General features: G+C 48.4%; 1 protein-coding gene across 1 annotated transcript; it reads right to left on the reverse strand.

Moving 5' to 3' along the window:
* Nucleotides 1–3,875: 3,875 nt before the first annotated feature.
* C9H10orf71 (chromosome 9 C10orf71 homolog) lies at nt 3,876–38,610 on the reverse strand. Its single transcript, XM_036199276.1, is given in 3 exon segments — nt 3,876–7,769; nt 7,771–8,162; nt 38,142–38,610. Coding segments are annotated over 3 exon segments (4,755 nt in total).
* Nucleotides 38,611–72,089: the final 33,479 nt, after the last annotated feature.

Below are 72,089 nucleotides of genomic sequence, written 5' to 3' on the forward strand. Positions count from 1 at the left end.
CATCTACTTGTGTTGGTCAGAATCCTGGGAAAGGAAGACCTCTTTCCTAACAACACCCCGAGACACCTGGAAGAATGAAGGGAGGGCCCTCTATTCAGAGGGCTCTGTAAACATGACACTGAAGTGGGGTTTCATGGTGACAAGCTCTGGTGGTTCAGCCCGAAGTTGTCTGCTCAGTTTGGTTTTATACCTGCATGTTGTGGAAGACCTACGTGACAGTTGTGTTCAATTGCACGATACTATCTGGGCTGAAATGCTTTCTACACACAAACAATTCAGATTTTCCTTGAGATCTCTTTTATATGCAAATGACCGCCCATTATTTGAATAAGGCCACTCCATTTAGAGTTCCACTCTTTACACATAGCTTGGGTTATGGAAAGCTTTAACTCACGTCTCTTGTGATATCCCGATCCATCCTTGTCCTAGTAAAGAGGTTCTTGACTTCTGTTGTCCATCCTGGCCATAAGGAACCAATGATCCCAAGTGCTCATTTTAAGTAGAGACAGCTCAGGTTGTTAGAGTTGATGCTCTCCAGTTGAATGTAAACCACCTTTATTGCCACTCTCTCACCAGGTAGGAGGTGGGTAAGGAGCCTTTTCTGTGCACCTGACAGGAAGGCAGGCTCCAACCCCAACTCTGTCCGGGATCAGCAGGGATAGCAGGCTTCTCAGAACTCATTGTGCAGATAAGCCATTGTAACCTGGGTGAAGGATGATGCAGACTGGAATTCTAGGGTTCAGGTCAGCTCCTTGGTGAGGTAGTGCTGGCATGTATGAGGACTGCATTTATTGAAGCACCAATTAGGTGATAAGGTTGTCCACCTAGAGATGAGGTTCAACCCTTTGGCAGGTCCTCCATAGTGGCTGGGAGACTGTGCATTATAGTAAAGTGAGGCCATTGAGATACCTTCTGGGGGACTGAGGTCAGGCTGAGAGGGGAGAAAACACTACACCATGTAAACTCTTGGTCGTTCTAGCTAAACAGCCCCAGGATTTTCAGTACCCTTGAGAGGAATTCTTTATTTAGGTCCGATCCACAGGGGCTCCAGCCCATTGAAGAGGGCCATCCTTCTAAACGGGAGATGTAGGCAACATCTGCAGTATCCACAAATTACACCTGTTCATGTCTCACCACTTTCTTGTTTAGATACAGTGGCAGAAGGAGGGATATTTTTGGGCAACCAAGTGAATGAAATATCAGTTCAAAAGCTGAAGGACATATCAGTAAGTCTATCCCACCAGGCTATAGTTTCAGTTCTTGCTCTGATTAGAAATAGTAATGAATAATTAGCTAAGTCAATGTACTTTGATACGGTATGACAAATATCGTAGATCAATGTCATCTTTGCTAAACAAATGCTGGGGGAGGCCTGTCTTCAGGGGCCAATGCGATACCTTGGGTGTCTTGACTTGGCTCAGATGCCATCTGCCCAAGGAAGGCCCCTTTCCTTCTGTGCTGAGTTAGGCGCTGCTCAGAGCTACCTCTAAATTACTGAACATACGGGATGGTAATTGTCTTCCTTGTCTGTTATGCTGGAACTCCAAATGTGCAGAGACCAGATCTTACCGTGGTAATTTCGGTGTCCAACTGAAGTGTCTATCATAGTACAGAAGTTTGTAAAAGGAAGGAGGGAGAGAAAAAAAGAGGAAGGCAGGCAGGCAGGAAGAAAGGGATAGAGGAAGGAGAAGAGAAGGAAGGAAAGAGAGACAAACAAACAAAAACAGGGAGCAGAGAAGCGTAAGTGAGCTTTGTCCTTCTTGACAGGGAGGAGCTGAAAGAGATCACTGGTCGGTGAGGGTGAGTTGGTCTCTTTGGGTGGGAACTTACCTTTTGTTCTCTGAGCTAGCTTCTGAATGTAGGACCACTGATGCTTTGCTGTGAGTGAGGACTGGCTTGTGGGGGGTCTTGGAGCCCATGACATCTCTGCTCCCCAATGTGAGTACATGCCACCATTTGCCTAGGTTCTGCTCCTCCGCTACAACCAAGGAGAGGTGACCCTGACCTCCAAACATCCTCCCAGTGAGCTTTCTATCTCTGTTTATACCCCTGCCAACATTGCCTCCAAGACTGCTTTCCCCAAACAAACTGCCCCAGGTAGTTTTCCTTGTGGGGGGGGATGGGAGGTGAGGAGTGGTGGGGGATGGGGTAGGGTGTGGGGACGACGACAGCGTTTCTTTAAGTATGGTAACTATTGAGCCTTGGAACACAACTTTGGTTAGTACTTCTTTTCTAGGGGCCTTGAGACTTTCAAGATAAGATCATTTTTCATATTCTAGTCAGATGAGGAGGTAGCAGAGAGGACCCTGAGGCGACTTGGTTGCGTCACCCAAACACAACCTCTGTCTTGACTCTTGTCGGTGACTCGGAGGAACCACATTTGTGGGACAAGTGACTTGAACCCCTGACCGGCTATCCCCTGGCTGACAAGTGTATTCAAATCTAATGGCACAGATGAGGTAGAGGCCTGGGGGGGATTTCCATTGTGAGAGCCAGCTGTGGCTTCACTTGCTAGGAAAATCATTAGATACCAAATCCTGAATTCAAATCCTGACTCAGAATATTGCTCAAAGCCTGTTTTTAGACATGGTGAGCTGTGCACACACTTCCCATTCCCAGTGTGGAAATGACACCCCAACAGAGCAAGGGAGGCAGATTTTACTCCCATGCTCCCGGGATGTGGAAACACAGTCTTGACAGCTGCTGATATTTTAAACAAGAAAGGAGGCTACTTGATCCTCATCTATCCCCAGAATAGGAACTAAGCGCCAGCACTAGTGGCCAGGTGGGAGCCCTGGAGCTTGGGCAGGCTTTCCTTCCTGGCATGGCTGCCTGTTGAGGCTGCTTCTCTCTGACCCTCACAGTGTGACTAGCAGGGCCAGTGACCACCCTCAGCTCCGTCTGTAGATTCAATTCCAAATTCTCTGAGGCCAGAGACTAAGGAATCCTCTGGGTTTTGAGTGCAGGACACAGGAACCAGTCACTGACTGGGTCACTAACAATCTGACTTCGTTTCTTTAGGCCATCTCTTTTGGTGGGCTCAGGCCATCATTTATATCTCCTGCAAGAGCATCAGGCCTGGACTGAGAAGGTACAGAGTTGGTGTTCCAGTAGGGAGAAGGACTTGGCAGCTCTGGGGAGGGGTTCAGGACCCTTTGCCTCCTAACTGAGAACAGCACAGAAGAAAGACAGAGTCCGGGGACAGGACCACAAGGGCAAACTTGTTTCACATTTTAAATAGTAGCCTTTGCTTTCTCAGTAGATCTTCTTCAGAGACAAAGTTTCCACCATGAGGAGAACCACTGTGCAAATGATCACTTCTGCGAGATTGCCCTGGGTCTGTCCTTAGCCAGTGCCACCTGAGGGGACCTAAAACTGCTGCTATGTGCTACGCCTGACCCCAGGTTGGGTGTGGTGGAGTCCACCTGGTAGAGTGCTTTCCACCCACTGCAGGGCTCAGCGTTTCTGGGAACCTTGCTGAGGAAGCCCACCCTGGAGAAGGAGACTGTGGGAGTGCCCTGAGCCCAGTAACTCTTAGGATGGCCAATGCCCCATGCCATATCCACTACACTGCAGGATCAGAGAAGGGCAGGGAATGGTTAGGGGAAGAGGGGAAGGAGCCTTGGCCCCAGGGAGCCCACAGGGATCTTCACTTCCTCTTGGACTATAGAGATCTCAAATGGCTAAATATGAGTTGAATGTGTGTGTGTGTGTGTGTGTGTGTGTGTGTGTGTGTGTGTGTGTGTGTGTGTAGACAGAGATAGGTAAGTAGAAAGGTAGGTAGGGAGATAGAGGCATTGTTGGAGAGGATCTGTGACTGTAAGCTTTTCTGGACCGGGGAGGGAGGAGGAGTTGGGGGCAGTCTGCTTCAATTCTCAAGAAACACCCTCTGTGGCAAAGTCCTCTAGGTCATCGGTGGAGATGATGCTGAGGCTTGGCGCTTCTGCACCCTCTTCCTCTGGACTACGGGGAGGCCCGCGGGGTCTCTGGGCAGAGGCATGCTGGGTGGGCTCACCCAGACGTTCAGGGGGAGGCTGCAGTCTAGCACCCTGGGAGCTCTGGGGCCTGTGGCCCGAACCCCCCTGTCTGAGGAAAGTGGGAGCTGCGAGCTGAGAGGAGCAGCGCAGAGGCATCACCGATGTTACAGGCACTGGCTGGAAGCCGGGGTACAGCAGGTAGGGAGCAGCCAGCACATCCTGCAGAGGTGGCTCCGAGCAGGCATCCTCCGAGGATGGGACAGAGACCTTGACATACTTGCCAGTCTCAGGGTCATAGAAAGTCTTGATTTTCACTTGGAGAGGCACATCGAAGACAAAGTATTGTCCCGACTGAGGATCCTGGAGCACCTTTTGGGTGGCGGGATAAGGGGGCAGGGGCGTGAAGGACTGGGGCCCCCAAGGCCGCCTCCCGGAGGATTCCCAGCCACAGGACACTGAGTGGCGGTGCGTGGGCGGGGGCAGAGAGCGGACCACAGGGAACCTGGGCCGCGGCCCCTTTCCTGGAGACACTGGCCTCCTCTCTGTCCCTTGCGTCTCCTCTGTGAAGGACTGGCCCTCCCAGGCCTCGGTGTGCTTCTCGGGCACCTGATCGCTCTTCCTCCTCTTGCTGGCCAGCTTCTTAGCCCGCCGCAGGGCCTTCTCGGTCTTGGGCGGGACTGCAGGGGGCTTGGCCGCCGCCCTCTCCAGCAGCGCAGGGGACTCGGGTTTCTCTGCAGCCTCTGCCAGCAAGGCGCCTCTCGGAGAGAGGGTCCTGAGGTCTGCCAAACGTTCGAGTTGGGGATCAGAGCCTTCAGCCTCCCATGTGAGGCCGTGTGTCATGTCCTCCCTCCTGGTGAGCCTGACTCGCCCCGGGCTGGCCCAGGGACTGGGGCTCGGAGTCTCTTGGCGGAGCCACTGTTCTCCAGGAGCCTGCGGAGCTTCCTCCCAAACACTGCTGGCTGCAGGAGAGCACGTGCTGCTCTCACCTAGAGAGCTAGGGTTGGGGGAAGTCGCTGCTTCACTGGGGACCAGCCTTCTTCCTGAAGGTCCTGCTCTGGGTGCAGACAGAAAGTGGCTTTGGAAACCTTGTTCTTCCCAACTGGTGTGGAGTGGCTGGGAGGGGGGCGGGTCTTCTAGGTCATCTGGGGGTAAAGCAATGGTGGGGATGTGCTGTGGGGCAGCCGGTTTCCCCGTGTCTGCAGACCTGCCTGTTACATCTCGGGGTGGCTTCATCTTGTCCTCCTCCTCCACCAGTGGTAGAAAAGAGAAACTTCCCTTCCGGGCTTGCTGAGAAGTTTCAGCCCGGGCTGCACTGTGCACCGGATCCTCACCCATGCCCTCACACTCCACATACGCCTGCTGTGTGCCCAGCATGTTGCTGGATAGAGGAGTGTTACGCATTTCCTGACTTTCTGAGGGGCCACCAGCATCCTCACCCCACTGTTGCCTTGGTAACTCATTCTCTTTGTGTCCACCACTAAGTGAGTCCTCTGAGGACACTGTCCTCAGGAGAGGCAGAATGATAGGTTTTATCACCGGGGTGGCCCTGAGTGTGTTGTCTTTAATTGGGAACAGTCTGTGCTTGCTGGCAGAAACTGGCAAGGGAGTTGAGTCCTTGGCATGTGGAAGAGCTGTATCCTTATCAGCCCTCAGCCAAGAGCCTCCGAAATTGACTTCCTCCACGGATGTCTTCCTGGGTGTCCCTCCCGACCAACCTTGTGCTTTTCTTTGTATTTCTTCCTGTCTGTGTTCTTCCATACCTGGATGTCCGTTACTTAAGGCACATGGCTGTGGCTCACCTTTCTCCATCCTGGTCTCCTTCTCATCCTTTTGATCATCACTTGCACTCACACGATTCTTCCTGTCTTCCCAGGGACCTTCTGTAAACCACATCTTCTGCTGATCATCAAAAGAAGCAAAGGATTGGTCTGAGGAGCTGGTGCTGAATTTAGCCTTGGGTTGGAGGCATGGTGTAAAATCAGATTGGCTGTCGCTGTAAAACACATCCTCCTCCTCAGGGGAAAGGGGCCCTGGGGAGGACTTCTGGTTCAAGGGTAGGTTCTGGAGCCCTGTTTCTTGCTCAGGCTCCATCTCTTGAGAGATGGATCTTGAGATTCCGTTGTCCAGCTGGTGGGGCTTCATTTTCTCTGAAGCCTGTCCTGTTTCAGCCTCCCTGTTGCTGAGTTTCAGGGAGAGATGTTTCCGGGGAAGGCGTTCCCTGGAGTCTGGATGCCAGCCGTGCTCGGAAGGACCCTGCTCTGATGCTCCACTGGCATCTTCCTTCTCATGACTGTGCCTTTCTGCAGCTTCCCCATTGCCACAGAAGTGGGTTTTGGAGCCAGCTGAAGGTGAACCAAGGGTCCAGTGGCTGTCGGCAAGGGACTCAGTGGAGTTAATTGCAGGATCCCTCTGGGTACTGCTGTGCAAAATGCTAGCTGGCCCATCCCTCAAAAGCTCTGCGGGAGGGTTTTCTTCAAGCCCGTTGGGAAGGGTGACCCCATTGCTCACAAGTTCTTGCTTGCTATCAAGCTTATCTCTGGCTTTCTCATCCAAGCTTTTTAAGAGAGGCAAAGGACTGTACGTACTCTTGACACGCTTCCTAACGTCCTTGAGGTTGAACAGTAGGCTGGGTGCTTTGGACTTGTAGCTATCCCGAGACTGAGCCTCATTGGGCTCCTTCTCCTGGTATCCATTTAGCTGTCCTGGAGGGGATGGACTGATTTCCACTGGTTGGGTGTCTGAAGATTCCAGGACATTCTTGGTGGGTATGATTGGGGTGAGGAGTTTACTGATGTTAAAGGTGGGGCTGTAATGGTCATTGGGATCCTCTGGCATGTCCAGAACACCATTTTCTGGAAGTTGACCCTGAGGGTTGAGCTTTGAATACAGAGGTAGGCCTCTCTTATTAGGCTGTTTCTTGTCTTCCGAAGCATCATGTGGACCATCTGTTCCTCCTTTGCCAGCCTTTGGCTTCCTCCACGGGGGCTGGCTCCGCTTCATCTGAGGGTCAATCTGTGAAGCATTTCCCTCTACAGGGAATACCTGGGATCCTGGATCCCTGTCCCCCCAGGCTCCAGCTATGGACTGAGGCCCTGATGCTGACCTGGTCTCTTCCTGGGTGCAGTTAGTCTGGGCTTGGCAGGGGGAGACTTGGGACTCAGAAGGGTGGGGCTTCTTTAACAAGGGCATGCCCTCAGGATGTTTGGGAGCTTTGCTTTCTGGGATTGTTTCAGCAATGTCCTTTCTGTCTGGGAGCTTTGGTTGGTGGCTATTCCATGACTCAAATGCACTATTTTCACTGTGCAGAAAAGTACCCCTGGGAACCCACTCCTTGCCTCTTCCTGGCTCGGCTTTGGCTGACTTGAGTGGTGGAGAGGGAAACCTTGACTCACGTGAGTCAGCCACATGGTCAGGTGTCCGCAGGAGGCTATCTGAGCTGTGGCGTGCTACTTCTGGGTTCTTGGGAGACTCTTGTTCTCCAGTAATTCTGCCAGGCTGGTGGCTGCTCTGATGGGTGTTGGAGACTTCGGCAGGCACCCTCCTCACCGTCAAAAAGGCAGAATCAAAGCAGAAGTTGACACCACCTTCTGGGGGAAGTGCAAACTTGGGGGGATTTTTGAGAGCTGGAGGCTTGCTTGGAGGAGGCCGGCTGTCACAGGGTTGACTCTCTGTCCTGTCAAAAGATCTGATTAGTGATGAGACCTTGGAGATGGGCTTGCTGCTGCTCCTCAGGCCAGAAACGGGTACCTCCAGTCTCCTCTGGACTGGAGTTGGGGGGGGGACTGTTTTTGGCGTACTTTTCCTCCCCCTGAACATATTTGGGTTGCTGTTGGAAGGTGGCTGCCCAACCAGAATGCTCTGTTCCTTGAGATGGAAGCTGGCTCCAAATCCCACTTTTCCTGTTGGTGTGGCTCACTGTTTCCTGGTGAAAAGTCCCAAACACCTGGCTGGAGATATCTGGGGACAGAGCCAGGTCAGAGTCATGGAAGGAAGTGTCCTCTGAGATGCACAAACTCCGGAATGCCCGGTCTGTGAGGTTGCTCACCTCCCTGTCTGCATCGTCCAGCACACTGCCGATGCTGGAGGTGTCACTAAACCCATCTGTGCACTTTCTGTTTGCCTGCATAGTCTGCTGGCTGGAGTAGGGCTGTCCCCGGCAGCTGTTAGGTGTCTTCTGGTGAGATTCTGGCAAGAGTTCAGGGAAACCTGCCTGGTACGAAGTAGAGATTTGAGTTGACCAGTTGCAATAGCAAAGTGAGGATTTTTTTCTCTGTGAAAGGAAGAAGTACATGGTGTGAATAGGCTACCCAGCTTAATCAATCTATACAAGTGCTACATGCCAGTCATAAGTGGTTACTAGTGTTTGCGTGTAGTCAATTTCATGTGTCAACTTGACTAACCAAGTGTACTATTTCTGCTCACTAGTCTAGAGGTTGCCAGGACAGTATTTCTTAGATTTGATTAGCATTAAAATCAGTAGACTTTGGGCAAAGCATATTCTCTTGTGTAATGCAAGCAAATGCTACCTAATCAGTTCAAGGTCTTAAGAGAAAGATGCTGAGGTGACGGGCAACAAATGCTAACATGGCTGAGTGTGACTTCACTAAACTACAAGGCTTCTGTGTGGCAAAGGAAATAGTTAGCAAAATAAAAAGGCAACTGTGTATCCCAAAGGATTAGTAAGGAATGACTATAACTAAATAGCAACCCCCCCCCAAACCTCAAAACATCAAAACCCTAAAAAATAAAACCAAAGAACTCAATTGAAAGATTGGGAAAGAAAGCCAGGCATGGTGGCATACACCTTTAATTCCAGCATTTGGGAGGCAGAGGCAGGTGAGTTCAAGGCCAGCCTGGTCTGTACAGTGCATTCCAGGAAAGCCTGAGCTATGTAGAAAGAGTCTGTCTTAAAAAAATGAATAAATAAAAGGGAAGTCAATACATAGGTATTTCTTCAGAGAAGACATTCGAATGGTGACCAGGTATAAGAACAGGTGCTCAACGTCACTGTTTGGGAAGTGCATGTAAAAACCATAGTGAGAAACCACGTCTGTTGAGTTAACTACTACAGAACCAGAACCAACCAACAGAAACAAAAGGGGGCATGCAGGGAGATGGCTCAGCAGGTAAAAGCACATGTTGACAAGGCTGACATCTGAATTTGGTCCCCAGGTCCCACGTGGTAAAAGGAGAGAACCAACTGTCACTGGTGATCCTCTGACCCCCATACTCACACCATCGCACATGCACACCTGTACACACACAGTACATAAAATAAATAAAATGTAAAAACTTGTGATGGAGGAAAAGAAAACCCATGCGCACTGATGTGAAAAGTGTGAATTAGGGGCTGGAGAGACAGCTCAGTAGTTCAGAGTATAGGTTGTACTAACAGGGTACACAACTATCTGTAACTCCAGTTCTGGGGATCTGATGTCTGCTTCTGACCGCTTCAGGCACCAGGTACTGACATGATGCATATACATACATGCAGGCAGAACACTCACACACATCAAATAAATACATTAAAATGTAAACCTGTCATTACAAGCACTATAACAATTGTAGTCACCAACAATCCAGCCGTGTGCATGTAACCAATGCAATGCAGCCAGGGCCTATAGAGACACTGCTTTCTCATGTTCCTGGGACACTGCTGTCAACAGCCAAACATGGAAGCAGCCAAGATATGCACAGACAGTTGAATGAATCGAGAAATGGGATCCATACACTGCAGAACCTTGTTTATGCTTAAAAACAAAGGCAAGTCTGTTGTTAGTGACAACATGGATGAGCTAGAGGGCATGGTGCCGAATCAGTTACAGAAGAATAAATGGGGTGTGATACCATTTCTGTGAGGAATCTAAAAGTCAAACTCCTTGAAACAGAGGGTGGAATGGTAGGCACCAGGGGCTGGCCTAAGGAAGGGTAAGCAGAAAGGTGATGCCATATAAATCAAAGCGTTGATTTTCAAATTATTTACTTACTTATTTTGTGTGTGTAAGCATGTAGGTGCCACTGTGAATGTGTGTGGACTAGGGGACAAAATTGCAGGGTTCTGTTCTCTCCTTGGGCAGCATGGGTTCAGGAGATCAGACTCAGGTCGTCACTCAGGCTTGGTGACAAGCACCTTCACCTACTGAACCATTTTGTCAGCTCCCAAAGTTTGGACTTTTTTAGAGATGAATAAGACCTAAAGTTGTCCTGTAGAGCATGGTGCCTGTAGTTAACAACGTTGTGCCTCAAACTGTGCTGGGGGAGCTCTTAGGTTGAGTTTCTATTGTTTGGAATCTTATTGCTCTGCTCTGGAGAACCCGACGAATCAGGTACCAGAAGTCGAGGTGGGTCATGTTGGCAGTGTTCTTCTCTGACAGTCTACTGGCTTGTCCCGTCTTAGTCTCTTTATTTCCTTGTTTCTTGTCCACATGTTATACTGTGTGCACCTGGAGCTTAGGAGCACAGGGCCGTCTGTTTACTGGCTGCCACTCATCTCCCAGAATCTGCCCAGAAGATGCTCCTCCCTCCTGCCTCATCCCTGCAGGAGTCCTGACTACACTGCTGCCCTCTGTAACTCTGGCTCCTCCCTGGGCTCCAAAAGCATTGCTACTGCTATTAGGAGACTGGCTTCCATTCTTTCTGAGTGATTCCACATTCCCTGTTGGGCAGTGGTGGCAAATGCCTTTAATCCCACACTTGGGAGGCAGAGGCAGGAGCATCTCTGTGAGTTCAAGGCCAGTCTGGTCTACAGAGTGAGTTACAGGATACTCTGTACACATAGAAACCCTGTTTTGGAAAATAAGTAAGTAAGTAAGTAAGTAAGTAAGTAAGTAAGTAAGTAATTAAATAAATAATTAAATAAATAAATAAAGTTTGCCATCTTAACCATTTCTAGCACATACTTGCTGTGCATGCGACCCTACCACCCTCCTTCTCCAGCATGGGTTGAGCTTATAAAGTGACAGTCTGGCCATTAAACACCAGCTCTGCACCCATCTCTCTCCTACATCCCACATCCCTTATTTTACTTTGTTTTTCTGATTCCTTTGTTTGAGATGAGTAAGTTTATAGCTGGTGATTCTCCTACCACAGTCACCTGAATGCTGGGATTGCAAGAATGCGTCTTTGTCTTTCACTGGGGGCACTTTAGTTTCTGTGGTGCTGGGAGCCCAAAGGCAGGGCTTTCATCTTACAAGCCAGAGCTCTGTCACCTAGCTAGACTCCCAGCCTTCAGCTCTACTTTGTAATCACACAGCATTTTGTCCTTTTTGTTTCTGGATTATTTCATTTAGCATAATGCCCTTGAGGGTTGCTGGTATAGTCAAGGTGACTGCCAAGCTCCTCTAGAGACAAACATCTATTACAGCTGTGCAGGTGCTGATGTGTATGAGGGAGTTCTCAGCAGGAAAACGTTCAAGGTGCTTTCCATAAACTTCAGCCTCCACCTTGAGTCCCTTATTCTGATTTTTGAGAGGGGTCTCATATAGTCCAGGATGACCTTGAACCTCCTGCTTCTATCCATAAGTGCTGGGATTACAAGTACCATCACTACTGGCCCGAGTCTCCTTTTCTCACCAAACCATTTCTGGTGTGTGTTAAGGTTCTGTTTCTGTTGCTTGCAGATAACCCTGCCTGATCTTGGGTTCAGCGCGGTTCCAAACAGAGAGGGGGATGCTCACTGATGGTCAGAGAGTAAGCACATGACTTCTGCCTACTAGCTTCATCCAGACAATTGCTTCAATTCTATATGATACCTGGAGTCAAATGGACAGTAGTAACATTAGCCTCACCCTGACCCTCCCAGCAGTACCTTTGGCCCATACATCAACTACAGAAAGTATTTCCCGATGCTGGCTTTTGAATTGGTTCCACTGGGCTCTGGTTTGGGTCTGGGATGTCTCCCTCAGATCCTTCTGTGAAAAGCTTGTTCCCATCTTGGAGATGCTAGAAACTTTAAATGGTGGGGGCTAGTGGGAAGCCAGGAAACGGAAGCCTTGGCTGTCCTCCTCCACACTTCTTCCAGTCTGCTGTGAGGTGAGCATCTCCCTCCACTGCTTACTTCTCCATGATGCACTCCTCTCTATGGTGCAAACCCATGGAGCCCACTGTGTTTGTACATGCAAGTGAGCCAAGTGGACTCTTCCTTTTTACGGGAATCATCTCAGGTGTTCCTTACAGTGGTGGAAAGCTAACTTACACACCTACCTGTTATGGCCGTGGGGGCTGCAGGTGCCTGCCTTGCTGACTTTTAGGACCTGTGTTTTTCAAACGTTTTTTTCACACTGAGATTTGGTGTCATCACTGCCCATCTAGAATGAAGAGGAAGATATGTTTTCAGTGAAACCAATTGCAGAGTCTCCAATAGAAAAAACTGTCTTCAAATGTCAGTAGTACAGTTTGTAAGGTGGTTGACTGATGATCTTCTTTGTTAAATTCATACTTCAATGCATTGGAATTCAAATATAGATACTTTTGGTAAAAACCAACACAAAGTTAATTTATATTCTTCCTAATATTCATGAATTTTCTGGTGGTCTGGAGAATCTCCAGGTACCCCTGGTAGCCAGTGGGAGGGATTTCAAACAGGAGTGGACCAGTGGTGAACTTGTTCTTTCCTAGTAAAATCTGAGCAAGGACCCCTTCCTAACTAAATTGGTACCTTCGATTTTGCAGTAAAGGGACATAGAGCTGCCAATTCAAGTCCACTCAGCAGACAGCTGTGGTGTTCGATTTATTGTTGGCAGGAGGTGTGAGTATCTATTTTGACAGCTAAAAGAACCCCAAAGCTGCCCAGGAGGGTTTCCAGAGCACTCAGGATGAAGGTAAACTAATTAAAATAAAGCCACTATGCAAATCTTAAAGGCAGACCCATGGGGCTTCCTCCAGACCTTCTCCAGATTGTAGCTCCTGGATATTAATCTAGCCTAAGCTAGTTTATTAATAATATTAATAATCATAATAACTCAAATTTGGGGATCATATTTCCTTAGAGAATCAGAGAGAAGCTTTGTGTCTACTGCCATACGGCGAGGCCCGTCCTGACTCCCCAGCTGGTTTTGATGGGTCTCCTTCCTGTCCCCACAGCATGCTGCCATTACTTTTCCCAGAGCACACTGCGCTGTGACAGATCAGATATCAGGACCCATATGTTCTACAAATTGGTGATTGATTCTTTCCCTTCCAAACTAGAAGGTTCCTTGAACCCAGGAAGAGGGTCTTATGTGTCTGCATGCTGAGCATGTCAACCCTGATGTGGCAGTGTTTACAACTGAGAATCTTTATCATGATTTATACCCCCACCCAAGGCAAACCAAGGCACACACACACATAAACAGTTGGAGGAGCCAGATGATAGAAAGTTTGGTGACAAAAGGCCCTGACTTTAGGCCTTAAGGCCATCTGAAAAGTTTAGATCGACTAGTTTGCACCACCAAACAAAATGCATCCCACTTCCAGCAGATCTCCTGAAACAGGACAGGAATGGTACTAAACCAGCAGTGCTGCATGTAGACACCGCCTAGGTGAGAATGGTATGGTGGAATTTATTTTGAGGATGTTGAGGACTGGCCACTCTGTGCTCAGGACCTCCGTCTACCCACTTGCCTCATAGATTCGTGGTCACTGCTGCCGGGGTGGTCTCCACTGATCACTTTGGCAGCACCTGGCTCACTCCTATGAACCACTTGAAAGAAGCCCACCTAGGCTCATGAGTTCTCTGGCACATGACGTAGCTGACCGGACACATTGTGCAGGGTTGAGTCGTGTGAGAAACTGGTTTTAGAATAGGAGCTGACAAGTACATGGTGGACATAAGGGAACGTAACTCGGTTGGGTGGATTCCTCCATATGCTCCTAACCTTCCAAAACAGCTCTGTTTTTCTACACGATTCCTGCATGTCCTTTTCTCCAGGAGTGCCTCAGCCTACTTGCTTTGTCTTTGGACCTCCTCCGTTGCTCCTGGATGAATCTTCCAAGGGTCTGGGACTGCTTCTTGGAACTTCTAGTTACAATTAAGACGACTGGCCTCGGGCAAGTGCCCTTGGCTCCTCCCCCTTCTCCTCAGCCTCTGATCAGTCTCTGGACTTCCCTTCCTCAGTGTGGTGTTTCTTTTAGCTAAGGCTTCTCTCCTCACTCTGTACCATGGACATAAGCTGTAACACACTTGTCTGGCAGGGATGAATTTATCTAAAGAGTTACATGCTCCTCTCTTTGACTATCAGACTATTGAAAAAATGGACCCCAAGCTTGTCCAGGAGTCTCCTGGAGGAAGAGGAAAAGGCTGAAAGCCTAGGGTCAGCCAGAGGAGGAGCTCATCTCCTGGAGAAAGATTTCATGACTTATCAAATGGCCTTGCAGGAGAGACTTGGAGCTGAAGTGGTGTCAGACAGGGGTCACTCCTGGCCATGTTGTTTATGCGGATCTCTTGCTTTCTGCTGAAATCCTACATTTATGTCAGGACCCCCTATGATGGACTTGGGGAAGTTGCTGGATGTTTTTTGCCAATCTTCCCAACATGCCACATTGAATAAAACTCCCTTGTCTGCCCTTTCACTATTGATGTGGCTCCTTTGATTGACTCACTGAGGATGATTAGCTGAACTTGGCTTGTTGGGACACAGGGTATAACCCTCGAAGTTCGGTAACTGTGACTTTGCTCACACCTAAGCATCTACATATCAAGTCTGTGTCCAGGTCCAGCTGAGTGGCCCCAGGCCCAAGTCTCCAGCCACCCGACAGCCAGTTCCATGCTTGCGTCTCCCTCCCTCCAAACTCACATGTTTCAAAAAGCACCCAGGTGATGACTGTGGCCCCCCGCTGTCTCTGGCGATCCCACTAACCTCGAAACCCAGGCAACTTCCTTCTCTCCTTCCTCCTGAGTCCCTCATCCTCACCATTTCTTAGCCCCAAGATTTAGGTATATGTGTGTGTGTGTGTGTGTGTGTGTGTTGGTGTGTGTGTGTGTTGGTGTGAGTATGTGTGTGCATGTGTGTATGTGTTGGTGTGGGTATGTGTGTGTTGGTATGTGTGTTGGTATGGTGTGTGTGTGTGTGTGTGTGTGTGTGTGTGTGTGTGTGTGTGTGTGTTTTGGCATGGGTGTGTAGATTTAAATGTCTGAGTGCAGGTGTGTGCTTGTCACAGAGCTCACATGGTGACCGGAAGACCACCTCAGGAGTCAGTTCTGACCTTCTACCTTGTTTGAAGGATCTCTTGTTTGCTACTTGTGTTGTGTGTGCCAGACTGGCTGGCCTAGGAACTCCTGGGGACTCTCATATCGCTACATCCCCTACAGTAATGTAGGCACGCTGGACCTACACCTCATTTTACATGGGTTCTTAAACTCAGATCCTTCTTATCCACTGTGCAAGTTCCTCAACTCCTAAGGTTGGATCCTCCTTATCCACTGTGCTAGCTCCTCAACTCCTGAGGTTGGATCCTCCTTATCCACTGTGCTAGCTCCTCAACTCCTGAGGTTGGATCCTCCTTATCCACTGTGCTAGCTCCTCAACTCCTGAGGTTGGATCCTCCTTATCCACTGTGCTAGCTCCTCAACTCCTGAGGTTGCTTTTAAAGATCTCCTCCCTCATTTGCCTCTATCTATCTCCATGTTACTACCTGGTCCCAGGTGCTATCATGGCTCTCGTGGGTGACTGCAGAAGACAATAGATATTCCTACACTCCACCCAGCTTCGAGGAATCAAGTCTGATATATCAACCTCCTCTTTAGAACCCTCAGTGGCTTTCAAGTTTCCAAGAATTCTCATGTTGGACTGTCCATGCCCCCTGGCCTTTCCTCAGCTTCTGCAACACACCATGGGATGCCCTACTCTGAGGCCTTTGCTTTCTGTACCTGGAATTACTTCCTTTCTTCTGGTCCCCGCTATGGGGTTAACTCATGCACATGCTTCAGAGCCCAGGATTATGTGTCCCTTCAGCAAGTCAGCTTCTTCGGGCTATTTCACACCGTGCGTTGTATAGTCCGGTGATAGGCTCTGGATACCTCTGTTACAGCGCTGTCCTAAATGCAATGGTTGGCTCTTGTGATTTGTTATTTAACGTGTGTCTGTCCTGTTAGTCTGTGTGCCTCTGTCTGACTTCCCTAACTGTCTTCCTCACATCAACATCACACATTTTCTGTCAAGCAAATGAGCAGGTTTCCCACTCACAGTACAGCTCTGCTTACACTGCCACTTGACTTAGATGGATTTCATTCAGTGACTCACTGATAACCTGAGAATCACAGAAGCCCCACAAGTTCCAAATTAGAGGATTTTAAATCCAAGTGGTTTTTTTTTTTTTTTTTTAAATTTCAAGTCCCCAAATGTACAAAATTTGTTTGTGGTCAAAGGTTAACTGCATTATTCTTAGAGGCCATTCACAGGCTGGCTGGGTGTTCCGGGCACCCATTCACAATGTATGGGTCAGGATTGAGTTAGATCTTCTCTCTGCTCCCAGTGCTCCAAGCTGGGGGTAGCTTTGATGTCCTTGGAGTGGTCAGTGTCTGGCAACTCCCTCTGAATACATTTGACAATCACGTTGCTGATGGTCATCCAGTGATACCAATATGATGGTAGGTATCAGAATACACAGTGGGACATCTGCCCTGCATGGCACAGCCAACCCTGAAAAATTCCAGAGCACACTGGGGAAACAGGGTCCCTAGGCAGACAATGGCACAGTGCTGACACACCCCTGGCCAATATGGGGATGGGTGAGTAATGTACCGAGCCTAGATGGGGAGAAGAACACTCAAGGGTGTATTTTCCCTTTTCCTTTTGGCAGGTTTGTCTCTTTGAATAAGAATGTATCAAACAAGCCAAAAGTGAGGGCACACACTGGCCCAGTCTTCTCTGGAGCTGAGCACCAAGATCCTCTCTGAAGGCATGGTGCGTCTTAAGTGTGGGATACTCTTCATCTTGTCTCAAGGAGAGTTGTCACTGCACCACTGCGTTCTGAAGATGGCCTTGTTGCCTCCTGCCAGACCCCTTGCACATTCGGGAAGGACAAGTGTGACTTCCCTTATGTGCCTCTGCCTGCCCTGGCCTGCCACCCACTGGCTGAGGGATCTGCAGACACATGTCCTGGTGGTAGTCCTTCTGCAAAGAATGTCTCTCTTTGTCCCTGGCCACACTGCTTACCATGTCCCCATGTGACCTCCTCCTTGAAGGATCTATCCTTTTTTGTTCTGTGTCCTGCTTTATTCTATATTTTCTGTATGAATCTGCCCCTCCAGCTACATTCTGAGATCGTTGGAGTGAATCCAGTTTGCCTACATTCCCTCTACACTGGGCCCAGTGCCTGCCTGCTTTGTATGAAAGCTGTCAGCTGCTGTGGTGGGGAGCATTTCTGGGGCCACAAGGATGTGATGACAAGTATATTGGAGTGTGGGGTACACAGATAGGGGGCAGACTGAGAGCTCAGATGCCTCATGCTCTTTGTATCACCCTCAAGGATCAGGTCAGCTGCTAACTCAGGACTGAGAGTGCCACATAGCCCAGCCTCTGTGGTGTGCCCTGACCTCCCTGCATCCCAGACTGGGAACACAAGAGGTGGCTTAGACTTGTGTGTGTCAACCTTTAGTTCCAGAAGCTCCACATATGGCTACCCACTCGTTCACCCCACACAATGAGGAGCACAACTGTCCAATCAGTCAGAGCCCTTATGGGTGACTCTGGGGTGGAGTCCCAGCTTGGGCCTTTATCACTGATATGGATTATCAGGATCACTTCTGAGATGAGACAGCGGAGCCTCAGAGAGGCAACACAGACATTCTGTGTCTTCTAGTTGGCGAGTGAGAGAACCAGGCTGGGCACCCAGGCCATGTGACCCTGAGATTCATGCAGAGCAGCGGGCAAAGGAGGTTGGGGGTGCATAGCAGGAAGTCTGACATGCCTAGGCCAGCAGAATGAGTGAATTATAAGTATGGTACAAATGGTGAAATGTGAATTTCAGACAGTAAATGCCTTCTAAACTGTGAGTATATCCATGTAGGAAATAGTTATAACTAAAATTACTCTGAAATTCAAATCTACTGCCCTCTTGGTTTTTCAGTCTCTTACAACTCTTGCACCCAAAGTGGATGACAATCAGAGGAAGGCAGTGTGGTGTCAGTCCTAAGATGACACAGAGACAGCACAGCCCTCCTGCACATCACCCTGTGGTTCTTGGCTCTCTTTGGCACCCATTATCTTGTCTCATTCTTATGACTGCTCTGGGGAGGCTTGAGTAGACCTTGTCACCACTTTCTAGGTGGAGAAAGAAGGCTCAGAGAGGTCCAGACCACTGCTAAGTATAATATAGCATGTAAAGAAAATGAAGGGCCTGAGAGATGGCTCAGAGGTTAAGAGCACTGGCTGCTCTTCCAGAGGTCCTGAGTTCAATTCCCAGCAACCACATGGTGGCTCACAACCATCCGTAATGAGATCTGGTGTCCTCTTCTGACTTGCAGGCATACATGCAGACAGAACACTGTATACATAATAAATAAATCTTTTTTAGAAAAAAGCATCAAAAAATTTTAAAAAAATTAAAAAAAAAAAAGTAAAGGAAGAATTCAGGCTGGGATTCAGCTCCAGTTGACACTGGACTCATCTGTGTTTTCTACAGTACAGAACTCAGAACATGGGTCTCAGGCTCTGGTGAATGCATCCTGGGAGGCTTCTTCACTACTCCTGACCCCTGGGATAAGTAGGATCAGGGAAGAACCAGAGGCATGGGTGGAGAAAAGGGATGGGGGAGGGGGGGCGGGCATTCATTTCACTTTTCTGGCCATCTCAGCTTTTTTTTTTTTTTTCATGGAAGCCACGGAAATAGAAGTTCTGATAGGGATGGGGACATGGGTCCCTCTGTTTGTTTGGGGAAGGCTCAGTGCTATGGGACCTCGGTGCCAGACTCTGTCCAGCCAGGGCTGGGGCTGTCTCCATTGGCCCAGGGCCAACATGGTCCTGCTGTCTTCTGCTCCCTAGGCTTGCTGCTCACCACAGGAAGCCTCTGGGGTTTGTCCTACCACGAGTTTGACCACTTGCCTGTGGTGTGGTTTTCAAGCCCAGTGTCTTGGGGAGGATGTAATCGCCTTAATTGAATGGCATTTTCTGTTCTGAGTAAGGGGAAGCAGGAAGAGAGAGAGATGATAGGTTGACTTTATCACACCCAGAAGGCCCTAGGAAATTGGAATTGATGCCTCTTGCTGGGCTTTGAGGGTGCTGTTTGGAGGTATTGGCTCACACATACCACAAGGAGCCATTTAGAGAAGTGAATCATGACAGTTCCCTCATCTGTGCCCAGCCCAGAAGCCTCAGTGAATACACAGCCTCTACCATCCCATCCCAGCCACCCACTCTGGGCCATGACTTGCTGCTCAGCCTTTGGCCAGGCTCCTGGACTCTCTGCACAATACTCGACAGCTTTACTTCTTCAGAGGTCTTTGTCTATGTTCTGCACTTTTAGAAGGGACTGGCTTAGGTGGCTTGGCTGTTATGGCAGAAGTACCACATGGGTACTTCAGGTTCAAGGTACTGGAAGACCTGTTGTCTGGTAAGGTTCTGTTCCTGGCTTTTGAATGGATGTCCTCTCACCCTATCTACATACACAGAGATGGGGATTGGGGTAGGACAGTCTCTCTGGTCTCCTCTTTTAGGGGCACCCATAAGGATTTGACCCTTCTAACTAAATTATCTCTCAGATCTGCCTCTGAACACTCACCCATAGGGAATTGAGGTTTCAACATATGAATCTGGGGGGACACAAACATCCAGTCTCTAGCAGAGAATGATCAAATGACCAAATTGGCTTCTTTAGGTTGGCTCTTTCAGGGAAGGGGGGAAGATGGGAGCAAGCAGGGTGTTCACAGGGTGGGAGGCTTAGTGCATCTCTGTACACACCTGTATTCACTGAAGTCGGTAGGTTGCACTTCCTCTCCATCCTCCACTGGGGAGACTGAAGCTTCCTGGGTTCTGCCTTGTCCCTTGCTCAAGGCTCCTGAGTTCTGGAGCTGAATAACACCTTGTCTTTAGCTTTAGGGGTCCTTCTCTCTGGAGCCATGGTGGTTCCCCTCCACTCTCAGCCAAATGTCACAATGGCTGTATTCTTGTCATCCCTTTCAAGTCTTGAAAACCAGAGGTTTAAGCCCTGCTGAGAAAAGCATGAGTGGACCCTCAGGCTTTTCCACACATTCATCCCATTAAGTGCGGGTTGAGGACTTACCATGTGCTCCATAACTGATGTTGTAGATAAAGCCTGGATAGGGCTGATTTGAGATCAGAGTCCTTTCCCTGTGGAACAGGGAACCTTGGGAGGGGTGGCTTTGTACTTTAGATGGCATTAGATTGGTCTCTGTCTCTTGGTCTCTCTTGCTTTCTGAGGTTGTCACTTATGTGTATAAAAACACAGCTTTGGTGTGCAGAAGAGTCATCGTATATCAGGCTTAGCCATTTTGGCTCCCTGGATCTGACATTTGTTAGATGTATTGGTTGGTTTCTTGTCAACTAGACACACATTAGAGTCCTCTGGGAGGAGGAAGCCTCAGTTGAGAAAACGCTTCCACCAGACTGGCTTGAATAATGATTTATGTGGGAAGGTGGGCAGTGCCACCCCTAGTCAGGAGGTCCTGAGTTGTATAAGAAAGTAGGCTGAGCAAGAAGTAAGCAGCTCTATGCTTCAGTTCCTGCCACCAGGTTCCTGCCAGAAGTTCCTGCCCTGACTTCCCCCAGTGACAGATGGTGGCCTGAGCGTTGTAAGAGGAAACAATCCCTTTCCTCCCCAAGTTGCTTTTAATTGTGGTGTTTATCACAACAATAAAATTCAAATGAGTTACAATATCCAAGGCCTGAGCTGATCTGAGGACTCCTCAAGCTAGGAGAGAGGTAGTGAAAGCCAAGAGCTCTCAAACTGACCCAGTGCTACAATGTCTAGACGGGCCAGTTTCCCATAAACTTCTGATCATCGCCTAGACCCAGGGCTGAGTCTGTAGCTAATCTAACCAGGAGTTGAGGACACTGGATCCGGGCATCACAGACCCAAGGAAGGATCCAGTCTCAAGAGAAATGAGAGGTTGGGGGAAAGAAGGGTGCACTAAGCTCCAGAGGTTTCCAGCAGCCTGTCCCCTTGCAGCCCCTGCTCTGGATCCGTGATGACCATGGTAGGCTGAACAGTGTTTCTCGACTGGCTCTCTGGGGTGTGTGCACTGGCTCATTTCCTGATGCCAGCCTGATGCCCCCAAGGCAGAGCTGGGACCAGGTGTGCACAGCAGGCTTTGCAAGGTGTGGAGGACTTTGAAATACTTCTGAAGCCCAGCAGGCTCCAGCTGAGCTTGTTTTCTGAGTGAAAAGTCTCACTAGCAAAAGCTTGCCCCCCAGCTAGCAGCTGCACGCTGCTCTTGCCACCTCGGACAGGGTGGTACTAGATGTCACTCCTGAGTGCCTGGTAGACTTGGCCAGAACAGAGTTTCTGTATTCTTCCAGTGTTGGGGAGGAGTTCATGACTGGCATTGCCAGTGGGTTGGCAGTGTTCCCCAGACATCTCTGCAGATGCAGATGCCAAGCCTTAGGAGCCTCTGTTCTCTCCAGATTCAGAGGTGCTCCATCTACCTTTACAGGAGGGGTACTAGCCCCAGAGGCGGGAGCAGAAGGCCTCTGGACCTTCTGTAACCCCCTTCCTTGGGCTTTTGTCAAAACTGGGCTGAGTGCTGATCAACTAGTATTTTCCAAAGAGGACGTGATCACCTTGCCACTCACCCAAACTGCAGGGCCATGCTTGATGCCAGGAAAGCCACCAGAGGAGGGCCTCAAAGCTTGTAAGGCACACAGGTTCACACCAAGATCCCATGTTACGCAAGGCTAGTGTTATGTAAGGCTGCATATCAACGCTACTGCGACTGAAAAAATGACAAGACTAAGTAACCGTTCTCAACCTGTGGGTCACAGCCCCTTTGGCATCAAACAACCTTTTCACAGGGGTGGCCTAAGACCATCAGAAAACAGATATTTACAATATGATTCACAACAGTAGGAAAATTAGAGTTACGAAGTAGTAATGAAATAAGTCTGGTTGGGGGTCCCCACAACACGAGGAACTGTATTAAAGGGGTGCTGCATTAGGAAAGCTGAGAACCACTGTCTTAGAGCCTTAGACTTCTCTGCTGAGGTGTGGAACTAAGGCTAGTGCATTGTGGAGGCTCACCTAGCAGGGCTTAATGACCTGGCGACTGCAGACACTGACAAAGTCCCCGGCGGGGGGTGGCATCAGGCTCCGAGATCCACATCTGTCTATACTTCTCTTCCACCTTCTCCATGGGTATCCTGCCCTGGACTCAAGAAATGCAGGAATTGGCTTTGGAAAGGAGCTGCAGAGGCAGTCTCAGCCATAGGACAACCCAGAAGCCTGGCTCTATGACAGCATCATTCTGGACATCTCTCTGAACTGGCCCTGTAAAACAGTTCAAACCAACCCTATTTGTAGTGATTTTCATCTGAGTAGGAACTGGAAACCCGAGTTCTGAGCCTCATAACTGACGAGGTCAGACAAGATTCACTGGGAAGGAGCAGGCTTCCCCTGTTGGTAGTCTACCGACAGGTTGTGTGCTCACAGTCCCCACAGTGTATGTGCTAGCATGAGGACAAGGCACTTACTTGTCAATGGGATGAATGGATGGATGAGAGACATTCCCACCTGCTGTACCCCTGGCACAAGATTAACACTGTATGGCCCAATATCATCAATACTTATTGTCACTCAATACAACAACAGCACGAGATAGGAATCTCTCTTATTCATGGAGGAGGAATGTGGAGTCTAGAGAGGCTTAGCATCTGGCAGAATGGGGTTTGAACCTGGTACTGCTGAGCGGGGAAGCTCCTGCTGCATGCATCATGCATGCATGTGGACATCCCTGGGAGCTTCTGGGATGCCCACTCAGGTCAAGCACCTTTCTCAATGCTGTACCACCCCTCGTAGCTCCATGCTCTGAGTTTCACACTTGAGCCTCCCAGGAGCTGATTTTAGGACCTCTGGCCACAGGATGTCCTTCTGTTCTGTCTGCACCCACCCAGCAGACTCTAAAACATGAGATGCAAAGACCCTGGAACCCTCTAGCATCCCATATAGACAGAAATACTGCCCCTCTGGATTATAGTTTCAGAATACAACAGATTTCGGACAAACTGCTATTTTTCTAATCCTGATTTGGTGCTGGCTTGCTGGCTCTCATGGGAACCACTTCTGATTCTATGGAGGTTGTCCAGAGGGGATCCCATACTGCAGAACCTTGTTCACCCAGTGCTATTCCCTAGCACAGTCATATGTTGATGAAAATGGGGACGGTCCCTTAGGAGAGGCATGTGGCTATGTTGGGAATAGGTTACTGCCCAGCAATCAACCTCTCTCCAGCCCCCAGAAAGTAGCCAGACAAGGTGAGAGGGGATCCCTGAAAGAACCCAGAGTGTTCCAGGCTGTATAGAGAAGCTGGCTCAGGCACTACCTCTTCAGGGAAGCAAAGGGGGAGCCAGAGAGTCTTCCAGACCATCTTGGAGGACAATTGCTTCACCTGGGAAATGGTACCCTTTGGCTGGGTGACCCAGCAGAGAAGCACAGTGGGGAGAGCCAGCCATCATTGATCATCCATACTCCAGGATGCTCACTGAGCACGAGCACTCCAAGGGAGCTCCTGGCCATCTGTCCTTAAACTTGTCCATCACACCCTTCCTATATACGGCCTTGTTTGGAGTTCCAATTAGAAGATTAGGTGGGTTTGGCATCACAAATTTTTAGATGGAAAAATTGAGGCTCAGAGAGGTTGAAGAACTCCCTTAAAGTCATGACCAGGAGGTAGAGGTCAAGATTCAGATCCAAAGCTCTGTCTATGCTTCCATATCCCAGCCCTGAGAGAACTTGACAAGTTACCTGGCCATTCCACCTCAGTACTCAGAGCCTCTGCCCAACCAGCTGCAGTAACTATTAGCTCCCTGGGACGTTGTGAAGAGAACAGGGGGGAACTGCAGGAGCATGGGTAGACTGTGAAGAAACTTCAGGAGCATGGGTAGACTGGGTGGGAACTGCAGGAGCATGGGTAGACTGGGTGGGAACTGTAGGAGCATGGGTAGACTGGGTGGGAACTGCAGGAGCATGGGTAGACTGGGTGGGAACTGCAGGAGCATGGGTAGACTGGGTGGGAACTGCAGGAGCATGGGTAGACTGGGTGGGAACTGCAGGAGCATGGGTAGACTGGGTGGGAACTGCAGGAGCATGGGTAGACTGGGAGAGAACTGCAGGAGCATGGGTAGACTGGGTGGGAACTGCAGGAGCATGGGTAGACTGGGTGGGAACTGCAGGAGCATGGGTAGACTGGGTGGGAACTGCAGGAGCATGGGTAGACTGGGTGGGAACTGCAGGAGCATGGGTAGACTGGGTGGGAACTGCAGGAGCATGGGTAGACTGGGTGGGAACTGCAGGAGCATGGGTAGACTGAGTGGGAACTGCAGGAGCATGGGTAGACTGGGTGGGAACTTCAGGAGCATGGGTAGACTGGGTAGAAACTGCAGGAGCATGGGTAGACTGGGAGAGAACTGCAGGAGCATGGGTAGACTGGGGGAGAACTGCAGGAGCATGGGTAGACTGGGTAGAAACTGCAGGAACATGGGTAGACTGGGAGAGAACTGCAGGAGCATGGGTAGACTGGGGGAGAACTGCAGGAGCATGGGTAGACTGGGTAGAAACTGCAGGAGCATGGGTAGACTGGGTAGAAACTGCAGGAGCATGGGTAGACTGGGAGAGAACTGCAGGAGCATGGGTAGACTGGGGGAGAACTGCAGGAGCATGGGTAGACTGGGTGGGAACTGCAGGAGCATGGGTAGACTGGGAGAGAACTGCAGGAGCATGGGTAGACTGAGTGGGAACTGCAGGAGCATGGGTAGACTGGGTGGGAACTGCAGGAGCATGGGTAGACTGGGTGGGAACTGCAGGAGCATGGGTAGACTGGGTGGGAACTGCAGGAGCATGGGTAGACTGGGAGAGAACTGCAGGAGCATGGGTAGACTGGGGGAGAACTGCAGGAGCATGGGTAGACTGGGTAGAAACTGCAGGAACATGGGTAGACTGGGAGAGAACTGCAGGAGCATGGGTAGACTGGGGGAGAACTGCAGGAGCATGGGTAGACTGGGTAGAAACTGCAGGAGCATGGGTAGACTGGGAGAGAACTGCAGGAGCATGGGTAGACTGGGGGAGAACTGCAGGAGCATGGGTAGACTGGGTGGGAACTGCAGGAGCATGGGTAGACTGGGAGAGAACTGCAGGAGCATGGGTAGACTGAGTGGGAACTGCAGGAGCATGGGTAGACTGGGTGGGAACTGCAGGAGCATGGGTAGACTGGGTGGGAACTGCAGGAGCATGGGTAGACTGGGTGGGAACTGCAGGAGCATGGGTAGACTGGGAGAGAACTGCAGGAGCATGGGTAGACTGGGGGAGAACTGCAGGAGCATGGGTAGACTGGGTAGAAACTGCAGGAACATGGGTAGACTGGGAGAGAACTGCAGGAGCATGGGTAGACTGGGGGAGAACTGCAGGAGCATGGGTAGACTGGGTAGAAACTGCAGGAGCATGGGTAGACTGGGAGAGAACTGCAGGAGCATGGGTAGACTGGGGGAGAACTGCAGGAGCATGGGTAGACTGGGTGGGAACTGCAGGAGCATGGGTAGACTGGGAGAGAACTGCAGGAGCATGGGTAGACTGAGTGGGAACTGCAGGAGCATGGGTAGACTGGGTGGGAACTGCAGGAGCATGGGTTGACTGGGTGGGAACTGCAGGAGCATGGGTAGACTGGGTGGGAACTGCAGGAGCATGGGTAGACTGGGGGAGAACTGCAGGAGCATGGGTGGACGGTAGAAACTGCAGGAGCATGGGTAGACTGGGTGGGAACTGCAGGAGCATGGGTAGACTGAGTGGGAACTGCAGGAGCATGGGTAGACTGGGGGAGAACTGCAGGAACATGGGTAGACTGGGAGAGAACTGCAGGAGCATGGGTAGACTTCCATGGAGTGAGGATTCAGTACAGGGGAATTCTTAGCACAAGATACAGCTGTGGCCTGGATGTGTATCTCATGTTTATGTGTCTAACCTTAATCCTGAGCTCGATGGCTCAGGATCTGGGAGGTGAGTAGGTCACGTGGGTGGAGTCCTGTGAATGGGATTAGTGTTTTATGGAAATAACTGACAGAATTCCTTTGCCCTCTCCCTACCTAGTCAATACACAGCAGGAAGATACTGTATGTGAGGATTTGGCTCTTGGGCAGGCCTGGTATCTTGAACTGTGTTGTTTATAAGCCATTTATGTATTTTTATGATGGCAGCTTGAGTAGACTAAGACAGGAACCTTGGGATGTCAGATGTCTTGAACTTGGATCCTAGCTGAACCAGCAGTGTGTGGCTCTTAACAAATTACAAAAATAAATAAGTAAATACGTCCTTCTTTGTGCCTCAGTTTCTTCATAACCTCATATGGTTACTAGGAAGATGAAGTAGGTCCTTGGGTCTGTGAAACAGAGATGGCATGGTCCTCACTACCAGGTAACTTGGTTAATTCAGGCCTACTGTCAATCACTAGAGTCACTGGAAGGGCTTTGCCTTTCCCCAACATAAAGGGAGACAGCAGTGATGGAGACTTCCTTCATTGAACTGGGGCTGACCAGAGCTCCCAAGGCTTCCCTGGTCTTGGGGCAACCTCCTCTGTCCCTCATTAGCTGTGCATGCTTAGGCAAGTTATTAAACCCCTCTGAGCCCCAAAGTCTGCATCTATGAAGAAGATCCTAAGATTTATCGTGCTGGGTGACCTCAACCCAGACATGCTAACACCTTATCTGTTGGGAACATGTAGCTGGCCACTGCATGGAGGCCGTGGTGTGGGAACTGAGGGCAGGGTCTTTGTGTCTTTGAGCTGTGCCTTTGACTTCTGGAGCACTTGGGCTCTACCTCCTGTGAGAGTCAGACAAGGCCAGACTGGGGACAGGGGGAAGCTCTTTGTGCTGTAATGGTGCTGGCATGAGTGAAGATATTCTAGAGGGAAAGGTGCCTCTGCCCGCCCTTTGTCTATCAGAATAGTGAAACAAAAGGTCTCTAGGGAGTTGAAATTTCCCCAGAAATCTCATGCTAGTAGAAGGGAAGGGCTAAAGCCTGGTGCCAGCCAAAGGAGGATCTGGTTTCTCAGGAAGATTTCACAGTTATGACAACTTAGATCGCCTTAAAGGACAGAGCTAGACAATCATGGGTCAATGATTTTAATCCTTATCTTTAAAGTTAGGAATTTCCTGGTCTACCAACTGAGCTAGCTGGGCATGCACATAATGTTTAAACTTAAACTTCATATCAGGACCCCTAAAGATAGTTTTGGGGATCACTGGGACTCTGTGTTCCTCTTTCTAGTGTGGTCACATGGACTAAATCTCTTCCCAGCTCTTGTCTCTCTGGTTGGACTATTGAGGCCAGGTGGCCAGGCCTAACTTGTTAGAGTTGCCAAGGCCCAGGTTTTGACCCCCAAAACACAATGTTGTATGTTGCCTGGTAGTCTCAGAACCAGCCAAGGGGCAGCTCCAATGTCACCTGTTCCTCAAAGGTAGGGCTCAGCAGTACCAGGAGTGAAAGCAGCTTCCATTCACCACAGACAGGCTGGGGATGATCTGAGCTGTCTTAGAAACCTGCTCCTAGATGAATAAACTGAATCCCAGCACCTCCTCCTTCCTTTGGGCAAAGGCTTTATGGTGGGAAATGGCTGAGGCGATATGTGTCTCTCTACCCAGCCAGCCAGTTCCTGAATAAGATAAAAAAAAAAAAAAAAAAGGGAAGCCTGGGGCTCCCATTGAGGCTGAGTGTAAGCACTGGGAAGTGTGTTTTGGGAGCCCTTCCTAGGTGCCGCCATTTGTTCACATCCTGTCTCAGCTGGACCTTGGAGAGCTGGGTGGGAACACTATCTCCCAAGTCCTTAGAGAAGCTACAGATACTTGCTGGGTTCTTCAAACTCTTTTGCTGTCAGATTCCTCTAAGGTCAACTTACACAGGCCCAGATCAGAATGTGTTTTGCCCCACCTCACTCCATCTGCCACTTGAGGCTGGTCCTCAAGCCAAGAACATGCTCCACCATCCCCTGACTCTCGAAGCACATGTATTACTCTTACTGCACTAGTCCCATATACAGCTACGATCCACACTGACCCCGTGGCTAACACTGTGTGGGTATACCTCAGCACTGGTGTGTATTCCACAGGTCCCTGCTGGGTCCTGATCTGTGACCTCCATGGATCCTTTGGCTCCCCTGCAGCCGCTCCCACCAGCTCATGCCATGCAAGCCCCTGGGAACCAAGCAGAGGCCAAGAGGCACTTGGAGCTTTCTTAACTAAATGAAACCCAAGATGGGCAGAGTATGGTGGCACACTCCTATACCCTCAGAACTTGGCACTTTGGAAACAGAGACAGAGGATCGGGAGTTCAAGGCCAGCCTATGTTTCAAAACAAAAAAGCAGGAACAAACATCAAAAGAAAACCATGGAATCACAGGGCTATGGGTTGGCTAGATTTGGTGAAATGGGGTTCAATTCTACCAATAGAAACAAAGCCTAGACACTCTAGCCTGCTTGGATCTTACTGTGGAATGCCAGCCCTGTGCACCTTCCCCCAGGGACATTCTCTTAAAATCCCCACTCCTCTCCAGTAAACCCTGTACAGGCAGATTAAAACCCCAAGAGGCAACAGCAAGTCAGTCTAGCCTTGGCGTCATGGGCAGGGCTCAGTTACTGAGACTGGGGGAATAAGCTATTTTAGAACATGGGGCTTCCCCCTGTTAGTCAGGGTCAAGAGCAGAGAGCAGGAAACACAGGCATTTGCTGAGAAAAGGCAGCCAGCCAAGAGATGGACTCTTCCTCTGAGGCCACAAGGCTGCCTCTGGCCTTTCCTGTTACCTGCTCACAGCTCCCTTCGCTTGAGCGTCCTGGTGGACTCTGGTCCCTCTGCCTCCATGATCCAGCATCCCATCATCCCCCTTTCTCTTTAGTGTGAGCATTTGATCCCATTCCTACCAGCTCTGGTCACCAAAAAGCAGGAACACTTGCTTCCAGCCCAAAGACCCAGGGGCAGACGCAGGTTGGACTTGGGTCACCCCGAGATGGCTATTTATAAACTCCCCAATAAGCATAATCCGCTCTGGTCGGCTGGCCATACAGATGCTCCACACGACTGGAGACTCTAAGGCTCAGGTAACCCTCAGCCCCACAGGGCAAAACTGAACCCTTCCAGCGTGACCCAGAACTGACAAGCAGGCCTAGGAAGGAGATTTCAGAGCCTACCTGCTGCTGGCCCTGACTGTCCTGCTCCTAAGCTGTTCTTTCTTCCTAAATTTGCTTTTATTATCACCACCACCACCACCATCATCATCATCATCATCATCACCATCATCACCATCATCATCATCATCACCACCATCATCATTATTATTTATCCTTTGGCAATGTATAGTGTATTTGATTACTTCCACCCCCATTACCCTCTCTCAATCCTCTTCGGTCCTAGCTGACCCCTTTTCCCACCTTCCTGCTTCAGACACCCTGCTTGCATGTCTTTTTCTCTGTTTTGTTTTGGGGTGACCAACTCAATTTGGACTTGCTTGCATGAACTGCATTGCTGTTGTGGATGTACGTGGATTAAAATTCTACTCGGCTCCAGGAGCACGTGCCCCATGGGCAGTCAGCAACCTTTTTCTGTAAAAGATCACAGACTTGGTTTCATTTTTTCACACTGCACAGTCTGGGCAGGTGTGTAAAAGCTGCCTGGCTGTATGCAAATGAACGCGCTGGGCTGTGTGCCAGCAAAGCTTTATTTACAAATCCAGGCTCCCAGTCACCACTGTTTCCAAAGGTTAGAAAAGCAGACATTGTTTAGCATGCACATCTGATTCCTTTATTTACAGAGGCATTTTACAATGCTAAATAATATTTCTTAATTCTGTTAAACTTTCATATATTTATATTCAAAACTGTTCTCATCACTTACCAATTCTTCTCCATCGGAAAAAGAAAAAAGAAAAAGAAAAAAAATGGCTTTCCACTAGGCAAGCCTGACTTGCAAGGAATCTGGTTGGGTTCCCTGGGGTGCATGAGGACAGGCAGTCTGCTGAGAGCTCTGTGTTGGAGACCCACATGCTTTCAAAGCCCACAAGTCAGAGTGCCATAGCCAGTGTCTCTGTTACAGCTGCAAGTGACGACAGAGTCTCCTTCAACTCTGCTGTGAACCCTGGGACCCTGGTGGTCCCGTTTGGCAATGCAAGGATCTGACATATACACCAGCACGTGCTCACTCTGCCGTGTAAGAGCTGAGCACCCTGACAGATACGTGGGAAGACAAAGTCACACATAAATGCTAGCTAAATCTTCTGTTCATGGTCCACAAAGTACACTCAGCCCTGAGAGCCCCAGCACTCAGTGTGCTCTTACCCTGCAGACACCATCCTACACATCTTAACACTTGCAGCCCACCCGGAGCAGGCACCCCTTCTACTATCAGCTTGAGACTCCCTTGACTGTGCCAAGGAGCAAGCAAGTGTGCAGACTGTACCTTCCGATCTCCACGTGCGAACCAGCTGCTTGTTCCACAGGCCTTCCCAGGATCTGGAGGCTACCGGCTCTGCCCAGTTGCCCAAACTTCTTCCCCCTTAGCCAGGCTGCCCAGAGAGGAGAGGAAAGAGGATTCAACACTCGGACTGCCTGCGTCTCACCAAGTTACCCACCCACTTGAGCAAAAATCGGCGGCCAGAAGCTGCCAGACGTGGAAGGCCCAGAAGCTTACCCAAACAGAGACTGGCCTGGGGAAACCAAATGGTGTTCGTGGTGGGGAAGAGGCAAACAGTCCGCTCGGCAACACCCGCGTGGTGTCAAGTAACAGTCAGATTAAACAAACAGCCTCAGAGGCTATTTTTACATCCAGATCAGCCACGAGTAATAGATAACTCCAGGAGTGAAAATTGTTTGCCGATTAGCTGGACCCCACTACGATTCCAGCTTCAGTTCAGAGTGATTTCTAAAGTCACCCCAGAACCTAGATTCCAATAAAAATATCTCAAGGTGGGGGAGGAAAGCATTTGTCTCAAGAAATGTTAAGAACATGATAGTGTGTGCCTTGGAACCGGCAACGGAGGCCTGCTGATGTCCCAGAGCAGAAATAGCCCGTTTCATCATCGGCTCTGGACAACCACAGCCTGCATTCCTCGAGTAAGGAGCCATACTCTGCCACGCTTTTGGAGCAAAATAATCTGGCCAGCCACAGGCTAGGGGAAGGCTGGGCTGGGTTTCCAGGGGAGAGATGCAGAAGGATGTGAAATAACCAGAGAAGATGCAAGGTAAGTGCCCACTCAACAACTTGGCCTTGGTGTTTGCACAACCTGGGTACCAATGACAGATCTTTTCTGTCAGCCCAGGGATTTCCCCTCCTTCTCTGGGAACCCCTACCTCCCCCACTCCAAAGTCCCAAGATGAATTCACATCTGCCTTCTCTATGGCTGCATCCTAGATTGGCCTGGGTCACCTGCCATACCCCTAAATGGCCCTAGACTACCTTCTTCCTTTCCGCCTAGGCTGTGCTAGCTCCTTGTCCCCCTCATCCTCCCAATCTGGTCCTGGGAAAGCTCACTTACTGCCAAGATTTGATACAAGAACTTCTTCTCTTTTGTCTAAAGCCCCTAAAGCTCCCTTGGTCTGTGGCCTGAGGGATCCAGGTTGTTCAGCCCTGCCAGATAACTGGCTCCATACAGAGCTCAATGCCCTGGGGGAGCCCTGCAGAGCACTATACCTCTGGATCTATTTGTGGACTGCCTGTCCTGACTCTGTGGGCACCTCAAGGGCAGCACCTCTGTCCCAGCCTTGAACCTTAGCCTGTGAACATCAGGCCCTGGATAGGTTCAGCATTTAGAGGTGGTCTGAAGAAGACTCTAAACGAACCTTTCAGTGTTACCCCTCCCACCCAGGACAAATGACAACTTGAAACGGGAGTGAAAACATCACACAGGCCCAGGGAGCCCTGATTCCATTAATCCCCAGCTCTCTGACACCAGCCAAGTCACTCTTCCTTGCTAAACCTCAGTTTACCTACTTTTAAACGGGAAAGAGTACCCGCTGATCTGTTAAAGGAGTGAGGATATATATACAATTACATTGTCAAGTTTCACATATTAGCCATTTATTTACTATTGTTACACAATTTTTATGACATCCTCAGCCCTCTAACTTACCATTTATTAGTTTCCTTTAAATAAAACTTAAGCCAACTTATTTTTTTAAATAGAGCTTTCTATTAAACAATACCCAAGAAATCATAGATTTGATATTTTAGTGATTATTTCCCCCATTACACATGTAAACAAATTTACAGTCAGTTCCGTGTCATCTGCATGTGGCCAGAGTCACTTCATCCCAACATTAGACAGCACAGCCTTGCTAAACCTCAATATCCGTGGAATTTGCTTTGGGTGAGTAACAAGAGCTGAACCGTTCAGTGGGGCTTCTGATTTCCCAACTCTGTTCACTCTCCTCCTCCTCCGAGTTGCTCTTCCCAGCTTACTCTTAATGCCTCACAGGTGGCAAGCATGACCTCATGTCTGGTTTGGGATCATAGACACGGTGATCTGGTGATCTGTGCTCCGAGGCAAGAGCTGATACTGTTTGCTTGAAGTGGCTGACTGACTAGGGGCCAGGGAACCTTCAGGGGGCCAGGGAGTGACAGGCAGCTTGGTCAACAGTGTTGGGAGAGAACAATAAGGCATCTGCTTAGTAGGAACCTCCAAGCAAGCTAACCAGACCACAGCACTCCACCCCAGGATCCAGGTGCCCCCAGGAAAGGCTTCCACCTTCCACAAGCCGTGGATCCCACCTCTGCATTAGTTACTGTGGGCACACTGTCACAGACCACCCCCAGCAAAGGACAACAGTTAGGCTCTGGATCAAGAACACAGATTCTGAATAGCCCAGAGCAGGCATGGTTCCTGGGGTCTGGCCAAGAAGAAGTGACCACTGTCTTCCAGCCCAGGAGCCATGAGCTTCACGGAAAGAATGTGAATGAAGACACGGTTCTAAATGTAGACTCATGGCTGCTATGTGAGCCACCGTGCTCTGAATGGTCTAGAAAAACAAGGCCTGCTTGTCTGTTCAGCAGGAACATAAATAAAGCTGTCCTCAGGCCGTGTGTTGCCGTGTCCCATCCCTGCAATGACAGCCCTCGGAAGGCCTCTGGAACATAGCAGGACAGAGTACCGGCTCAACAGCAGAAGCAAAATGGCCGAGCCGTGGCCTTGATGCCTACAATGTTCACTAGCTTCTTCATCTTACACCAGCTTTAATTGGTGCTGCTGCTGTATAACTCGGCATGTTCAAAAGCTGGGAACTCGGGCAGTGCACAATGGCTCCTGTAGCTGGGCTCTGGTTCTGGCCATTTGGAGCTCACATCCCTGCGGAGATCATGAGATAACTCACCTGATTCTTCTACCCTTGTGACCTGTCATAGGTGATATTTCTTTGCCAGCACCAAGACTTCCTTGGGAATCATTTCTGTCAATGTCTTCAGGAGCCTGTTGCATCTTCTTGACTTGATAATAAAAATGAAAAAGCTAGCCAGCCCATATGGAACACTTATATTGTGCCTTGTACCATTCAGTGTCCTTACACTAGTGAGCCTGGCCTTTCATTCCACCTCAATGAGTTGTTTGCTATCCCAGAGCTTCAGGAGGAGGAGATAAGAAAAACCACCCTGTGAACTATAGCTAGGCCACACTTCCTAAAGGTTCCATAGCCTTCAGAGTTGTGCCACAGCTGGGCTTGTTGGTGCAAGCTTGGAAAGCTTAGGCAATAGGTTCGCAAGTTTAAGGCCTGCCTGGGCTACAGAGTGAATTCAAGGCTAGCTTAGGCAACTTAGTGAGATGCTGTCTCAAAATTAAAATTAAAAAAGCAAGAAAGGCTATGCCTAGAATGTATGAAGCTGTAGGTTCAATCCTCATCACAGGAGTAGAGGCAGGGTCAAGATGCACCAAACAGCTGGGCTAGAATGCTCAAAACATGAGCCTGTGTGGCACATTTCAGATCCTGACTATAATAGTCTTTCAGGACCTGGGATCTCTGTGTGTGTAGAGGCATGCTGACTGCTTATGTTATCCCACCCAGTGCCTTGTTAAACTCAAAAGGAGTGCTCCATTAGTAGCTCACAGTCTGGGAACAGCAGACCCGTGTGGCCGAGGACATTTTCATGGGGCTGCTGCTCTTCCTGTCCGGACACAGTTGGGACTTGTCATCGTTGATGGAGGGATTTCCTGGCTTGAGGGTGAGACAGTCTCCCTGAGGCTTAACCTCTAGGGTTCCTTGGTTAGGACTCTAAAACAGAAGTTTGTGAAGTGTGTGTGTGTGTGTGTGTGTGTGTGTGTGTGTGTGTGTGTGTGTGAGAGAGAGAGAGAGAGAGAGAGAGAGAGAGAGAGAGAGAGAGAGAGAGAGAGAGAGACTTAGTATCCCCATGACACATAGATACTTCAGTCACGTCCTGTATTGATCCTTTATTGGGATGATAGTATAGATGATCTATAACTTACAATGACCTTGCTTGGGATTTTCCATTTTATATCTGTGATAATGAGGCATGTATCTGGTGGTCAGCCTCCCAGTACAGATGCTGATCTTTTGCAGGTTGGTAGTATCTGGTGTAATTATTCTGGAGGTGCTGGGTGGGGACAAAAAACTGCTCAGTCAGCCACAAAGGGAACCACCCACATGGCTAAGCTTGTTGTTTTGCATCTAATGAATTTTCAACTTACCATGTGTATGTTGGACCATCACTTCATTGTAAGTCAGGGAACATCATACTCTGGCTATTGTGGGTTTAATAAAACATACCATTAGACTTTGTTTCCATGCAACCTGACCTTACAGCATCAAAGGCTGCCTGTACATGACTTGGGTCTGACGACAGTCAACCCTGAAAATGCGTGGAGAGTTCATGGGCCTCTATTCCTCTCTGCTGAACTGCTGACTACTGATAGATCCTGGGGGAGGGGCAGCCCCTGTGTTCGGCTGTGTACCCACAGCTGACTCAGGCTCTAGTGGGTAGCTCTGACTCTGTGCCCACACAGATGGCTCTGGTAAAACTCAGTGAATTTGAAATGGAAAGACATAAAGGAGGAAAAGGGTCCTGTAGGGAAGAGGGGGTGCGCAGGGAATGGGGTGGGAGGGAAAGAAGAGGGGGTCAAGGTGACAGGAACCAGAGTGTACTATAGACAGGTATGACACTGTCCAACAACTTCAATCACATTTATTTAAAATTGTTTTTGCTCATTTTTTTTTTCACTTGTTAGGCTCCAGGAGATTTCAAGCGACCCTTGTGACTTGCAATGTATTTGTGTTGCACAGTGCTTGGCCGGCTGGTCTCTGGGTCACAGACATTCACCTAGCCCCATCCGGTTGATTCATCCTGGGCTGTGGTGCTAAGCTATGGTTAAAGTCTCAGTTGCCCAGACAGCAGTGGTTCTAATCCTAGACTTCAACAAGAACCCTATTTTCCTTGGGGTGCATCGCTCTCACACCCATGGACACAAGGCCTTCTTAAACGATCATTCTTCCAATGCAGAGGTCATGGAGGGAGCCGCAGAGCAGCCTGGCTGCAGGGGTTGAGGAGTGTGCTAAGCACAGGTGAGCACTGGCTGACACACAGGCATTTTGACTCTGTTCGGCGGAACAGCTGAAGGGAGAGAACAGCCACTGTCCAAAACTGCCCATCGCCCATTTCTGTGGCGACAGGATTGCTTTAACCTCTCTCTTGCCTCGGACCTTTGTGCCCAGTAGATCTCTGTGTAGAGCACTTGCCCTGGTCTTTCCTCTTCTCACCTCTAGAGTCCTTGCAGAGCCCTTGAGAAGCTCCCAGGGGTATCATAGCCAAGCCACCAGTGTTGCAGGTTTGGGCCTCAGAGAGTTAAGGCATTTCTTCTCAGGACAGCAACCACTGACAAATAGGCACATGCTTTGATGTCTTCTCAGCTTGGTACCTCCAGAACTCTCCAAGTACCTAATGAGATGGAACATGGGCCCACACTGGCACAAAATCATGGCTAGGGAAGTCAGATCATGGCTTGATTTTTTTTGTAATGAGACTGCTGCGGCTATGTCCTAGTTAGGGTGACAGCAGATCTGCAGTGATTGGCAACGTTAGGAGTTTGTGCCAAGGAATTGTCAAGAAGCTGCATGCCACCTTGTCGAGGAGTACTACACAGCTGGAGAGAGAGAGATAAGGATCTCTTCTCTGTCCTTGTAGCTTGAAATCCTGAGGACAAGGGAGAGAAATGTGGGTACAGTGTGACAGTATGTCTACTGTCTATTCAAGGTGGGGCTGCAAACGAATGCACATTTTTTGTTGTTGTTGTTGTTGTTGTTCTAAAAGGAACAACAACCAGAAATGGTTGCCTGTGGGGAGGAAATGGAACAGGGTGTGGGGACAGAATGGAAGTTAGGCTGCTCTGAATCTTCCCCTTCTTGGGTACCTTTGGTTTGGAGCCATGAAAATACTTTATAGAGTTATACTCTAAATTACATTTTTAAGGTAGAAAACAACAGATCTGGAAAACTGCGATACAACTTGTTTCAATAAAGTGAAACAAACAGGAGAGCTTTGGATTTAGCCTAGAAATGGTATTTCCTTAGTGTGAATGGGCCCTTGGTTCTGTTCCTAGCCGAATGAGCAAACATACCACCATTGAAGTAAATGAGCTCAATATGTAGGTAGTACATTGGGGGAAACACATCAGATGGTCTTAGAATACAGTGATTGGGCTTAGTCTCTGCAAGTATCTATCTATCAAATCAAGTATAAAATAAAAGGCTGTTCTTAAAAACATGCATGTACATAAATGTTAAGCACACCAGTAGGCACGCCAATGTTATTAGAGCGCAAGGCTGCTTTTCTCTCTCTCTCTCTATCTTTCTTTCTTTCTTTCTTTCTTTCTTTCTTTCTTTCTTTCTTTCTTTCTTTCTTCCTTCCTTCCTTCCTTCCTTCCTTCCTTTCTTTCTTTTTCTGTGTAGAGAAAGGAGATGAACACCGTAAGAAATGACAATATTGAGCAAAGCTCTATGGTCCTGCTCTGGAGTATCAGCAGTGACTCTTGATAACTGTCTTTTAAGAATGCAAAGTATCTTCTAGTTGACATAATAGCAATGCTCATGATTTACGCCTAGATTTTGGCTTCAATCACCCTTTCTTATTTAAAAAGAAAAAATAGGCAAATAAATGAACCAGGAAACATGTAAGCAGATCCCGGAACACTTTGTCATATCAGAAAGACAAGCAGGCCAGAAAAAAATCCTCCGGGATCATATGCAAAAGCTGAGGCATGGGCTTGAAGAGGCTCTCAACTGGGGAAGGAAGCAGTGGTGTGTGTAAGAATGAAACCTTCAGTGAATAAAGTACATATCCAACATGTTTACAGTGATCAGTTCATAATGACCAGAAGAAAAAAAGGCTGTTCATACAGCCCTCCACACCCCGGAAGACACATGGAACAACTTACCCTTCTGAAAAATGGGACAAGGCAGCAGACATAGCCTAACCCACAGCATGAACTATAAATGGTCTGAAGCAACAAGCCATGGGTGAAGGAAAGGTCCCCTAATGGCGGGAGGGTAGAAATGGAGAATTATAGATCATTAAACACCAATGAAACTTCTGCTCAGGAGGAGGCTGCCTATGGAAACACAGTGAGGAAACTTGTCTTCATTAGTAAAAGCCCCCAAGCCTAGTTTAACCCCACCCTCACCCCTCCCTGTGGTGGATGCAGGTAGAGAGAACTACTAATATAACCATGAGGCTGCAGACAGCAAGACGTGCTTGGGAAAGCAAACATCTGTGGAAAGACCTATAGGTGGAGAGGCCGGTTCCCTATATATGAAAACGCTGTAACAGAACCCATGACTTTGATTGCTGACCTAAAAATTAATACCCACCCCTCAAAAAGAAGTGATGGGGTGAGAAAAGGCAGCAGACTTATGTAACAAAGTCTGTTAGAGCAAAGCAGACAGGATGTGTGGATTAAAAGGCGCTAGAAGAGGAATGGCCATGTACCACGTATACACCACTCTCCACCAGGCCATGCACCATGTACACACCACTCTCCACCAGGCCATGTACCATGTACACACCACTCTCCACCAGGCCGGCCATGCACCATGTATACACCACTCTCCACCAGGCCATGTACCACGCATACACCACTCTCCACCAGGCCATGTACCATGTACACACCACTCTCCACCAGGCCATGCACCATGTACACACCACTCTCCACCAGGCCATGCACCATGCATACACCACTCTCCACCAGGCCATGTACCATGTACACACCACTCTCCACCAGGCCATGCACCATGTACACACCACTCTCCACCAGGCCATGCACCACGCATACACCACTCTCCACCAGGCCATGCACCATGTACACACCACTCTCCACCAGGCCATGTACCATGTACACACCACTCTCCACCAGGCCATGTACCACGTACACACCACTCTCCACCAGGCCATGTACCATGTACACACCACTCTCCACCAGGCCATGTACCATGTATACACCACTCTCCACCAGGCCATGTACCATGTATACTCCACTCTACACCAGACTCCACAGACTTCTCAAACAGGGCACTCATGGCACTGCCTGGGGATTTGATATTAAAGAATCGCTGTGAATCTTTAGGTGTGACAACACAAAGCTGCAGGAAGCAGGCAAGCAGAACTGCAGATACAAAATTTCATGGGATCTGGGACTTCAACGTTACACAGGATCTGGGGTACGGGAGAAGATCTGAATTTGGACACTTGCTTGCCTGTCTTCTGAGATTTTGTAGACATTCACTTGAAATGTCCAGAATTAAGAAGAAAAGAAAAATCTCCAAAGTGGGGAGGACGAAAAGAGATGATCTGAGTGAGTGGGTGGGGGCTGAGGGCTCAGGGAAGGAGAGGCAATCAGGAAACCAGAAAGGCTGGCAGACCATGATGGGGCAGAGCTGTGTCTGTTTCTCTTGCCACGTGGCAGAGACGGTGGCACCTGGGCCAGCCTGGCCCGTCCCACAGACTCCAGGCTGTCTGGTAACCTCACTTAGGGTTATCTGATACTAAGTGGCTTCAGGGAGGCCAACATCTCTACAAATATTGGCAAGCCCACAAACATCAGAAACAGTTAAACGTCCAAGCTAAGAGTGTGGCTGTCTGAGGCTGTCCTTCTAACTTAGAAAATTGAAACAGGAGAAAATCATTAGTGGGGATTGTTATATAACCATGTAAAAATGAACTGCATATGTTAATATAAAATTCTACACATGCATGTAAAGAAAGAAAGCACACACACACACACACACACACACACACACACACACACACACACACACAAGACAAAAACCATCTCAAGTACTCTGCTGTCTTGTATTAAATAAAAAGATAATGTGAAGCCAGTAGATATTGTTCTGTAAGCTGTGCATGCATGTATGTTCATGTATGTGTATGTGTGTGTGTGTGTGTGTGTGTGTGTGTGTGTGTGTGTGCATTCATGTGTTTAATGCCAAATACGTCATGCAGGTGACTTGGGGCAGAGTAATCAAGACAGGTCCCACTCTTAACAAGAGACTCTTTGCAATCTTTAGCCTACATGCCTTCCTGGGTAAAATCCATGGAGGGCTAGTGGCTAACGTTGCTGTGAAAAGCAAAGGCTTTTAGGATGGAGGTGTGGCATGCTGGGGTGTCCTGAGAGAACCCCGTGCTGCCTGCGTGTTCTCAAGGTCCAGTCAAGGGTCCCTGCAGTACAGGATGGCTTTTGCATCAGTGGCTCCTGGAACTCCACAAGGGAAGTGAGTCCCCAGGTTCACAGACAGCTGCTCAGAGCATCCAGCTTGCTGTGAGATTTGGGGCTTCCTGTAGGGACATGGAGGATATCGGGGCTGCCCTGCTCCATGAACTCCACTAGAGAATCTTCCTTCTCATTCTCTGACTGGCTCAGTGCACAGAAGACCAGGCGTGGCTCAGGTGCAGTATGAAATTGGGCAAAGTTAGAAAGTCTGTTCTTAGAAGAAGTGGTTTTACCAGTCACCACCTTGCCTCCAGGGTTGATACCTGGCATGCAGGTCCATGCTCCTGAAGAAGAGCTCTGCTTCTGGAAGCTCCCAGAGACTTCCGTCTAACTTTGAAGCAAGTTCTTTCCACAGTGTGAGGCTTTCACGTGCAGTGTGGCACTGGTGAGCACGCAGATGACTTCTTGTCAGTGCAGCACAGCTTGGTTCCCAGCAGAGCCCCACAGCCTCTTCAGCCCCCACGCCCGAAGCAGAGGAGCAGGAGAGACTAGGGGGAATTCCATGGTGAGTGCGGCAGGTAAGGGCCGGTGCCATCCCACCCTACGGTGAGTGACTCCAGGCCAAGCTCTTCCCTGCCCTTATCTGCTCCTGGTGTCTGCAGAGGGAGCAGTGCTGGTTCTCAGCCCTACCCCCTGATGTCACCTCCAGGGTCAGATGAGGCTCATGAAGCCACAGGCGGTGAGCTTCAGCGAATATGGATCGATGAGTAGCATTTGGAAATGAAGGGGTTTGTGTGGCTCTACCTGTACTCCTGGCTTTTTAACGGGGGAACTGAACACCTCTGGGTGTTATTCTGATAGGGCAGTCGCTTATGAGGCCACCCCTTCAGAAAGAGTCTGCCCTTACTGCTGACCATTGCTCCTTTCCTCTCTTGTAGAACCTTCTGGAAAGCTGTTGGAAGACTTCTGGGTTTGGGGCTCTGTCTGAAGAGGACCTGGTTTTGGTTACAATGTTATTTGTTCACCTTCCTCCCCTACAGCATGGACACTGTAGCCACTCTGGCACTGGCTGTGAACTCCTCTGGCCTATGTTGAGTTGAACATGAGTATGTAAAACAAGCAACCAGGAAGCATTCTGCACCTATTAATACTAAGTAAGTCTTATCTTCAGAAATGTTCACCTGCCACGATGAGCATATACCTCTTCATGAAATATGAAATCCATCCAAATTTATTAAAACCTCCTGTGCAGTGGTGGGGGCTCAAACCGAGCAGCCTTCCATGAGTGTCTCATTATTATGGTGGCATTATTTATTTATATCCTACCCTAAGACAGACATGATGTAATCTAGTAATTAAGATTGTTATGATCGAATATTTATTAAGCATCTTCAATAAGCCAGACACTGATCCACATAAAACGAATCTATCCCCTCAAGAGCTCCCATCTTACTGGTATGGGGGTTCGGTGCCTCTCACAGGAGAGCAGGGGCATTTAATGGATTTTGTCTTCTCTGAGTGAGCCTGGAAAGTGAAGTTGATCAGAAACTGGGCCTGGTTTAGTCTTTCTATAACAAAAAGATTCATAGTTGGCTTAGAAGAGACACGCAAATGGGCAGACACTATCCCCAAAGTGGCTTCAGACAGGGAGCTAGACTTCCCCAGAGGCCAGCGGGACAAAGATTAGGCCAGGGTGGAGACACCCTTCTCGGAAAAATAGCCCCACTGTGGTGTGTTGCAAATTGCCATTTGCTTGTTCCCCACCATGTGTCAGGGCCAGGGCTATAAAGGAGAAGCAGTTACAGCCATGGTCTCCTGAAGGCAGCTCCTAGCCCCAGGCCCAAACAGAAATTCATCCATCCAGCATCTCCTTCACCAGCCTGGGAATGTGCGGTCGTTCCCGTCCCAGCTCTCTCTTTCTAGTCTTGCCCCTGCCTGCTCCGTCCTTCCAGAGCTGAGAGCCTGGCCACTATCAGGAGAGACAAAAGGGAACCAGTGAATGGCATGCATAGGAGCCAATGAAAGCACCATGCAAGTGGTGTCTGGTGCGCACCTGGAAGTTCTGGGACCCACTTTCTTCACTTGCAATGATCCCCTAGAAGGTTATTTCTGTGTTTGGGAAGAGAGCAAGATGTCCCCTGAGTGCTCTGCACCATTGGCAGGAGATGCTTTAAAAACTGACACACAAAGGCCAGAATTCTTCACGAATTCTGATAAAAGATAAAATGCACACAACATAAAATGTACCGTCTTAGCCATACTACGTGCATGGTACGATGTGACACACATTCTCAATGTTGTGGAGCTGGTTCCCAGAGTTTCTCATCTTGCAAAACTGAGCTATTAATCCATTCAACAATAACTCTCCATTCCTTCACTTCCTGCCCAATATCTGGGAAACTTCTGTTCTTCTTCCTGTCTTTATGGATCTGACTCCCATTTTGTTTTGTTTGTTTTCTTTCCTTCTATAAGTGTGATAATACAATATCATTTTGCATCTAGTGTATTTAATTTACATAATGTCCTTAAGATGTGTTTACATCACAGGATGTGCCGAATTTCCCTCCACTTACAAGTAGAAGAGTATGCGTTTGCCTGTGTCTACCATACACTGTTCATCCACTCCTCTGTGGATGGGATACCTTTGGGCTGCTAGGAATACAAATACCCGAGTGTTTTCATCACACACACACACACACACACACACACACACACACACACACACACACACACGGAATGGTGAAATTGCTAGCTCACATGTTGATTCTATGTTTCACTTTTTGAGGTACTGCAGTAACTACTTTCCATAGACATGGCTCCACTTTCCATTGGCCAACACTGCAGGGGGGCTTTTGCTCCCCCTTCCTGTTATTTTCCATTTTCATTTTTCTTTGTTTGGCCACATCTTAATGGTCGTGAGGTGGTATCTCACTGTGGTTTTGATTTGTATCTTCCTAATCGGGAGTGGGGCTGAGCATCTTTTCCAAAACAGGTTTTAAAGATGCAGCCAAACATGACTTAATAGTTTCATTCAAAGTGAGAGTTCCTGTGGAAATGTGGCTTGCCTTGCTCTGTGCTGATGGGAGGCATCAGGTGACCTGGGATGTGAGTCCTTCCTTTTGGTGTGGGGCCTGGCTTCTTAGCCAGTGCTTGTATAGTGATTGTCTGTGGAGCACTGGACCCCCTGCAGATATTGTGTTCACCCTTGTGTTTCTGAGTAATGGGTGAGGGCTGATGCTCAGCCTCAGGTAGAGGAGTTATGAGGCCTCCCAGGTGAGCCTGATGTCTGTTCTTGGTTTCTTGTGGGTGGGATCCTGTGAATAAGCTTTGCTTTGGGCAGTTTCTCCTGAGCTGGCAGTGAGGTCCTCCTAGGAAGTCCACCGGAGGCCTGCCTGTTTCATAGATACTTTCCCAGATTCCACCACAGACATTCCCAAGAAGTCTTGCTCCAGCCTCAGGAGGTCTTCATTCACAGGATGCAGGAGTCCTCTTCCTCAGGGAAACCCTGCTGTGGCTTCTTAGCCACATTCCTACATGGAAAGGGCGTGGGCTGCTTCCTTCCATGTACAGTTGTTGCCAAGAGAATGAGATGTGGGCCTGCGGTGTTCCTCTGCCTGGCTGATGAGTGCTCTACCCCAGAGGCCCATCACCATGAGGATTACCAGCTAGCTCCCTTGGGATGCCCAGTTGTCTGTGTCTGGAGAGAGGCCTAATCATCTGCTCCAGTTTGTTTTTAAGCAAGGACTGGAGCTGGTGCTGATCTGGGGTCAGGAAATACTACCTGGGTGAAGTGGGGATGTTTGGGTGGCTTCTCCTGGGTGGCTGGCTGCCCACTGTCCTGCACTACAAGAAGGATTCCTCTCAGCACAGGGCACTGTGTATGCTCAACCAGTTTTCTATAGGAGCTTGGAGCTGGCTGGAAATGCAGGGTCTCTGGCTCAGTGTGTCAGAGACCTCCTGCTTCAATAAGCTCTATAGGACTGTCCTATAGTAACTGGGCTGAACTAAGCTATTTTCATACATTATCCCCTTCAACCCTCATGGTGTATTGATGGGGAAACTGAGGTCTAGAACACTATGTCCTACTACAGCTAGAGAGCAAATGAGGGACAGAATTGGAAGTCAAGTCCAGATAGAACACTTCCAAGGAAGAATGCTTCCAAGATCTCCTTTGCAATGAACACACTGTGTAGACAGAGGTTTGAGGTTGAGGATATTCAAAGGGTCTTGACCTTGGTTCTGACTTTGCTGGAAGGCATGTGGAGAGCTAGGGATGCAAATGATGAAAGATGAAAGAATTTCATTCAGACACATAGACAACCCCTACCTAAAGATACGGCACCCCCAAGAAAGCTCCACCCCCTGGGGTGCAGAGTTCTCAGTGATGACACCGCGGAAGAAGGCTTTAAGGCAAAGGACTTGCACAAGGAGGCAAGGCAGATATAGATCTGATGTCACTAGCACCAAGGGCATCTGTGAGAATGATGTCTATGAGAAAATGGACTGCCTGCCAGTGACCTTAGTTTTATTTGGAACAGGAAAAAGCCACAGAAGCCAGGTCACACCCTGGAGAACGATTTTAATAGCTATTGCTATAGAAATGCTCAGTCAGTCCACAGTACGTAGGAGATCTCTTGACTAGAGCAAGCAACTGGACTGGGACCACAGACAGATGCAGAGCGGCGACTTTTGGGATTATTAGCTACTCCTTCCATCCCCCTTCCAATCTCCGTTACAGTGACACTGACCAGTATCCACTGAGGGGCAGGCAGAGAATAGAAAGGCCTATGTTTGCTTTCCAGTTCCAGTTTAGACTCTTCCTAGCTTGTGGGTGTGGTGAAGCTCGCTCTCCACCCTTGGTCTGGACTCATCTGTAAAGTGGGCCTCATGATGTCAATGCAGCTTTGCACAGACTAAGACAGTCACTGTGAAGTCCTTATCTTCCCCACCAGTAGGCAGGTGATTCAGGGGAAATCAGCCTGTGTTGGAGAGTGATATAGTCCTTGAACAAGCCTCTTTTGGTTGTTGCTGCTGTTGTTAGATATTGCCTATTTAAGTTTAGGCAAGTGGTTTTAGTGACTGGAAATGGAGTCTTTTTACCTAAAGCGAATATGTCACTATTCAAGCTGACTAGACAGCATCCTGTGATTAGTTTTTGAGATAGAGGCTGGCTGGTTTCAAGCTTCCTGTCTTGCCAAGGATGATACTGAAATCTTAATCCCCCTACTCCACCGACCAAGTGTTGTGATTGCATACACTACTACACTTGGCCCTCTACAGTCTGTTCAAAACCCCAAGTCAGAGCTGGTTGCCTTGCTCTCTGAAAGTTATTTCCTATTAGTTCAGATCTAAGCTTTGTGGTTCCCTCTTCAAGGTCTGAAGAGTGATCCCATTCCTGGACACTGCCCATGTACATCTATAGGTCTGGGGTGGATTAGAATGTGCACAGGTGTGTGAGAGTGTGTGGCTGAGAGTATGTGCATGTATGTGTTTGAAGATATGAGGGGTGAAAGTGTGTGTGTGTGTGTGTGTGTGTGTGTGTGTGTGTGTGTATGTGCATGTATGTGTTTGAAGATATGAGGGGTGAAAGTGTGTGTGTGTGTGTGTGTGTGTGTGTGTGTGTGTGTGTGTGTGTGATGTGACGCATTTGTGGGACAGACTTTGGAGTGTCACACTGAAAAGATAAGACATTTAGGCTTGGGACTAATCCACTTGAACTATTTGAACTAATTCTTACCTTGAATTAGTTGTGGATTTTATTATAGATGTCACAAAGTATAAAATGAACCCTTGAATATATGTTTTGGAAGTGTTTTGACGTTGGGGGCTTATTATCTATTCATAGAACAGCATTGTGGATACGTCTAGACAGACCATCCCACCTCATCATCCATGCCTTGGGAAACTGAGGCCCTGAATGGAGAAGCCTCTTTTTACGTTATCTGATGTGTATAAGGGCAACTCCAATCCTGGCATTTTCCCTCAGCCTCACAGCTATGTGGGGCAGGCCCTTTTATGATCTTAGCTGCCAAAGCAGGGAGACAGGAGGCAGTCTTCCTGTGAGGTGAGCTAGGGTTGGGTGTTGAGAAAGCATTGAAATGGTCTCTTCTCTATAGCAGACAGGCAAATGAGTTTACACACTTAAAGGGGTGAACTTTAGGAGAAACTAAAAGCATACCTAATGGATCAAGAGCCTACCTGGGTTCTTACTCTGGGCCAAGGAGCCTGTGTTGCCTGTCTCTCTCTCCCTTTCCATTTATTCTTTCATCTTTGATAAAGTGTATTTTTCTCATTGTAGACAATTTTGGGGAGGGGGAAGAAAGTTGGAACCTCTCACTCTAGGATGTTGAAGTTGGGAGGTTGTGTATGTGTGGGCAGGTATATATAGGGCAGCTTTAAACCTTCCACTCAGTTTTCCTACAAGCCTATAACTACTCTAAAAATACAACCTATTTAGAAAAAGATAAATGAAATTATTTTTGTGTGTATGCCTGTGGGTGTATATGTATGCATGTGGGGGCCGGAGGCCATCAGGTAACTTCCTCAGTCACTCTATACCTTATCTATCTATCTATCTATCTATCTATCTATCTGTCTGTCTGTCTGTCTGTCTGTCTGTCTGTCTATCTATCTATCTATCTATCTATCTATCATCTATCTATCAAGAGGCAGAGTCTCTCACTGAACCTGGAGCTCACCAATTGCCTAAGCTGTCTGGCCAGTGAGCTCTAAAGATCCACCTGTTTCTGCCTCCCCAGCACTGGAAATACAGATGCACCTCCTCCACACATGGCTTTTAATGTATGTGTTGGGGATCAAACTTGGGTCCTCATGCTTGACAGCAAGCACTTTCTCAACTAAGTCATCTTCTCAGCCTGATAAGTGAAGTCTAACCCATTGCTTCACATGGTACTTGAATGTCAACTGGCTTGTCCAAGTGACTGTGGACTCAATTCTCTGAAGACATTATGCTGTGAATGTTAATCTCATTGGTTAATAATAAAGCTTTTTTGCCTATAGCAAGGCAGGATAAAGTTATACAGGACAATCAAACTGAGGACTGGGATGAAGAGGGACCGAGTTGAGAAAGACTTGAGGGAGTCACCCAGGAAGCAAGATACCAGTGGACTGGTAAAGCCATGGCCTGCATGGCAATACACAGATTAATAGAAGTGAGTTAATTTAAAAGTAGAGCTAGTTAGTAATAAGCCTGAGCTATTGGCCAAGCATTTTGTAGTTAATATAAGCTTCTGTGTGTTTATTTGGGACCAGGCACTAGGGACAGAAAAACTCCGCCTTTGTTTACACTATCAGCCAGAACAAATCCTTCCTCCTTTAAGGTGCCTTTCTCAGATATTTCGTCACAGCAGTGAAGAGCCAATTAATGCAGTAAGGCCTCAAGCCTCAATGGCAATCCTGTTTGTCTCAGGGCAGCTCGATCTATCCTTCCCTGGCCTTGTCTTGGATCGCCACACGCAGGGGAGGCCAGGCCATGGGTCTCTTTCTGGCGGGAGTGTCCAGAGTGAGCTACCCATGACTCCTTGTCTTTGGGATGAGCTCATGAGATGCAGGCTGGAAGCCACACCTCCTTTTTAATCAGGCTCTAACAGTGCTTTCAGTAGCCTCTGGAAGGGTGCTGACAGGCCGGTCTCAGGCCAATTTCAGGCACTTCAAAAAGCAGAGGTTAAGATTGCTTCTGGAAACTAGGCCCCTACCTCAGCCTTGGTTTTCTTGGGTTACCTCCAGAAGTGGTAAATATTAATATGTCTGCAGCACAAGCATTGTGGAGGTCCTTGGTGAAATTTCCACAAAACACCTCTGTACCTTTGCTTGTAGAATGGGAATGAACCCAGAATCACCACTCGAAAGATTGGTACATATTTTTTTTTTGTTGTTGTTTTGTTTTTTTGTTTTTTTTTCTGAGACGAGGTTTCTCTGTGCAACAGGCTGGCTGTCCTGGAACTCACTCTGTAGACCAGGCTGGTCTGAAACTCACCCAAATCCAACTGCCTCTGCCTCCCTAGTGCTGGGATTCAAGGTGTGTGCCACCACTGCCCAGCTGATGGGTGGATTTTAGTTTCCTCCCAAAGAACTCAGTCAGCTCACTTGCCCCTCCCTCACTACGATCTCCCAGGAAACTGATTGGGTGACCCGGAGCCAGCACATTGATCAACCCCCCCCTTGTGAAATTCCTCCTGCTGCAAACAGAGCCAGCTGCTTTTAGCTTCTGCTCCTAACAAGGTCACTCTGCTCAGTGACTTCTATCAGGCCTCCTGGCGAGTCATAAGGCCTCCCTAACACTGCAAACAAAACTGTGTTTGGAAAGCCGACACTTGCCTGAGCAGCTAATTGAGGCTGCATGCCTGGGGCCCTGTGGGTGCATGGGGGCCTCTCCTCCACTCCCTCTGTCCCCCTCGCTGTGCCTGGCAGATAGCATCTTAGGTCAAGCATGTGCTAAATATAGCTGTCCTCCCAGCCGGGCTGTCAGCAGGGCTGTCAGCAGCACCGTCCCCAGGTTTTGGTCTTAGTGTCATGGCAGCCTTTGGCTTAACAGCTAAACCCAGTCACGGGGTGGGGATTTGTTCTTAGGGGTCCTATCCCCTCAGACCCCACGAAGGCAGGTGAGACTAGGGAGACAGACTGAGATGAACACTGGCCTGGAGATGGGCCACAATGCTGCGGCTGCCTTGAAGATCTGAGCCATTGGCTCTCAGCCCCTACTAGCCTCAGACAGTAGCCCTGCCTAGTGGGAGCTGCAGGATTTGTCAGTAGGGCCAAGGTTGCTGTCTGTCCACTTCCCCACTCCCCCACACCAGCATAGGATCATGGGCAGGCAGCCACTGAACCTCTTTGGCCTCACACACAGGAAGGAACAATGGTATCTTAGGCTTCCCACCGAGGTAAAGGAAGGGAAGCCAGGGCCTGCCAAAAGTGGAGAGCCTCCTGCAGGGAGAATTCACACACAGTCAGCACAGGGGCCTCCGGAAGCGGCTCCTTATCAGTCATCCATGCAGATATCCAGTTAAATGAAGGCCAGATGTTCTAGGGTCTCTAGATGCTGGAAGCTTAAGACTCTACAAAATGGTGGTTCAAGGACACGAGCTGATGAACAGCAGGGCTCAAAGCTGTGTTTGATAGCATCCAAGCATCTCCTCTTCCAGTCTGCATTGCATCCTCATGTAACTCTCAAGTTATGCTTTCTGGTTACTGGTTTGGGCATCTTAAGAAAGAAACCAGCTGAAGGTGTAGAAACACAGCTGAGTCTGGGTCGGACCCAGGAAAGAGGCTTAGTGGGGGCTCACCGAGATAGAGCAGGCTGGGGACCCAGGCCTACTGTACCCCTCTATCTAAAATCTTGATAGTGTTCTTCTGTATTAGGGCTGCTCCTGGATTTATGCAGTCTGGAGCCTGTGCAGCTAAATGCAATGGTCTTTCCCGGGCCATTTGGTTCTTAGAAATGAAGCCTGGCTTGTACCAACTACTTTCCTTTCTAATTTCTACTTGCTCACAGGCTTTGTGCAGGGGTTGACAAAAGGTTAATTAAAGTGATGTACTTTTGTTAGCACATTTTCCTGATGTTCAGTGGTGCATGGGGTATACATATAGTTTGCAGGGATACTATTGTGGATTATTTCTTTATTTCTAAAAAGTGTTTGCTGTCTAACTACCACAGGCTGCAAAGGAGACAGTCAGAGTCCTTGATTGCATGAGACTTACACTTAGGGTCTGAAATGAATTTGAGAGGGGAGCTGGGAGCAGATAGGACTAGATCTCCTGGAGTCTTGAAGGCCAAGGCATTTATTCAGTTTCACAGGAAGCAGATGGTAGGTTTAAACAAGGGTCTATAAAGCCTACTGTGCACACACACACACACACACACACACACACACACACACACACTCCAGCTGTTGAATGGAAAACTCTAAAAGCAGGGCAAGGCAGCTGTTGAGAAGCTGGGTGAGAAAAAGACATAGGAAAGGGAGAATTGTCTTTCTTAGTTATCCAAGCCACTGGCCGCAGGCTTGAATGTGAGGGACAAGGATGTAAAGGTGTGTGTGAGCCTTGTCCTACCTGATACTCACTGTGCGGCCCATGGGAAGTCACTCAAGTTCTGGATAAACTCTGGAAGCCACTGTGTAATGCGTGGGGATAGTCCACAGCTAACACATAGTGACTGTGTCTATGTGTCAGGTGTAGGTCTGAGTCTGTGGGGGGATTTGAATAACCACAGCACCCCAGTGAGGGCGGTGCTATTGTGAGCTACAGAATTTGCTTAATGTTGCTTGGCTAACAACTTAAGGCAACATGTCTCCTTCAGAGAGTTAGTCTCAGCAGTAGCTATTCTCTTCTCAGGCCACTGACTCTGGTCACTAGCAGGAGCCTTGCTCATGCCTACTGCTAAGAATATAACATATGCATGTTTTCAAATTCCTACACAAGTCTTCTAAAAGATAAATCAACTATTCCAATTCCTTGGCCCTTGAATAGGATGAGATTGGATTTTGCCTTGTCTAGGGGCTGAGCTGGAGCCATTGACCTTGTGAGTTCATTCAGATGGTTTGGCAGAAGAGAAGGGTCTAAATGGATACATCCAGAGGCACCTATGCAGTGGATGTTCCCATTGCTAAGGGGCAGGAGGGTTGTGAGGTCAGTTGATATTGGCTCTGGTCATATTAGTCAATGATATAAACAAGTGGGAGAAGAGAGAGCTGCATATAACAAGCATGGGTCTAGCGTCCCCTGACCCCCAGCCCTTGTCTTATGATGACATTGGACCTAGTGCCTTTGTATAAATCATCAGATCAGGTCTGTGGCCATAAAGGCCTAGACTCCAAAACACATCATACACGACAGCTCAGAGCCTTGGGTTGAACTGCTCCATGATTGTGTGTATGTGAGCGTGTGTGTGAGTTGTACATGTGCTAAGCATCTCTCTGTGTGTAAGTATCCATAGCATTCTTTGTCAGAATAAGGAAATGGCACAAAGGAGTTCTTTGTGGAGAAAGAAAGATGGTGCCTTGGGCCCGAAAAGGACAGCCCCGTCCATTAAATGCCATCATCTCTGCTTTCCAGAATCAGAAACTCAGGCCCCAGCATCAATGGCAGCGCTAGAACATACCCAGCACCTCTTGCTGTTACCCTGTTCTGCTCCCACACAGCCATCCATTGCGTTAATTAAGTGCTTCAACAGCGTATGAAGGCTGGGTTTTGTGCTTGAATATATTGCCACATTAATAACTTCAGAACATTTTAGGTAGTGTCAGAATAGTAAATTAGGACACGATGGGCCATATATTTAGCGCAGAGAGCTGAAGCACCATTTTATTACACATGTCATGGAATTAAAGGCTTAATTTTCTTTTAAAAAATGGTGATGCATCATTTCCTGCAGCCAGGTAAAGACAGTCAGCAGAAATGATTTATCCTTCATTCCATTTGAAAATCGGAAACCAAATTCCAGGATCCTGCTGTCTGATATTTATCTCTGCCTGGAGGGCACTTGAGACATTTACCCACCATCTGACTTGAAGGACACAGCCAGGCACTGGGCGTGGTCAGGGAGGAGGAGGGTGGTGGTGGCATCTGCAGAGAAGCCTGTCTGCTGGTTGGAGGATGTGGCCTCCTCCTCTGGGCTCCAGGGCAGACAGGCTGTTCTCCATTTCTAGGCCTGTCCTCCAATGAGCTAGCTGCCACATGGAGCCCTCCAATTCACCTATGACATGGGAGGACAGCGAGACCTCCCCAGGGGTTGGGGACCTGTGAGGATGGAGATGCCATATGGGAAGAAATGGTGCTTCTTCGGCTTCTACACTTGTGACAACCACGGGAAGATGTCGTTTTTAAGAACAGCTTCCCCCCCTCCCCAATAATAAAAGTAACACACTCATCGAGAAGAACTTGGAAACAGAAAAAAAAAAAAAAAAAAAAAAAACAAGGAAGGTGAAAAATGTTTGGTCCTCCATTGCTGACGATTATCTGCTTCTCTGCTGTGGAACATGCATTCCAGATTCCATGGAGGCATCTCTAGGCCCTTCTTCTTACAAAGATGTAAAAACCAAAAACAAAACAAAACACACAAAACCCCCACAAAACCCTCCCCTGGAATTCTACCCGGCAGCTCTGAACCTATTTGTATGAGGCTTTGGTGGCTGCTATAACAATTGTCAAAGCTAGAGGACTTGAAGCAACAGCAGTCTGCTCCCCCACAATGCCGGAGGCCAGAGGTCTGCAGTCAAACTGGCAGCAGGGCTGTGCTCCCCCAAAGCTCTCATTGTCACTAGACTTAGGATTTAGGTGGACCACACCCCATGCCCCCCTATGATTGGGAGTTACTGGATGTAATGACATCTACACATTCCCTTGTCCACACAAGTGCTCACCCAGGATCATGGTGCAGAACTGGGGTACATCCTTTGGCCACAATTTGGCCCATATCAACCAGGAATGTGGGTCTTTTGATCGAGTTCAAAAGGATGTAGGTGGTGAAGCCTAATCAGGCACCTGGCGTTAGGTTATCTGACTTGTCCAAACATCTTATACATTTGTGGGCGTCACTGGTTCATGATTGGCTTCATCACACTGTTGGAGGGCACTGGTTCTCTCCTTGCTCTTCTAGGCCTACTCACCATTGGAGACTGGCCCTGCAGTTCTCACACTCTACCAGCCGATTTGGTTCTAATAGGCTGCTGACAGTGCCAGCCTCTCTCACTCCTGCCATCCTGTCCTTTATCCACCTCCCCAAGCCTTGCCCTGCCTGCTTCAGGCTTCTCTCTTTGCTAGAGAAGGTTCCTGAGCTCCAAAGGAGTGTTGCCTGCTTCCTCACCCACTGTGGTCCATGGGTGCCACCCCCTGGCCCCTACAGTACATGATCTTCCATGGAGACCAGAGCTTCTGAGAGATACAGGGTGCCAGAGAGACAATGGCGCTGTGCATCCTGACAGCTCCACTTCCTGCTCTGCAGTTCTGAGGAGCTCAGGAGGAGAGTCACTGCCTCTCCTGGAGGGGGATGTGTGAAGGTTTGACTGTAGGGCTGGGGTTTCCCTCACAATGCCCAGTGATTCTCAGCTCACTGTGTTTCATGGCTGTGTGCATCTGCATCAGGGTCCAGGTTCAAATACTACAGTGTCACTGTCAGAGTCAGGAATATGGAGGCCAGGCGGGTGATATTGAGACCTGACTCCAAACTTTGTCTCCTTGGCAGCAGCACTGCAGGATCCTGATGGCTCAGTTCAGAGATGACAGAGTGCTGCCTTTAGGGCCAGGTGTGATGGTGGCAGACAAGCAGGACTTTCACCTAGGATAGCATCAGGACCAGTGTGATGGTGGCAGACAGGCAGGGCTTTAACCTAGAACAGCATCAGGACCAGTGTGATGGTAGCAGATAGGCAGGGCTTTAACCTGGAACAGCATCAGGACCAGTGTGGTGGTGGCAGACAGGCAGGGCTTTCACCTGGAACAGCATCACGACCAGTGTGGTGGTGGCAGACAGGCAGGGCTTTCACCTTGAACAGCATCCGTTGTGAGGAAGAGAGGCTTGTCAACACGAAGTTTTGATTTGAAGTTGATGATAGCTTGGCTCAGAGTAAGGCCTAAGAATCTGTCTCTATATAGAGATCCTCTCACTGTTGGGCCACAGAGTGGGAAGCATGGGTAGGGCTCAGACTGGGTATTCTCTCTTCCTGACCAGTGCCAAGTCTATTCCAACGCCTCCTTGGTGGCAAGATTCCATGATCCTCCATGGGATGTTTTATCCCATGTCGAGTAGCACTTAGGCAACATTTCACTGTTAGCTTGAGCTGCAGACCCTTCACATCTTACGAGCTTGCATGGCCCCAGTCACACACTCAGGTACTGGGCACAGCAGTGGAAGACAGAACCAGCCACACAGACTTTCTCTCTCATCCCCTCCTAATGTGCACAGGCTATCCCATTCAACCTCTCCTAGTATTCACAGTCTATTTCACTCAGCCCCTCCCCATAGGCAAAGGCTACCCTACTCAGTCCCACACAATGTGTATAGGCAACCACACTCAACCTCTCCCATAGGTTCACTCTTGGATGTTTTGTCTGGGGTTGTGGTGTGGAGGAGCACATGGACTTAATGGCCTGCTCTCTCTCTCTCTCTCTCTCTCTCTCTCTCTCTCTCTCTCTCTCTCTCTCTCTGTGTCTGTCTCTCTCTCCTCTCTTGGTGTGTGTGTGTGTGTGTGTGTGTGTGTGTGTGTGTGTGTGTGTATGTGTGTGTTGGAGGATGACACTTTTTAGTCAATTCACTGGCCAAGAAACTCCAGGCTACACGTCTGGGTGGCACAGGCCCTCTTTTCTGGTTTCTCTTCTAATTGCTGTGGAGATGTACCCCTGTGTGTTCCTGAGTATGAGCCCCTGTGTGAATGTTTGTGAGTGTGTATATATATATATATATATATATATATATATATATATATATATATATATATATATATATATATGTGTGTGTGTGTGTGTGTATGTGTGTGTGTGTCCCCGTCTGAGCATGTGAGTCTGTGTGTGTGCCTGTTTGTGTGTATATTAGGAAGGGACTTGTTGCTGGCTCAGTATTGAAATGGTGTCTGATGACATGTTGGCTCTTGGTCCTGTCCAAGACTATGCAAGAGTCTGGGAGCAGCACCCCATGTCTCCCTGTGACAGAGGCAGGTCCTGTCCATAGGTGATCCCTACCACACACATACCCTGTGTCTGTTTCAACAGGAACTTCTTCAGGAGAGGCTGTGGCCACAGATAGACAAAGGTGTAATTTGGTTTCCTGTCCAGAATTCAGGTCTTTTGACTATGACCAATTAGGGTGAGGTCCAGAGTCATGAGGAGGAGCTTCAGGTGTCTGAGTGCCCCTACCAACCTCCTCCACCTACAGAGGCCAGCCCCAAAGGCACACTTTGTGTTGCTGAGGGCCCAGTGGAGTGGATCTCAGCAGCCCTAGCACACTTTCTTGGTGAGAAAAATTAGACAGAAGAAAAATTGTCCCAAGATGTCCTCTAGTGACATCAGAGCTTTGGTTACACTTGCAGTCCTATCTAACATCCCAACAGTGAAGTCGGCCTGTTAGCTTCATTTTGCAGACAAGGAAATTAGACTCAGAGAGACTGAGTGACTTGCTCTGAGTAACACAGCCAAGAAGTGGAGTGAGTTAGAAGGTGAGATTCATTAATTAACTCCATCATCCCTGAATCTGAGCAGGTAAGACTGTGCCACAATCCCTCCTGCCGGAGCTGGGGCAGGGAGAAGGCTCTCATTGGAAGCCTACCCAGGACTCCTTGCTGATCAGAGACTGCTGGTACTGTGGAGAGCAGCTGCAGCTGGCGTTCAGGAATCCTGGAGCCCCAGAGCAGAGCATCTCCCGGCCCACGTTTGCCCAGGGATGGGCAAAGCTGCCTGGCACCAGGTCTCTTTTATGATGGCCTCAAACAGAACACCATCACTGTCACTAAATCCCTCAACCCTAAGAGCACGGTGGTCCACTCACCGTGATGATGACTCCTTCAGAATGGCAGAGGCAGGGTAGGCACAAGGGTCCACAGACGGGGCGTAGGGGGTGTTCTCCAGGGTACTCTTGCTTCCTGTCTCAGAGAGACAGCAGGAAGGAATCTCCAGTCCAGCGGAGCCTGCCCTTCGCCCAACACCAGATACGACTTGGAAGCAGGCTGGACATTATTGTTCAGAAAGGGACCATGGCCCAGCACTCTGAGAGGCACAGAGTACCACGACTCTGCCCCTGCATGGCTCTTCCCTGCATAGTCTCCTGTCTCCTGGGACTAGGCCTCTGACCTTGGTGAAGCCCTTTCTTGACCCTGTGCCCTCCCTCGGGCTCCATTTGTTTATAAATAGACCCATTTCTCATCCTGCTCCTGCCCTGGGCTCCACACCCTGGCAGATGCAATGTCAGGATTCCCTTCCCAGCCAAGGACGGACAGAGCGGGACCCAGCCAGCTCCTGCAGGCCCTCCTGCAAACAGCAGCTCACTCTGGGTCAGACACTGCCAGCCATGTGTGACAACCACCCGTGGCTGCTATAAATGACCACATGCCCCAGTGCAAAGGTATTTTCCTGCATTAAGGAGGGTGGAAGCCAGAAATCAAGCAAGGTCGCATGACTCCAAGCAAGGAATCTTCCTTACCTATCCTCATTCTGGCTTTCCCACTGTCCCTTCAACCTGTCTCCCTGTCAAGGTGTCTTCCTTTCTGCCTCTCTCAAATGCCCTTAGCTCCTGCTTATGAAAGTACATGTGCCGCTGGGGTTAGGACTGGCCAGGATAGTGGCATCATCTCTTGTACCTTAATCATGTCTGCAGAGACTCTTTTCCCAAATAAGGCCATAGACCCCAAGTCTGGGCCTTTGGTTGTGGACATGGTTTTGAGAGGGGGCAGTGTTCATCATTCAACTCACTGCAGCATGTCAGGAATGAAATTTATTGAAACAGTCACTGCGACAGGTGAGTGATACCAGGGAGGCTGAGGAAACCAGCACAGATATAGATCCATCCAGAGTGCAGGGTGCTTCTGTCCTGTTGTCTGGGGTGCCCCAGGACGCCTAGGTAGTGCCGACTCTGAAGACAGCTCTTTAATGATGACTAACACCATCTAATCCCAGAGCTAGGGAGGAGGCTGGGTGTCACCTTGGGCTGGGCAGTAGTGGAGCTGGTGGGTCAGCTGCCCAGCTATCGGCTGGATTAGTGAATGGTCAATAGATCCGGTTGAGCTAAGACAGCTGGAGTCGGCAGGCCACACAGAGACGCCTGCTGGCTACTCCAGCTCTCTTGATGATGTGCTGTGATTTGTAGGTTGGCATTCTGCCACCACGATGCTCACAAAGTCGATCAGCTGTCACCGTGTCCTGTTTTTTGCTGACTGCAGGTGACCCGGGCGTCCTCCCATGGTGGCTGGAGCTTGCTCTAGCTCCTCCATCAACTGTTGCTTGCGGACATTTGGGAGGGCTCAGTGTCCTTCTCAGTAAAAATTGAGGGGCATGCCCACCTGGCAGTGCTTGGGTCGGGGGCAGGCTGGATCCCCAGGCCAGTGTGGTGTGCAGAATCTGCACACAGGAGAGGCTTACAAAGTGGTCGCTCTAGCTTCAGGTGGGGGGCAGCATCCTTCACTTCTCATGTCGGATGGCATCTTCTCACTTCCTCTTCCTCCCCTCCCCTCCCCCTTTAAGTCGTCTGTATTGACTTTCCCCACCTGTGGCCTCACCTGGGCCCTGTAGCAGCTGGGAGCCGAGATCAGTCAACTCCCCAGCCTGGATATGTTGATTTTGCATGGCTGTGGGTGAGTCAGGGTCCTCAGAGTCAGCCCTGCCCCAGCAGCCTGGTCCTTGCTGCTCCTCTTTCAGACTGTGCACCCCAGACCGTGAGCTTCAGCCCTCCTTTCTCTGTCCCCATTCCTTCTCTCCCCTCACCCCTCCACTTGCCCCTGATTTGATGCCAGCCTGTGGACAGTGTCTCCTAAGAGCCTTGCACTTAGTTTTACGACTTGACTGGCTTCCTATATCCACATTGCTGAGGCTCTGGATGGCCCTACACTACTCTAGGTTCAGAGATCTTTTCTTCCCAGTAAACAGAGTCCCAGCCTGCTCTCCTGCTAGATAACAAAGGTCATGATGAAGTACATAAGTATTTAGGTTGAGCTTCCTGTGTGACCTCAGGTAAATTACCTCACCTCTCTGGTCTTCTTTTTCCTCAGTTCTGTAGTTCCTACTTATCCAAGTGGCTGTGCATTAATCCATGCAGAGTTCTAAGGTAGCATTATGTGTGTTAACCTGTCATGGAGTTTGTAGGCATCAGAATAAACAGTTGTGTTACTGTTCAATAGGCAAGTGTGGGGTGCACTGAGAGGACACATGGGGTCACCTTACTATCTATCTAGTGGTCTTGGGTAGAGAAGCCCATCCCCTCTGAGGCCATGAGTTGCAGGAAGATGAGGATGTGTCAGTCATGGGTATCTTTCAGGGCTCCAAGCACTCTGCAAAGGCCTGCTGAGTGAAGGGATGAGTATATAAACGGATGGGTGGATGGATGGATGGATGGATGGGGAACTCTACAAGGGCCTGCTGAATGAAGGGATGGTTATATGAATGGATGGATAGTTGGGTGGATGGATGTAGGCAAGTGGATGGTCAGATGGGTGGACAGATAGGCTGATGGGCAAATGAAAGAACAGACAGCTGAATGGGCAGAAGGGTGGATGGACGGACTAGTGGTTATTCCTGACCTTGGCCTTCATCCAGACTCTCAGCGTTGCTCATGAAATGGACTAGGTGTTTTTTGTTTGTTTGTTTGTTTTTTTTTTAGTTTGCTAGCACTTACATTTTTCCACATGATGTTTCAGCGTGTGCAACAGGGTGTAGGAGGTTTTTAGGAGTTTATTTCCCACCTAAAGTGAATTTCCAGCCTGTTGGATCAGGAAGGTGGTAGCCTAACTAAGTCCTTGTGGGGTCCCTCTGGCCTGGAGTGACTAACAACAGCTTAAAGCCTTCAGGCCAGCTCATACACTCACTTACAAAAGCAGCTGTTATGACCTCGGCTACTTCTCTTTCTCTCAAAGGCAAAGTGCCACCTGTATTTCTTATGTGGGCTACAAGGGCCCTGAATGTCAGGAGTCAGCCATTTAAGACTAATGCCAGTCACTCAAGGCTCTGGGGTGGGTCAGCTTGGTCAGAGATCTTTGATAGGAGACTGGTCATATCCCAGTACAGAGACGTGTTCCTGTAAGCCACTTGATTCTGTTGTTCTATCTGCCACCCACATGATGGTTTGACCTAGCCTTGGCTCTTGGAGGTGACATCTTGTCATTCCCATCCAGACTTGATGTCCTTGATCTCTGACCTGGATTTTACACTCACCTTGGCCAAGTTTAGCACCCAGACCCCACTTTCCTGCCATACCTGCTCCATCATTATTTCCTCACGTTGGTACCTGTAGCTCCAAGGGGACTCATTCTAGCATGAGGCAGCAAGGAACAGAGCAGCCTTCTCAGTACTTGTTAAATCTTATGAGGCATCTCATCTTGGGTACCTTCATCAGAGCCTAAGGTCAAGGCTGGAGACAAGCAATGCATTTGGGAGAAAGTCTGGGGAGGCAGAGTTTAAGATGAAAGGTAGGCAGAGAGATTTCCCATAGCGAATATGTAGGAATACTGCGTTTTCTGGCACAAATCTCCTGATAACTTCTTGGGATACCATTTACAGTTGCCTCCCCTCCCCAGGCTGGTTCATCATCTGGATCCCACCCTTTTATAGGTCAAGGGTGGTCCTCAATGTAAACCACAGGGGTAGCCAGGTGCCCTGGAACCAGAAAATGTCTCAGACAGGAAGTGGGAGGATCCACAGTCCCTGAAGCAAGTGGAGCTTAACTGTCACAGACTGAGGCAGCAGTGACATGAGCAATAGAAACACTCACACACATGTCAGTGGCGCCTTATAAAGGTGTCCCCAGGTGTGGACCTAGATGAGTTCAAGAAATGAATGAGGTGGATGTCAAGCTCATACCTTCCTTCTCACAGAGCTCAGCAGTGTCTCTCCAGTCACTCCACTTCGGGACTGGTCAGTTTCTGTATTACCCACACCCTCCCCAAGCCTTACATTACGTCTTCTACACAGGGTTCTGTATGCAGGTAAGTTTCTATTCTCTATCATTCATACAGGACAGTTAGTTTTTGAAGATGCTTCGAAGTGACCGTAGCTCTTCCTGTGCCCCCTGGCAGCATGTGAGGGACCCATCTTCTCCATCACCATTTACAGATGGCATCATCTTGGTCCCTCATACAGTGTGTAGCTGGTTTTCCTTTGCACATCCCTCATGGTCCTTAAACCAAATATCTTCTCATGACCTTATTTGCAGGTCTATGGGTGCATTCTTCTTGGTAAAGTGACCATGGGCACCTCTGTCCATCATTGACTGAGTTACCTGCTTCCTCACCGAGTGTGGAATCTCTTTATATATCAATCTCTTTATAGATTAGCTTTAAGTTCTTTCTTACATATATGAATATTTTCTGCATGTCCATTTATTCTTTTAAGGTTCTTTATGGGGAGCTTTTAATTTTGATGTTGCTTATGGAATCTTTTTTTCTTTGTATGGATGGTGCTAGATTTAAATTGGCATGATTTAGTCCTATTCTAAGATGTTTATGTTTTTTTATCAAAGTCTCTAGTCAGCTTTGGCTTGTTTTTCCATGATGTCAGATATGCTTCTTTTTCCTTGAATGTCTGTGGTTAACAGCACTGGCTGATCTTCTAGAGGACCCAGGTTCATTTCCCAGTACCTACATGGAGGCTCAGAATTATCTGTAACTCCAGTTCCTCAGAATCAAACATCTGTTTCTGGCCTCCACAGGCACCAGGCATGCACGTGGTACATAGACATATATGCAAGCAAAATATCCATACACATAAAACAAATAAATGATTAAATATTTTTATTATCAAAATAATAATTTAATAATGCAGGTCTTGAACATTTCATGTTATTTTATTTGTAAGTATTTTATAACATTTTGTACATAGGTCCCTTAATCCTCTTCTGCTTTCTGACCTGTTACTGGGAGCTTGCCAGGAGCTATGAGACCATTTCTAAGATCTGGGAAGTAAGATAAACAGTTCTTAGGATGGTTTCTGGAGCCAGATTGTCCCTTCTAGTGGGTCTCGAAAGGCTGCAGGGAAGGACCCTGTTTAAGGAATAACCTTCTGGCCACAGTGAGTGTGTGTGCTCCAAGGATAGGGCATGTAAAAATCAGGCAAGGTAGGGAGGGACATTGGCTTGGAGACTTGTCACGGCCATGGTCCCTGCCTGGACAACAGGCATGGAGGCATCTTACTGTGAAGGCCATGCCAATGGTCTGGTTGGAGTTGTGCCCCAAGCTGTGAGCAATAAGCTTTCCTACTGGTGGGAGAGTGGGAGAAGCTCTCTAATTGCTGGTGATGGACTCTGGAGAGGTCCACCCTACTACTCAGTGTGAGCTGTAACCATCCCCTTCCAGTTTGCCTTCCTTGCTCTGCTCCCTTTTCAGTACTGGCTGGGACTTCCTTCCACTGATTACACCTCTGGGCTTGTACCATCTCTGTGAGCTTCTTACTGCCGACCCCACTGCATGGCTGCTGGCTGCTGGCTGCTGATGTTGGCCATGCTAAACCACAGCTCTCTAAGCTCTTTAGACTTTGAGCTGAGACTGCTGGCCTCTTGCTGGAAAGGCCCAGTGGAGGTTGTTAAGGGTTGGATATGGTGTCTGTGCTGGATACTTGGTCCTCAGGGTGGTAGAATCCTTAAGAGCTGGGTCTGGTGGGTGGTCACTAGGCCTTAGGGCTCTACTCTTGGAAAGATTGGTTCTAGTTTCAAGAAGTGACTCAGTTTTCATGAGAGTTCATTGTTACTAGTGAGGTCACCCTGTTCTTTGCCCCTTCTGCATACTTCTGCTTCTCTTCTGACTTTTCTGCCATGTTGCACTGCACCCAGAGGGGCCCTCACCAGAGCCCAAACCTGGAGTCACTCCATCTCAGACTTTCAGGTTCTAAACTGTGAGCTGAATAAACTTCTTCGCTTCACAAAATACCCAACCTCAGGCATATTGCTACAGCAATACCAAATGGACTAATTCAGCTCCTGGCAGCCATCATCCAACATCCCTAGCCACATTCCCCTGTGGCTGGAAGAATGCTACCCTGAACATCAAGTGAACTCTCACTGCACTGAACATGGGGTGGATTCTCACACAAGTCCAGATCACCTTCATCAAGACCAGGCTGGTGCATTTCAGGAGGGCCACAGTTCCATGCCAGATGCTGCTGCTTTTCTCCCCAGAGGAAATAGAGCCAGAGGCGCCTCACTGCTCTGCCATGAAGTCCAGACATGCTCAACGTTCAACACAAGCTGACCTGAGTGGGAGGCAAAGTTTAATCATTTTTCATTGCCACTAATGAAAGAAACACGGCCTTTGGTGGGTGGTTCAAACTGCCCAAGAAATGAATTCCAAGTCCCAGGTGAGAACTCTAGACCTGGAAGGTCTTGGATCAACTAATGACACACCTTGTGCACATTTTAAGCCTCCCAATAATATCCACGCGTGTGGCCTAATGGTACTGTAGAGATTTCAGGGTTGGTACATATATTAGTCACTGTAATTAAAATCCTGGAGTTATATTATATGTTATTTGTATGGCAGTTTGTGATGTGTTTAATGCCCCCAGCTTCAAAATTATTAAAGCTACTGTCCCTGGGCTGGCCAAGGGATAAGCAAAGTAGGAATGTGATCTTGTTCCTCCTCGCTGGGGCAAGCAGAGAGGAGGAGGCGCCTGGGATTCTCTTATAAAGAGACCAAATGCCAAATAAAGGAATTCCAGCTGTGAACCAGCAAAGTTGAAATGGTTTGTTGGGATCATTAATATTGCAATGAAAACTAATTAAACCTGGAGCTGGGAGGAGTTCATTAGTGGTTTGGAGAAAAGGGTTCTTCTGCAGAGTCTGTGAGAGCTCAGTGGAACTTGGGGCGTTGTCAGTTGGGCCTGGGGATCATGAGGCTCCCTGCCTTTCACCAATGACAGACACTGGTAGACAGGAGCCTGGAGACCCTTTGGGTACTGAATTTCTTCCCAAAGGGACCTAGGCTTCTGTCTAGGGTGGGCACCCCTTGCAGGCTGCTGAGACTACACTTCATGGCTGGGGAAGGAAGGGGGCCAGCAGGCTCCTTTCCAAGCCACGTGGCTCGCTCCAAACCACTCGCAGTGGAAGAGACCCATCATTTTGACTGTGTTTTTTTCATACTGCCAGGAGATTAGTCTCATTTGCTTCCTCAGGGGTCCTGAGAACACGTGACGTTGGGATGGCATGGTGGTAGTTGGTATAGGGGAGGAGTTGGAGGAGAGGGAATGGGGGGAGTGAAACTGATCAAAACATATGCATACATACAATTACCAACAATTTAAAAAAATAAAATATATGCCAAGAATTCTCTAGTTCTATGGGGGAAAGTTTTAAAATGTTTTATTATCTCTCCCTGACTTCATATGCTGAGGTGGATTTAGTGGACAGATATTTATTAAGGAAGGCCCTTGGAACCACACTCCCACCCTGTGGCAGGAAGGACAAGGGCAGATGTGGACACAGAGAGAAATTAGCTATGATCTTAATCAGCGGAGACTCAACCGACACCCCTGAGAGATGTGGTGGAGTGGTCTGCAGATTGTCTTGGTTGGGTAGGGGTTGCCAGTTCTTCGTCCTTGGACTTTCATCAGTCACTGGATGGAGATGCCTTCAAAAGGGCAGAGCCTTGGCAGCCCAGAGGCTGCTCACCAACAGCATCCCTAATAGCTGGTCAGCAGGTCCTTCCTCAGAGAGGGCTCTTGATGGCACACTGTAGTATCCCCTGAAGTTTGGGTCATCACAACCTTGACCAAAACCTTGTGTTTGTTTTTGAAAGAAATCATTGCTTTAATTCTGGTCAGGCCTGAAAGGACCAAGTGGCCTGGGCCCCATTACCCACTCTGCCACACCCCTGGCAGGATCACCAGCTGCTCTTGCATGCATGATCGTTTACAGAAACAAATATGGAAAATCAGCAATGCTGTCATGATTGTGGTGTTGATCTGACGGTGATTAAATGTGTCTCAGCACCTGGCGTGGCTCCAAAACTGCACCCAAAGGATCTGAAGTACCTGTTTTGGTCTCGGAGATGAGATGAAAGGCTGTGGGAGAGGCTGACCCCCTGAGTCCTCCCAGGGCCTCCTAAGAGACCCTCATATCCCTGAGCCTGTGTACATGCCCTTGGTCAGGTCAATCACCTACCTGTAGTCTTTCTTCTTGTAGTTCTCCTAGGCTTGGTGGGCAAACAACTCCAGGACCATGGCGAAGAGGACCTCCTTAGCATGAACACCCAGAAAACAGAGTCGAGGCTGTGGTGACCACTAGATACTGACTGGCCTTGAGTGCTGAGCTGGCACAAGTCTGTGGCTGGTACCTTAGGGTCCTCTAAATTCCTATGTGTTGGCCTAGCTGAGGCATTATCAGGTATGACTTCAGTCTTGATCCATTCTGGTGTCTGGGGCATACCTGGCCCAGCAGTCCCTGGGTAAGTGATGCTCGGTAATATGGGATGTGACCTCCACTTCAGGGCCAGGCTGCTGAGAAGCATTGTCATGGTGCCGGCAGTTGACTTTTTAATATTTGTTTTTAATATAGTTGTTAATGGTGATAGATATTTGTTAATGGTGATGGCATATTCCCATTTGACAGGAGGAAGTAATTAAGGCCTGGAATGCAAAATAAAGAGCACAACTAGAGTTAGAAGAGTTGCTCCCTCCCTCCCCTTCCCCCTGTCTCTTTCTTGGTGTCTGAACATATCTGGGTGACAGGCATGCAGTGCCTGCGACAGACTACAGCTGTCTCACTCATACCCATAGAATCCATCACGGATTTGTTTCTTTCAAGCCCATTCCAAATGCCCAGCTCATGCAGTCGCTGTGTAGAAGGTTGTCACAGGTCTCAAGAGGAAGAACTAGACTTTCCAGCAGGTTGACTATACTTGGCCCTGAGTTTGAGGACATCCTAGTGAAGTGGCCTGCTGTCCACCTCAGGCTTTGACTGTAAGCCTGTGGACACCCACATCTAGGGTCTCAGGACAGTTTCCTTGGGGCCTTTGGTGTCTCCCCACGATTGCAGGCAAACAACTAGACAAATAACCCCCCACCCCCCATAAAAAGAATTTCCTTTTCTTCTTCTTCCTCTTCCTCCTTCTTTTGAAACAGGATCTCACTATATACCTTTGGCTGGGCTAGAACTCATTAAGTAGACCAGGCTGGCATCAAACTCACAGAGATCCACCTGTCTTTGTTTCCGGTGCTAGGATTAAAGGCATGTGCCTCCATGCTTGGCTATTTATTTATTTATTTATTTTTTGATGATCATCAAATCCAGCTCTTCCCAGTGTGGGAGGTCCTAGGTGATAATGGTTCGCAGAAATCAGAGTGTGTCATTCTCCTCATTCCTGAGGGATAGCCCTGGGCAGGAAAGGGTAGTTGGTCAACTTCAACCATAGACAACCCCTCTGTTTAGTGGCATGCCATATGTTTGTGATGACCTATGGAATGTTGGACATATTCCTTAAGTTTCTTGGAGTGGTGGAAGAAAAGAGTGCTGGGTAGCTCAAAAAAGAGGTAGGAGCACTATTGTTCTGGTGTAGCTGAAGTTTTTCTGATCCTGCCCGGCTTCTGTGGCTCTGTGGTCCCAAGTAAACACACAGAGGCTTATATTAATTAAAACTGTTCTGCCATTAGCTCAGGTCTATCACTGACTAGTTCTTACATTTAAACTAACCCATAATTCTTATCTATGTATAGCCACATGGCTTGGTACCTTTTCTCAGTTCTGCCTTCACATCTTGCTTCCTTTGTGTCTGGCTGATGACTCCTGACTCAGCCTTCCTGTTCCCAGAATTCTCCTTTCTCTTTGTCCCACCTATACTTCCTGCCTGGCTAGTGTTTCATTTATCAACCAAATCAGAGCAACACATTCAAAGCATACAGAGCGATATCCACAGCACTTCCTCTTTTCTTTTTTCTCAAAAAGGAAGGTTTTAACTTTAACATAGTAAAATTACATATAATAAAACAATTATCAAGCAAGAATTACAGTTACAATATCTAGTCTATTTGTAAAATCTAGTCTATTTTTTTTAAAGCGTTTCCAGGTTTTAGGTGGAAACTCTTGCCCCACATTCTGGTGCCATTTGTAGATGAAATTTTTTCCTGTGTCCCACCTGGTCTGCAGCTGCTCGGACCTATATAAACACACAGAGTCTTATATTAATTACAAAATGTATGGCCTGTTGGCTCAGGCTTCTTGCTATCTAGATCTTACATCTTAAATTAACCCATTTTTACAACTCTATACCTTGCCACGTAGCTTGTGGCTTACCAGTACTTTACATCTTGCTTCTCCTGGCAGCAGCTTGCAGTGTCTGCCTTGCCTCTCCTTTCTCTTCCTGACTGTCTCTTTGGATTTCCTGCTTGCCTCTAAGCTGTCTTGTCATAGTTTTATTTATCAACCAATCAGAGCAACACATATTCACAGTGTACAGAAAGACATCCACAGCATCCTGGGGCAAACATTTTCTTAGATGTCCAAGTCAAATCCCACATCTTAGAAGAAATGGCTTCATTTCTGCCAAACAGTACTGCAGAATCCCAGAAGTAGAGGCTCTGGAGACTTATTTATGAGTGCATGCTCAGTTTGGGTCTGGAATACTCAAATACCCAAAGGCCTATGTGTTAAAGTCTTGGCCTCTAGCTTAGCACTGTTGTGGGTGTGTAAGTGGAAACTCTTAAGATGTGGAGCCCAGTGGGAAGAGTTCTAGTCCTTGAAGTCTGTCTTACCCCAACCCTCATGCTCCTTTCTTTCTTTCTTTCTTTCTTCCTTCCTTCCTTCCTTCCTTCCTTCCTTCCTTCCTTCCTTCCTTCTCTCTCTCTCTCTCTCTCTCTCTCTCTCTCTCTCTCTCTCTCTCTCTCAGGCTAAGAGATAAAACAGCACTGGGAATGGGTGGATGAGTTACCTAAAAATTGTCCATTGCAGATTAAGACATGGATTCCATGCAGGAACAACACCTAAACCCAAGAGGGCAGCTGTTACAGCATCTAGTTCATCTTGAGGATTTCAATAAGTCACAAAATAAATGTTCTAGTTTCAAAAACTTAAAAAAATTATCTAAAAATCTAAGAAGCACAGATGGTAACACACATTTGCAACTTGAGAAGCTAGCTAGAATCACCCAGGAGGCAGAGCTGGGGGCATGTCTGGAAGGATGCTTTCAGAGAGGTCTACCTGAGGTGGGAGGAATCATCAAGACTGTGGGTGGTACCGACTATTGGCTGGGATTCTGACCTGAATAAAAAGGAGAAAGCAGGAAAGCACCAGCTTCCATCTCCCTCTGCAGTTAACCTTGCTCATTATCCCATAAGAGCTTATAAAAATGGTAATTATTTAATTGCATGTTTGATCTACATTGTATATTTTATGTATTATATAATTATCGCTATCATAATTAATTGTGGCTAATTCTTCTGTAACTGAGAGCAGTGGCAGAAGAATTACTTAAAATATCTTTTCTCTTTTACTTCAAGATTAAGCTCAGAGGCAGAGAATGTTGTTCAGTGGGAGAGCACAGGCCTTGCAAGTATCACACACAAACTCAGTCACACAGACACAGACAACACACATACCCCCCCCCACACGCACACTCACACACACACACTCACACACACATGCAAACACACAGATGTAACAACACACACAGAGACACACAGATTCACACACTCACTAAACCTAGTAACTCTGCCTGGGCGACCATCAGGAAGGGCAGATCATTTGGGGTGAGCCACCGCTACAGTAGAAGAGAGAAACTGAACATTTTAGCGGTTTGACCAGGCCTGGATCAGGCAGCCCAGCAATAGGAAAACAGTCTGATGGTGGCATCGTGGAGCCATCTCCCCTTCCTTTTCTTCTTTGCATCCTCAAGTAGCTTTCTTCAGCGTCACACTATGGTTCAAATTGGGTGACAAAGTTCCAGCCGTCAAGTCTGCCTTACAGATTGGGCAGAAGGAAGGAGGTAGGTGGCGGGGATCATGCCTGCTCTTCTGGATGGATTCAGACTTTGCAGCATTCCCTCAGCACAGTCCACTTCAGCTCAGTCTGCCACAGTCAGTTACACGGTTACCATTTAAGTGCAAGGGACAGAGGTCAGTGACCTGTAACATTGCCCTTTCTCATGGCTGAACAGGCCAGAACTCTATGACCAGGGAGCAAAGAAGACCGATGATGGGTGGAGACAAGCACTGTTTCTACAACAGACAAGCCATGCCCCGGCCTATGCCAGAACTCCTGGCAACCGCTGAGTTCTTGTTCAAGGAGCAATTACTTACAGAGGGCTTCCACTGTTGTGGCAGGGGCTCCAGGCAGAAGTGGTTACCTGTCTAGGGCTGGGCCAGCGCATCGAGATGGGCATTCTGCTGTGTGGACTCAGCACCTCTGGGGCCATCTGCTTCCAGCCTCTGGGGCTTTGTGGCTCTCTGGAGTCCCTGATTTGGTCATCTGTGTCCTGGGGATGGCTGAGTCTTCTGGTGCTGGTCACCATAAGAAAGCTGAGGTGGGGTTGGGACTCCTGGAAGAGGTACAAGATATAGTACAACTTGAGTCCTGGTTTCAGGCCCTGAAAGATTAGCTCAGTTTTCTCATGTGCCCAGTGGAGGTGGCAGCACTTGCCCTACAGGACTGTTGTGAGAATTAGTGATCAGAATGACATGTTGAGGTTCTACGAGTACTGTGATCTCCAGCAGGCCCAGTAGGACTGTTTACCCTGTGGGCATGGCAGGCTCCTCAGATCAAAGTTGTCATAGACTGGGAAAGTGAGGACTGAGACAATCTGTCTGTTTCTGTTTCCCTTCATGCAGAACTCATCTGCTGTGACTTACCAAGAACAGCGAGGTACCTGTGATGCAGTGACTTGGTGCTACTCCACACTGGTGCTGAACAAGATATGGGAGCACTGCTGTGAACAGAGCTCCTGAGCCAGGACCCAGAGGGCCAGATCAACATGGAGTTCCCCATGCCAAGTTCCATGTAACTGAGCTGAAAGTTCAAGGAAGTTGCTAGATCCCTTCATACACCAGTTTTCCCCCACCAAAACACAAGGTCCATGGCAGTCATTCAAAAGAGCTTCTTCTATCTGATTTAACCTGAGAAGAAAGGCCCCATCTGCCTCAGCCTTCTGAAGACAGTAAATGACCTGTTGGGAACATGGCAATAGCCAATCTATTTTTAAAGTTTAAAATTATTTTATTTCTTTACCTTCACCATTCTTCCTGTCATGCTCAGCCATTCTACTTTAGCAAAGAATCATAAATAAAATCTAACTAGACCTTTAAACTGCTAATGAAGTCTTTAGACACAAAGACTCAATCCTAGAGCAAGTAATGGATGAAAGGAGTATCCTTGCCTCCCCATGCATCTTCAAAGTTCTCTTCCTCCCATTAATCTTCCTGTCTGCCTCCATGCATCTTCCAGGTCCTCGTCCTCCATGCATCTTCCTGCCCCCCATGTATCTTCCTGGCCCTCCTCCCCCTGCCATGCATCTTCCAGGTCCTCTTGGTCTCCTGGGTCTACCAGTTCTTCATTTTCTAGTTTAGCTAAAGGGTCTGGTTCTTGAGGATATGCAGCTGTGGGTGTGTGGGGTGAGCCTCTCTCCTATGAAGGGGGAATCCTGAGTGGCTGCTTCCTGGTGGAGGTGGGGCCCTGGGGGAATGGTCCAAGCAGCAATACTAGCAGGCCTTTGGATCCCAGTAAACCTCTTGCATCAGAGAACTAAGAATCAGAAGCTGACTTCGTCAGCAAGCAAGTCCATCACTTTTGTGAAAAACTTAAACTCTTCCAGGCCTGAGACAGTTTGCCTGACAGGGGTGTGTTAATGGGGGTGGGAGTTGGGATGAGGGTATCTTCCTAGGTCCCAAGCAGTGCTCCTGAGTGGGGTCATGAAAAGCCTCCAGCAGACCTGCTAGGAGCAAAGACATGGGAATTATACCCTCAGAAGCCTAGTCTGGGAATTTGCAGTTTTTTAAGTAATTTCTTTTTACACAATATATTTTGATCATGTTTTCCCCCTCCTCCCACACCTTCAAGACAACACACACACACACACACACACACACACACACACACACACACACACATACACACAGACACACAGACACACAGACACACAGACACACAGACACACAGACACACAGACACTCACACACACACACATACACACATACACACACTCACACACACCATTTTCTTTCAATATACAGTGTCACTGGATATATCAATTGCCTTCCAGGGCAGGCCCCAGGCCAGAAGTAGTTGGCCAGCACGAAATGAACTCCATGTACTTTTGCTGTTGTTTGTTTGGTTGTGGGATTTTGGTTTTCATTTCATTTTGTTTTGGAATCTGCATTTTCCCAGCCTTCCTGCTGATTCTTCAGCACATCGCAGTTTGAGCTGGTTTGGGTTCCTGTCCACCCAGGCTTTGCTGTGCACTTAAGTGAAGACCTGCAGTCCTGTCTGAAAGAAGGGAACTGCTCACCAAACAGCCAAGGGGACCACGCCTGCCCACGCAGTATCCCTTTCACTCTCAGAGTCTCACCTACCTCCCTCTTGCTCACAGGCTCTAGCACAAGCTGAGGCCCCAGTTGCACACTCTCCAGAGGGATGAGGCCCAGGTGAGAAAGTGCCAACACTTTGTTCTTTGATCTTCAGGAAAGGCGATTGCCACCACTACAAGTGTGAGAGCTGTGTCATAGCAGTTGGCTCCCAAACTCTTAGTTTGTCACATGCTCCCTGCCCAGTTACTATAGTTGTAGGAGACACTTTGGGGAAGGTGAAGTGAAGGACCCACGGATTTCTCCATATTATATCTTGTCACTGCATGTGAATCTCAATGTCCTAAACACTGAAATAAAATAAGAACCAAGCCTTTGTGCAAGGGACTGAGTCGGTGAAGACTGTATTAAGCCTTCAACAGTGAAGGTATTTGGGCCATGAAGGGCTGGGCTGTCTGTGGCCAGATTCTCATCTTTTGGGGCTGGACCTGTATTTTTAAAACTTAGATGTGGCTGGGCAGTGGTGGTGCATGCCTTTAATCCCAGCACTCAGGAGGCAGAGGCAGGCGGATCTCTGTGAGTTCAAGGCCAGCCTGGTCTACAAGAGTGAGTTCCAGGACAGCCAGGACTGCTTCACAAAGAAACCTTGTCTTGACCCCCCCCCCCCAAAAAAAAAAACCACCTTAGATATGACAAAAGGGAATTATTAAGTTGAGAGGCATGTTCTGAGGCTCCCAAATTTGTGCATTCACTAGAACTTTAAAAAATTTTTTTTAAAGACAGCATCTAATTATGTAACCCTGACTGACCTGAAATACTCTATGGCTCCAAACTTATTGAGATCCTCCTGCCTCTGCCTCCTGAGTGCTGGGATTAAAGGCACGTGCCACCATATCCTACAAGAACTTGTCTCATTGAATCGTCATGTTCAACCTTACAAACAAGAACAAAGATAGCTTCATCCTCATTGCTACTGTGGCTCTGGTGGGACAGTGGCATCTGCTCTTGGTGTACTGGCCATTTGCCTTCAGGTCTAGCCTATATTTCTACTTATGTCTAGATTCTTGGTTCATTCTTGTATGACTTGGGACAGTCTTTAAGACAATTTACTCTTTTTTGTGTTTGTTGAAAATATTTTTTTCCAACATGTCCTAGCTGGACTTTCACTTTTATTTTTATGGTTTCGGCTTGTTTTGCTGTTAGAAATTGAACCCAAGGCCACCTGAGTGCTAAGCACCTGCTATACCTTTGACCTACATCCTGGAACCCATGTTCTCATCTTTATTTGAAGCTTGGTGTTTTTGATTCTGTATGTCCATTATCTATAGAGATTCCCTGGTTAGTCTGTCAGTGTCTCCCCATGTACTGTTTCTGCTATTGATTCTGCAAGCATGACCACACCCCAGCAGCAGTAATTATTGACACGTTTCTTCCTTTTTTTCCTGAGGTTTCCTTTATAAATAAAAACACTATTTGATGATTCATCCACTCCTTCCCCCTTGGGTGTGATATTCACTTTATCATTTTCTGAGTCTTACATATTTTTGACATTCCTTTTGTGCAGGCTTAGCTGTTCTATTGATCTGTTTGCACACTCTCCTGCCAATAAAACACTTCATTGTTGGAACTTCACAGCAGACTTTAAAATTTGGCAAAGCAGCTCCTCTTGCTTTGGAAAAATGCTTCCAACCTTTTTCATTTGTTTAATTTTTTTAAGTTTAGAATTATTTTATAAATGCTTGCTTCATTAAAATATTCCACTGGTACTTGGTAGGTGTTCTGCTAACTGTGTAATTGGAGAACAGTGGGTGCTCGCTCACTGTTTCGTCTGTTGGTGCCTATGAACAAGACTCCATGGCAACTTTGCGATATACTTGGAATTTCTTTTCTTCATAAATGAAAATATTACCTTACGGATCCTGCTGACTTTTGTCAATTATTTGTGTTACCGACAGGCATGCGAGGTGCTCGTTTTCCTGCTTAAAAACCTATTCTGAAACTGGTAATGGTGGCCCAAGTCAGTATCTCAGCAGTTAAGAGGCTGAAGCAGGAGGACTGGGAGTTCAAGTTCAGCCTGGGCATGACTTGGAAACGAAAATCAAAACAAACAGAAACGAAACACCAAAACCAAAGCAGAACTCTGTTAATCT

Source organism: Onychomys torridus, chromosome 9 (genome assembly GCF_903995425.1).
Source record: "Onychomys torridus chromosome 9, mOncTor1.1, whole genome shotgun sequence".
Lineage (NCBI taxonomy): Eukaryota > Metazoa > Chordata > Mammalia > Rodentia > Cricetidae > Onychomys > Onychomys torridus.